A 67,045-nucleotide genomic window follows, 5' to 3' on the forward strand; every position below is an offset into this window, starting at 1 on the left:
TTCATCTCTGCAGGTTGTTTGGGATGAACCTCACCAGCGTGTCCTGTGAGGATCTACAATCGGTTATTCTGACAAATCGGATCCTCGCCAGCCTGAATGTGAGGGACAACAAGATTGGCGACTCCGGAGTGAAGCTCCTCTGTAAAGGGCTGAGTGACCCGAGCTGTACCCTGCAGGAGCTGATGTAAGGATTAGGCCAATGGTCTGCCAATCTAGCGCCAGGTCCGGGAGGTGATTGGGTAGAAGTTCTCATACGGGTTCTCTTTACAGATTGTCTTCCTGTGAGCTGACCCAGGCGTCCTGTGAGGACCTCCGCTCAGTCCTCCTCACCAACCGATCTCTGACCAAACTGAGCCTCACCTGGAATAGTCTGGAGGATTCTGGAGTGAAAATTCTGTGTGAAGGGCTCAGAGACCCGGGCTGTACCCTGCAGGAGCTGGAGTGAGACTTCTATACACTATATGATGGACAACTAAACTCTGTATATGTTTTCCCTGCAATACCCCCCCCCCCTTCCCTGAGTACAGACCACCTTGAAAACTACCACAATCTTCCCATCCAGTCCTCCTCTCAGTGCACATGCTCAGTAGCCCCATTCATTACTATGAAGCTACAGTCTGCTTACCCATAGTAATGGGGCGGGAGGGGGGGTGTGTCTATCATGAGCAGTGGGAGGAGCGCCTTCCCTGGTCTGGGTTCTTACAGGTGGCCCTGGCCTAGTCTTTATGGAGAAATTCTGTGGTGGGTGGTGTGGCCCTTGGGTGGGTGGTGGGGCTGTAGCCCCCCAGGGCCCTTACAGTTGGCTCCTCTTTTGCTCTGTTCAGGTTTTATATAAATGTCCGGCATAAATCTGACTCTCTGGTTTCCTCCTCAGTCTGTACGGATGTGACCTGTCCTCCTCCTCCCTGGAAGATCTCTCCTCTGTGATCACCACCAGCCGATCTCTCACCAAACTGGATCTGGCAGGAAATAGGTTCACGGACACCGGAGTGAAGCCGCTATGTGAGGCGCTCCGGAACCCCGGCTGTACACTGCAGACATTCAGGTGAATGCTCCATCGTAACTCATGGTAACCTGGAGGTCTCTCCAGTAGAACTCCCCCATATTTATCTCCTATTCCTCCTGTACAGGGTGGGGTATTGTGAGCTGACCGCATCCTGCGCTGAGGAAGTCATGGCCGTCATTAATACAAACCGCTCTCTGAAGGAGTTGGAAGTAACAAGTGAGGTTGAAGAGCCCCCGACAGATCTGGACTCTATGTTGGCGAAATTCAAGCACCCGTCCATCACTGTGGAGAAGAACAGGTAAGTCTTTAGGCTGGGGGTGACCACCTCCAGGTAGGTCTTCTCTACATGAAAGGACTCCACCCACAGTGGAGGCCTTCCCAATCAGGGTGCACCACCCCATACTGAACCTTTTGTCTTTCCTTGTAGTACCCAGGATGGACTATTTATCTACATCAAATACAAGAAACAAGAGTGAGTCGGACGTCCCGGAGGATCCCGACCTCCAATACAAGGTAACCTAAAATTAAGATTGCTCCACCAAAATAGATTACAGTATGACGAGTTGATGCCGGGAAGTGGAATCTCCTGGTGCCTTCTAAATTGTTTTGGGGATTTCATGGTTCCCAGTCTTGGCCTCTCACTCCTCCTCTTTGCAGGTGTTGGGGTAACAATGCTCAGGCCTGAAGGGAGCCCAATCCTCATGACTGGTGATGAGATGCCATGGTATTGGCTGAAGGTTGTATAATTTGCAGTCGGTGGGGTGCTGCAGGCCTTCCATGAATAATGGGTGGCAGTGGGTCTTCTAGGATGAGCATTGTGTGGGGAGAGCTGCAGGATCCTTCCAGGATGGCTCCTGGGTGATGGAGCAGTGGTGGGCCCTTTTAGGATGAGCAGATGGGTGGTGGGCAGTGGGTGGAGGTTTGTGGGCCCTCTAGGATGGGCAGTGGGGTGGGTGGAGGTTGGTGGGCCCTGTAAGATGAGCAGTGGATGGGTGGTGGGGTGGGTGGAGGTTGGTGGGCCCTCGTGGATGGGCGGTGGGGTGGGTGGAGGTTGGTGGGCCCTCTAGGATGGGCGATGGCGTGGGTGGAGGTTGGTGGGCCCTCTAGGATGGGCGGTGGGGTGGGTGGAGGTTGGTGGGCCCTCTAGGATGGGCGGTGGGGTGGGTGGAGGTTGGTGGGCCCTCTAGGATGGGCGGTGGGTTGGATGGAGGTTGGTGGGCCCTCTAGGATGGGTGATGGGGTGGGTGGAGTTTGGTGGGCCCTCTAGGATGAGCAGTGGATGGGGGGGGGGGGTGGGGTGGGGTGGGTGGAGGTTGGTGGGCCCTCTAGGATGAGCAGTGGATGGGGGGTGGGGTGGGTGGAGGTTGGTGGGCCCTCTAGGATGAGCAGTGGCTGGGCGGAGGGCCCTCTAGGATGAGCAGTGGATGGGCGGTGGGTTGGATGATGGGGGCTGGGGTGGGTGGAGGTTGGTGGGCCCTCTAGGATGAGCAGTGGATGGGCGGTGGGTTGGATGGAGGTTGGTGGAGCTCTGGGATGGGTGGTGGGGTGTGTGGAGGTTGGTGGGCCCTCTAGGATGGGCGGTGGGGTGGAGGCTGGTGGGCCCTCTAGGATGAGCAGTGGATGGGGGGTGGGGTGGGTGGAGGTTGGTGGGCCCTCTAGGATGAGCAGTGGATGGGCGGTGGGTTGGATGGAGGTTGGTGGAGCTCTGGGATGGGTGGTGGGGTGTGTGGAGGTTGGTGGGCCCTCTAGGATGGGCGGTGGGGTGGAGGTTGGTGGAGCTCTGGGATGGGGGGTGGGGTGGGTGGAGGTTGGTGGGCCCTCTAGGATGAGCAGTGAATGGGCAGAGGGCCCTCTAGGATGAGCAGTGGATGGGCGGTGGGTTGGATGGAGTTTGGTGGGCCCTCTAGGATGAGCAGTGGATGGGCGGTGGGTTGGATGGAGGTTGGTGGGCCCTCTAGGATGAGCAGTGGATGGGGGGTGGGGTGGGTGGAGGTTGGTGGGCCCTCTAGGATGAGCAGTGGCTGGGCGGAGGGCCCTCTAGGATGAGCAGTGGATGGGCAGTGGGTTGGATGATGGGTGGTGGGGTGGGTGGAGGTTGGTGGGCCCTCTAGGATGAGCAGTGGATGGGGTGGTGGGTTGGATGGAGGTTGGTGGAGCTCTGGGATGGGTGGTGGGGTGTGTGGAGGTTGGTGGGCCCTCTAGGATGGGCGGTGGGGTGGAGGTTGGTGGGCCCTCTAGGATGAGCAGTGGATGGGGGGTGGGGTGGGTGGAGGTTGGTGGGCCCTCTAGGATGAGCAGTGGATGGGGGGGGTGGGGTGGGTGGAGGTTGGTGGGCCCTCTAGGATGAGCAGTGGATGGGCGGTGGGTTGGATGGAGGTTGGTGGAGCTCTGGGATGGGTGGTGGGGTGGGTGGAGGTTGGTGGACCCTCTAGGATGAGTAGGTATTAATGTCCAGAAGGAAATGGTAATGGGACTTCTCTTATCTTCTAGGTCAGCCGGGTGACAGCCTTCAGTTCTCATTGCCCCTCCCCCCACACTGCACCTTATACAACGCCGGACTCCAAAGACTTGGGACGAGTGCCTTTTTTGGGGCCCCTGAACCCCTTTTTTGTAGATCCGCTGTTACCTGAAATACATTTGCACTGGACGGTTATTTGCACTACTGGTCCCCATGGCAACCTGCCTTCATTTATATTGGGGTGATCGGATCGTTCGGATTTCATTCTCACCTTTTTTGTATCAGAAATGTTTCCATAAAAATCGAATAAAGAGATTGCAAAGATGGCTGAATTGTGAGTGATTACTATATATAGTGTGTGGTGGTGTCACATGACCTGCAGAGGTGACGTCACTGGTGTCACATGACCTGGAAGAAGACGCCACTTGCCCTGGTGAGCAGTGACGTCCCATGGTGTCACATGATTTGGTGAGCAGTGATGTCTATTGGTGTCACATGACATCCAGCAAAGGCCTAAAGCTGGTCATAGACAGAATTTCAGATAAATTCTCAGAACGTTCCTTTGTCGTTCAGAACAACTTTCATTCAGTAAAGTCCATTCAATCGTTCGTTGTTAGAAATGTTTGAGAACTTTTCCACCCCCGCTCCTTCCAATGGTCACCTCACTCCAGCTGGAGGAAAACGTCCATTTGACCCAATAATGAGAGAATTAGAAGAATCACCTTCCTTGGATCGGATAGTTGAAGGGCCTAATTTTTAGGGTAAATCTCTAAAGTTTAGAACCGACATCTCCTAGTCTAGTAGGAAGAGAATTCTGGGATGAGAATACACTGAGCTCCATCCAGAAATATCATCGCAGTTTTCATACAATCCAGATTCCTCGGGATGAAAGGACGAGGAGACGCCACACACCAGAGCTCTACAGAACTTCCATCTCACACGTTTCTTGGAACAAAGGTCAGTATTTCGAGGACGGAGATGCAGCTTAAGTGATGAGAGTGATCTATAGAACAAACATGGGTGACAAATGTCCATACATTGCTATTACATTGTAACCAATGTTTATTACCCGGGGGGAGGGGGTCTTGACACTGCAGTCAATGTGTTCCTCCCCCCCCCCCCCCCCTTGTGTCCTTCATACTGAGTGCCTTTTATGAAGGGTGACCCTTTCAAGATTCCGATAGAACATGAAAAGGTCGCCCTTCAGATGACACTCGGTATGAAGGATGCTATTGGAGATGAGGGGGAGGAAAACTGATTGCAGTGTCAGGTGAGATCTCCAAGATGGCTGGCCACCTACCCCATGATCTAACACTTACCAGTACCTCCACCTAAGCAGACTTTAAGCTTGTAGTATGATGTGTCCCTATCTGAGAAACTATGGAGCTCCTAGTATGTGTCCACCTGGTCAGACGTGGAGCTCGTAGTATGATGTGTCCACCTGGTCAGACGTGGAGCTCGTAGTATGATGTGTCCACCTGGTCAGACATGGAGCTCGTAGTATGATGTGTCCACCTGGCAGACATGGAGCTCGTAGTATGATGTGTCCACCTGGTCGACATGGAGCTCCTAGTATGATGTGTCCACCTGGTCAGACATGGAGCTCGTAGTATGATGTGTCCACCTGGTCAGACATGGAGCTCGTAGTATGATGTGTCCACCTGGCAGACATGGAGCTCCTAGTATGATGTGTCCGCCTGGTCAGACGTGGAGCTTGTAGTATGATGTGTCCACCTGGTCAGACGTGGAGCTCCTAGTATGATGTGTCCACCTGGCAGACGTGGAGCTCGTAGTATGATGTGTCCACCTGGTCAGACATGGAGCTCGTAGTATGATGTGTCCACCTGGCAGACGTGGAGCTCGTAGTATGATGTGTCCACCTGGTCAGACGTGGAGCTCGTAGTATGATGTGTCCACCTGGTCAGACGTGGAGCTCGTAGTATGATGTGTCCACCTGGTCAGACGTGGAGCTCGTAGTATGATGTGTCCACCTGGTCAGACGTGGAGCTCGTAGTATGATGTGTCCACCTGGTCAGACGTGGAGCTCGTAGTATGATGTGTCCACCTGGCAGACATGGAGCTCGTAGTATGATGTGTCCACCTGGCAGACATGGAGCTCGTAGTATGATGTGTCCACCTGGTCAGACATGGAGCTCGTAGTATGATGTGTCCGCCTGGCAGACATGGAGCTCCTAGTATGATGTGTCCGCCTGGTCAGACGTGGAGCTTGTAGTATGATGTGTCCACCTGGTCAGACGTGGAGCTCCTAGTATGATGTGTCCACCTGGTCAGACGTGGAGCTCCTAGTATGATGTGTCCACCTGGCAGACGTGGAGCTCGTAGTATGATGTGTCCAGCTGGTCAGACGTGGAGCTCCTAGTATGATGTGTCCAGCTGGTCAGACGTGGAGCTCGTAGTATGATGTGTCCGCCTGGTCAGACGTGGAGCTCGTAGTATGATGTGTCCGCCTGGTCAGACGTGGAGCTCGTAGTATGATGTGTCCACCTGGCAGACATGGAGCTCGTAGTATGATGTGTCCAGCTGGTCAGACGTGGAGCTCCTAGTATGATGTGTCCAGCTGGTCAGACGTGGAGCTCCTAGTATGATGTGTCCGCCTGGTCAGACGTGGAGCTCGTAGTATGATGTGTCCGCCTGGTCAGACGTGGAGCTCGTAGTATGATGTGTCCACCTGGCAGACATGGAGCTCGTAGTATGATGTGTCCAGCTGGTCAGACGTGGAGCTCCTAGTATGATGTGTCCAGCTGGTCAGACGTGGAGCTCCTAGTATGATGTGTCCGCCTGGTCAGACGTGGAGCTTGTAGTATGATGTGTCCAGCTGGTCAGACGTGGAGCTTGTAGTATGATGTGTCCAGCTGGTCAGACGTGGAGCTTGTAGTATGATGTGTCCACCTGGTCAGACGTGGAGCTCGTAGTATGATGTGTCCACCTGGTCAGACGTGGAGCTTGTAGTATGATGTGTCCACCTGGCAGACGTGGAGCTTGTAGTATGATGTGTCCACCTGGTCAGACGTGGAGCTCGTAGTATGATGTGTCCACCTGGCAGACATGGAGCTTGTAGTATGATGTGTCCACCTGGTCAGACGTGGAGCTCGTAGTATGATGTGTCCACCTGGTCAGACGTGGAGCTCGTAGTATGATGTGTCCACCTGGTCAGACGTGGAGCTCGTAGTATGATGTGTCCACCTGGTCAGACGTGGAGCTCGTAGTATGATGTGTCCACCTGGTCAGACGTGGAGCTCGTAGTATGATGTGTCCACCTGGCAGACATGGAGCTCGTAGTATGATGTGTCCACCTGGCAGACATGGAGCTCGTAGTATGATGTGTCCACCTGGCAGACATGGAGCTCGTAGTATGATGTGTCCACCTGGCAGACGTGGAGCTCGTAGTATGATGTGTCCACCTGGCAGACGTGGAGCTCGTAGTATGATGTGTCCACCTGGCAGACGTGGAGCTCGTAGTATGATGTGTCCACCTGGTCAGACGTGGAGCTCGTAGTATGATGTGTCCACCTGGTCAGACGTGGAGCTCGTAGTATGATGTGTCCACCTGGCAGACATGGAGCTCCTAGTATGATGTGTCCACCTGGCAGGAAGGGGGTGACCTGGGGCCTGGAGTTGGGCAGCTGGGAGGGAGCCTCTCTTTTCATGGTCATTGAGAGGTGTCCTGGAATAGGAGGACAGTGGGAAGCACTGCCAGGAAAGTCATTCAGGAGGGATCCATACCGGGGTCGGTAAGTGAAAAGGTCTGGGAGGCACATGCCAGGATTGGATGTGCAGCCAGAGGGAGAGACTATGGGGTCATTGGAGTCAAGTTGCTGTAGCCAGGAGGGTTGGTAGGATTTGCACTGGACTTGCTGGGATCAGTTCACCAAGTTCAGTTGGCACAAGTGTACTTTTTCATCGCTATTGGTTGGTACACCAAAGGGCACTGCAGACTCTCAGTATAAATACAGCTGTTCTGTGAAGTCCTCAGGTTTGTTAGAGAATCTTGGTGAACAAACAGCATCATGAAGGCCAAGGAACACACCAGACAGGTCAGGGATAAAGTTGTGGAGAAGTATAAAGCAGGGTTCGGTTATAATAATATCTCCCAAGCTTTGACCATCTCACGGAGCTCTGTTCAATCCATCATCGGAGAATGGAAAGAGTATGGGCACAACCGCAAACCTACCAAGACATGGCCGTCCACCTAAACTGACCGGGCCGGGCAAGGAGAGCATTCATCAGAGAAGAGCCAAGAGGTCCATGGTAACTCTGGAGGAGCTGCAGAGATCCACAGCTCAGGGGGGAGAATCTGTCCACAGGACAACTATTAGTCGTCTCTCCACAAATCTGCCCTTTATGGAAGAGTGACAAGAAGAAAGACATTGGAGAAAGAAAGTCATAAGAAGTCCTGTTTGTAGTTTGTGAGAAGCCATGTGGGGGAGGGGGCAGCAAACATGTGGAAGAAGGTGATCTGGTCAGAGGAGACCAAAATTCTACTTTATGGCCTAAAAGCAAAACGCTATGTGTGGGGGAAACTAACACCGCCCATCCCCCGAACACACCATCCCCACCGTGAGACATGGTGGTGGCAGCATCATGTGGTGGGGATGGTTTTCTTCAGCAGGGACAGGGAAGCTGGTCAGAGTTGATGGGAAGATGGATGGAGACAAATACAGGACAATCTTAGAAGAAAACCTGTTAGAGTCGGCAGAAGACTTGAGACCGGGGCGGAGGTTCCCCTTCCAGCAGGACAACGACCCGAAACATCCAGCCAGAGCTACAATGGAATGGTTTACATCAAAGCATATTCATGTGTTAGAATGGCCCAGTCACAGTCCAGACCTAAATCCCATTGAGAATCTGTGGCAAGACTTGAAAATTGCTGATCACAGACGCTCTCCATCCAATCTGACAGAGCTTGAGATATTCTACAAAGAAGAAGAATGGGCAGAAATGTTCTCTCTAGATGGGCAAAGCTAGTAGAGACACCCCCAAAAAGACTTGTAGAGAAAGGGGGTTCTACAAAGTATTGACTCCGGGGGGCGCCATACAAATGCCCCTCCCCCACACTTTTCACATATTTATTTGTATCATTTATCATTTTCCTTCCACTTCACAATTATGTGACACTTTGTGTTGGTCCATCACATAAAATCCCAATAAAATACATTTACGTTTTTGGTCGTAACATGACAACATGTGGGGAATTTCAAGGGGTGTGAATACTTTTTCAAGGCACTGTATATCTGTATCTATGCCAGATGTCAGGAATTCTAATACAGACATTCCCACTGGCTGTCAGAATGCAGAGCAGGAAGGCCACATGGACGCTAAGAAAGCAGAAGATCTGTCTGAAGAAAGGACATTACCTGATAACGGTATTGCTGGTAATTGTAGTACTACTGGGAGCATGGTGAGCGGGACTGCTGTGCTGGGGGGGAGGGGGAGGAGCGGGTACTAAGTAATCTGCCAAATCTGAACCCAGGGCTGTGTTGGGACCAAGTCATGCTGCTGCTGCTGGTGGAAGGGAGACAGATGTGGGACTTTCACCTTCTTCCATTGAACGCAGGAATGTGGTACAGCTCAGATGGGAAGGAGGAGGTATTCCACCTATCAGGAGGGAGGTTGTAGATAGGATCCTAGCAATGGGATTTAAGGCGGAGGATATTTATGCTCTAATCAGGTTCCCATGGATATGATTCATTGTGCATGAGGAATCACTCAACCTCTTTCAGTGTGGATGATAGAGGATTACGGATGGGTGGAAGGTCAGTGTGGATGATAGAGGATTATGGGTGGGTGGTCAGTGTGGATGATAGAGGATTATGGATGGGTGGGTGGTCAGTGTGGATGATAGAGGATTACGGATGGGTGGAAGGTCAGTGTGGATGATAGAGGATTATGGGTGGGTGGTCAGTGTGGATGATAGAGGATTATGGGTGGGTGGTCAGTGTGGATGATAGAGGATTATGGATGGGTTGAAGGTCAGTGTGGATGATAGAGGATTACGGATGGGTGGTCAGTGTGGATGATAGAGGATTATGGATGGGTGGAAGGTCAGTGTGGATGATAGAGGATTACGGATGGGTTGAAGGTCAGTGTGGATGATAGAGGATTACGGATGGGTGGAAGGTCAGTGTGGATGATGGAGGGTTATGGAGGGGTTGAAGGTCAGTGTGGATGATAGAGGATTATGGATGGGTGGGTGGTCAGTGTGGATGATAGAGGATTATGGATGGGTGGGTGGTCAGTGTGGATGATAGAGGATTATGGATGGGTGGTCAGTGTGGATGATAGAAGATTACGGATGGGTTGAAGGTCAGTGTGGATGATGGAGGATTACGGATGGGTGGAAGGTCAGTGTGGATGATGGAGGGTCATGGATGGGTGGGTGGTCAGTGTGGATGATAGAGGATTATGGATGGGTGGGTGGTCAGTGTGGATGATAGAGGATTATGGATGGGTGGAAGGTCAGTGTGGATGATAGAGGATTACGGATGGGTGGAAGGTCAGTGTGGATGATGGAGGATTACGGATGGGTGGAAGGTCAGTGTGGATGATGGAGGGTCATGGATGGGTGGGTGGTCAGTGTGGATGATAGAGGATTATGGATGGGTGGGTGGTCAGTGTGGATGATAGAGGATTATGGATGGGTGGAAGGTCAGGGTGGATGATAGAGGATTATGGGTGGGTGGAAGGTCAGTGTGGATGATGGAGGATTATGGGTGGGTGGAAGGTCAGTGTGGATGATAGAGGATTATGGATAGGTTGCAGGTGTCAGGGCTGGGCTCAATACTTTTTCTTAAAGCTGGCCGCTCAGCTGGTGGCTAATTGCCAGCTCCTATCTCTCCACAGTGACTCACCTGTTGATGATATCCTGCTCGTCAGTCCTGCCTACTTAAGCCGTCCAGCCCCGATGATCGCTGCTTTAGCCTTGGTCACATCTCTAGAGACGCTCTCCTGTGTTCCTGGTAAAGACTTGCTTGGCTGACCTTCCTTCTGGCTCCAGATCATGCTTGCTGTTCTACTACGCTGTTCTCTGGCTTCCTGACACTTTGGCTTGTCTGACTATCCGTTCCGGTTGCTGAACTCTGGCTTTGTTTTGACTATGATTACTCTGCTTACCTTTTTCTATTATTATTAAACAAGTGAGATGTAACTGTACTTCTGTCTCAGTCTTATTCATGGTTTCTGACAGAAGCTCAGTGGGGATGATAGAGGATTATGGGTGGGTGGTCAGTGGGGATGATAGAGGATTATGGAGGGGTGAGTGGTCAGTGTAGATGATGATGGAGGAGTGGGTGGTCATGTTGATGATAGAGAAATATGGAGGTGTGGGTGGTCAGTGTGGATGATGGAGGAATATGGAGGGGGTGGTCAATGTAGATGATGGAGGAATATGAAGTGGTGGGTGGTCAGTGTAGATGATGGACGAATATGGAGGGGTGGGTGGTCAGTGTGGATGATGGAGGAATATGGAAGGGTGGGTGGTCGGTGTGGATGATGGAGGAATATGGAAGGGTGGGTGGTCGGTGTGGATGATGGAGGAATATGGAAGGGTGGGTGGTCGGTGTGGATGATGGAGGAATATGGAAGGGTGGGTGGTCGGTGTGGATGATAGAGGAATATGGAAGGGTGGGTGGTCGGTGTAGATGATAGAGGAATATGGAAGGGTGGGTGGTCGGTGTAGATGATGGAGGAATATGGAAGGGTGGGTGGTCGGTGTAGATGATGGAGGAATATGGAAGGGTGGGTGGTCGGTGTAGATGATGGAGGAATATGGAAGGGTGGGTGGTCGGTGTAGATGATGGAGGAATATGGAAGGGTGGGTGGTCGGTGTGGATGATGGAGGAATATGGAAGGGTGGGTGGTCAGTGTGGATGATAGAGGAATATGGAGGGGTGGGTGGTCAGTGTGGATGATAGAGGAATATGGAAGGGTGGGTGGTCAGTGTGGATGATGGAGGAATATGGAGCGGTGGGTGGTCAGTGTAGATGATGGAGGAATATGGAGGGGTGGGTGGTCAGTGTAGATGGTGGACGAATATGGAGGGGTGGGTGGTCAGTGTGGATGATGGAGGAATATGGAAGGGTGGGTGGTCAGTGTGGATGATGGAGGAATATGGAAGGGTGGATGGTCAGTGTGGATGATGGAGGAATATGGAGGTGTGGGTGGTCAGTGTGGATGATAGAGGAATATGGATGGGTTGAAGGTCAGTGTAGATGACAGAGGATTATGGATGGGTTGAAGGTCAGTGTGGATGATAGAGGATTACGGATGGGTTGAAGGTCAGTGTGGATGATAGAGGATTACGGATGGGTGGTCAGTGTGGATGATAGAGGATTACGGATGGGTTGAAGGTCAGTGTAGATGACAGAGGATTATGGATGGGTTGAAGGTCAGTGTGGATGATAGAGGATTACGGATGGGTGGTCAGTGTGGATGATAGAGGATTATGGATGGGTTGAAGGTCAGTGTGGATGATAGAGGATTACGGATGGGTTGAAGGTCAGTGTGGATGATAGAGGAATATAGGTGGGTGGGTGGTCAATGTAGATGATGGAGGAATATGGATGTGTGGGTGGTCAGTGTGGATGATGGGGGAATATGGAAGGGTGGGTGGTCAGTGTAGATGATGGAGGAAAATGGAGGGGTGGGTGGTCAGTGTGGATGATGGAGGAATATGGAAGGGTGGGTGGTCAGTGTGGAAGATGTAGGAATATGGAGGTGTGGGTGGTCAGTGTGGATGACAGAGGATTATGGATGGGTTGAAGGTCAGTGTGGATGATAGAGGAATATAGGTGGGTGGGTGGTCAATGTAGATGATGGAGGAATATGGATGTGTGGGTGGTCAGTGTGGATGATAGAGGATTATGGATGGGTTGAAGGTCAGTGTGGATGATAGAGGAATATAGGTGGGTGGGTGGTCAATGTAGATGATGGAGGAATATGGAGGGGTGGGTGGTCAGTGTGGATGATGGGGGAATATGGAAGGGTGGGTGGTCAGTGTAGATGATGGAGGAATATGGAGGGGTGGGTGGTCAGTGTGGATGATGGAGGAATATGGAAGGGTGGGTGGTCAGTGTGGAAGATGTAGGAATATGGAGGTGTGGGTGGTCAGTGTGGATGATAGAGGATTATGGATGGGTGGAAGGTCAGTGTGGATGACAGAGGATTATGGATGGGTTGAAGGTCAGTGTGGATGATAGAGGAATATAGGTGGGTGGGTGGTCAATGTAGATGATGGAGGAATATGGAGGGGTGGGTGGTCAGTGTGGATGATGGAGGAATATGGAAGGGTGGGTGGTCGGTGTAGATGATGGAGGAATATGGAAGGGTGGGTGGTCGGTGTAGATGATGGAGGAATATGGAAGGGTGGGTGGTCGGTGTAGATGATGAAGGAATATGGAAGGGTGGGTGGTCGGTGTAGATGATGGAGGAATATGGAAGGGTGGGTGGTCGGTGTGGATGATGGAGGAATATGGAAGGGTGGGTGGTCAGTGTGGATGATAGAGGAATATGGAGGGGTGGGTGGTCAGTGTGGATGATAGAGGAATATGGAAGGGTGGGTGGTCAGTGTGGATGATGGAGGAATATGGAGCGGTGGGTGGTCAGTGTAGATGATGGAGGAATATGGAGGGGTGGGTGGTCAGTGTAGATGGTGGACGAATATGGAGGGGTGGGTGGTCAGTGTGGATGATGGAGGAATATGGAAGGGTGGGTGGTCAGTGTGGATGATGGAGGAATATGGAAGGGTGGATGGTCAGTGTGGATGATGGAGGAATATGGAAGGGTGGATGGTCAGTGTGGATGATAGAGGAATATGGAGGTGTGGGTGGTCAGTGTGGATGATAGAGGAATATGGATGGGTTGAAGGTCAGTGTAGATGACAGAGGATTATGGATGGGTTGAAGGTCAGTGTGGATGATAGAGGATTACGGATGGGTTGAAGGTCAGTGTGGATGATAGAGGATTAGGGATGGGTGGTCAGTGTGGATGATAGAGGATTACGGATGGGTTGAAGGTCAGTGTAGATGACAGAGGATTATGGATGGGTTGAAGGTCAGTGTGGATGATAGAGGATTACGGATGGGTGGTCAGTGTGGATGATAGAGGATTATGGATGGGTGGAAGGTCAGTGTGGATGACAGAGGATTATGGATGGGTTGAAGGTCAGTGTGGATGATAGAGGAATATAGGTGGGTGGGTGGGTGGTCAATGTAGATGATGGAGGAATATGGATGTGTGGGTGGTCAGTGTGGATGATAGAGGATTATGGATGGGTGGAAGGTCAGTGTGGATGACAGAGGATTATGGATGGGTTGAAGGTCAGTGTGGATGATAGAGGAATATAGGTGGGTGGGTGGTCAATGTAGATGATGGAGGAATATGGAGGGGTGGGTGGTCAGTGTGGATGATGGGGGAATATGGAAGGGTGGGTGGTCAGTGTAGATGATGGAGGAATATGGAGGGGTGGGTGGTCAGTGTGGATGATGGAGGAATATGGAAGGGTGGGTGGTCAGTGTGGAAGATGTAGGAATATGGAGGTGTGGGTGGTCAGTGTGGATGATAGAGGATTATGGATGGGTGGAAGGTCAGTGTGGATGACAGAGGATTATGGATGGGTTGAAGGTCAGTGTGGATGATAGAGGAATATAGGTGGGTGGGTGGTCAATGTAGATGATGGAGGAATATGGAGGGGTGGGTGGTCAGTGTGGATGATGGGGGAATATGGAAGGGTGGGTGGTCAGTGTAGATGATGGAGGAATATGGAGGGGTGGGTGGTCAGTGTGGATGATGGAGGAATATGGAGGGGTGGGTGGTCAGTGTGGATGATAGAGGAATATGAACGAGTGGGTGGTTGTTGTGGATTAGGGATGGACCAAATGACACCTTGTTCGGTTCGCACCATAACTTTTGAATGTTGCGAAAGTTCAGAAACCAAATAAATAATGAACCCCGTTGAAGTCTATGGGACCCAAATATGAAAAATCAAAAGTGCCCATTTTGAAGGCTTATATGCAGGTAATTGGGCATAGAATGGTGATGGGGGTCCGGGTACTGCCCTGGAGGTCATGTATCAATGAAAAAAGAGTTTGTGAAAAACATAATTTTTAAATGAGCAGTGATTTATTGATGCTTGAAGTGAAAGCATAAAAATAAAAAAATCCTTTCAGTATAGTGCCTGGGGGGTCCCCTTAGTTCACGTGTAAAGTAGCACATCTGTACTGTGTATAAAACCTCCTGCAGCAATAATTGCATTTATAAAGCCCAAAAAATTGAATTTCCTCCGCAAGCTTTCTTTATTTTGTAAGCAATGGCTTGCAGAGCCAGTCTCTATGATGAGGCCACAATGTAGTGCGCTGGTAACAAGATTAGAGATTTTTTGGCTCTAACACAGACTTTGGATAGAAGTGAGAGGTGCGGAAAAATTGATCTTTGGGTGTCGGTGGCGCCTTTATACCGTAAGAGGTGCTCTTGATAAAAGAAAGAATTGGCCTTGCTGTGAAAGATTAAAATGATATACACCTATCGAACAGGTGTGGACAAATTGGTTGTTAATTGTTCCCATGACACCTACACCAAAAAAATTCTTCCAGATAAAACTGACACCCACAACGCTAGTCAGCCTAGAAGTCCTGCAGAGATTCCACAATCCAAAAAACACTTAATCAGCGACATCGGTATCAGGCGCTTCATAGCTGCTGGTAATCCAGGACTGATTCATTTTGATAAATGTCAGACGGTCCACAGAGTCTGTGGACAGACGCATTGTATTATCAGAACAGCACTGAATGCCCGTTCGGAAATCTCGTTGATTGCAGGGCAGCCCAGCAGCTCAATTGCATACTGGGCAAGTTCTGGCCAGTGGTCTATTCTCATGACCCAGTAAGCCAGTGGATCATCAACTGGAAAGCTCCCCATCTCTGTTTTCGCCTATAAATAATTGTCCACCATGTGATGCAGACCTGATGGGATATGAAAGCTGACAGCCCTGGGTGGCAAAGACTAAAAAAAATAGTGAAATGCATCACTCGCAGCTGAGGTTTTCATCAGCTGTCGAGTGCCGCCGCCATTGTGGGTAAGGGAAGCCGGTAGTGTAGCCTTTCGGCTTCTCACCGGGAGCCCTACTGCGCATGCGCGAGGCCCACTGCTCTATCCTACTGGCCCGGGGGAGGAGGAGGGAGCCCTGCAGTGACATCACGGGCCGCGGCCTGTACTCCCAGAAGTAGAAAAGGATACCTATCAAAAATATCAGGTATCCTGTCCCCCCTCCCCTCCAAAAGGTGGCACCGGAGGGGGTTTAGGGGGAAATCAGATGATGAGCAGCCTCCCTGTGGGGATGGGATGAGTTTTGAGACTTTCACCTTGTAATGGTGGTCAAGGAGGGTTTCCAACCAATAGTGATCCTTCCTCTTCACACCACCTATTCTTGGGTCCTTTTGCAGGCTTTGAAGCACCGCATGTTCATCATCATACTCATCATCATAGTAACACGCCCCCACCATTCCATATACTCATCATCGTAACACGCCCCCACCATTCCATATACTTATCATTGTAGTAACACGCCCCTTCCATTCCATATACTCATCATCGTAGTAACACGCCCCTTCCATTCCATATACTCATCATCGTAGTAACACGCCCCCACCATTCCATATACTCATCATAGTAACATGCCCCCACCATTCCATATACTCATCATCGTAGTAACACGCTCCCACCATTCCATATACTCATCATCGTAACACGCCCCCACCATTCCATATACTTATCATTGTAGTAACACGCCCCTTCCATTCCATATACTCATCATCATAGTAACACGCCCCCACCATTCCATATACTCATCATCGTAACACGCCCCCACCATTCCATATACTTATCATTGTAGTAACACGCCCCTTCCATTCCATATACTCATCATCGTAGTAACACGCCCCTTCCATTCCATATACTCATCATCGTAGTAACACGCCCCCACCATTCCATATACTCATCATCATAGTAACATGCCCCCACCATTCCATATACTTATCATTGTAGTAACACGCCCCCACCATTCCATATACTCATCATCGTAGTAACACGCCCCCACCATTCCATATACTCATCATCGTAGTAACACGCCCCCACCATTCCATATACTCATCATAGTAACATGCCCCCACCATTCCATATACTCATCATCGTAGTAACACGCTCCCACCATTCCATATACTCATCATCGTAACACGCCCCCACCATTCCATATACTTATCATTGTAGTAACACGCCCCTTCCATTCCATATACTCATCATCGTAGTAACACGCCCCCACCATTCCATATACTCATTATCATAGTAACACGCCCCCACCATTCCATATACTTATCATTGTAGTAACACGCCCCCACCATTCCATATACTTATCATTGTAGTAACACGCCCCCACCATTCCATATACTCATCATCGTAGTAACACGCCCCCACCATTCCATATACTCATCATAGTAACATGCCCCCACCATTCCATATACTCATCATCGTAGTAACACGCTCCCACCATTCCATATACTCATCATCGTAGTAACACGCCCCCACCATTCCATATACTCATCATCGTAGTAACACGCCCCCACCATTCCATATACTCATCATAGTAACATGCCCCCACCATTCCATATACTCATCATCGTAGTAACACGCTCCCACCATTCCATATACTCATCATCGTAACACGCCCCCACCATTCCATATACTCATCATTGTAGTAACACGCCCCCACCATTCCATATACTCATCATCATAGTAACACGCCCCCACCATTCCATATACTCATCATCGTAGTAACACGCCCCCACCATTCCATATACTCATCATTGTAGTAACACGCCCCCACCATTCCATATACTCATCATCATAGTAACACGCCCCCACCATTCCATATACTCATCATCGTAGTAACACGCCCCCACCATTCCATATACTCATCATCGTAGTAACATGCCCCCACCATTCCATATACTTATCATTGTAGTAACACGCCCCCACCATTCCATATACTCATCATCGTAGTAACACGCCCCCACCATTCCATATACTCATCATCGTAGTAACACGCCCCCACCATTCCATATACTCATCATTGTAGTAACACGCCCCCACCATTCCATATACTCATCATTGTAGTAACACGCCCCCACCATTCCATATACTCATCGTCGTAGTAACACGCCCCCACCATTCCATATACTCATCATCGTAGTAACACGCCCCCACCATTCCATATACTCATCATAGTAACATGCCCCCACCATTCCATATACTCATCATCGTAGTAACACGCTCCCACCATTCCATATACTCATCATCGTAGTAACACGCCCCCACCATTCCATATACTCATCATCGTAACACGCCCCCACCATTCCATATACTCATCATTGTAGTAACACGCCCCCACCATTCCATATACTCATCATCATAGTAACACGCCCCCACCATTCCATATACTCATCATCGTAGTAACACGCCCCCACCATTCCATATACTCATCATTGTAGTAACACGCCCCCACCATTCCATATACTCATCATCATAGTAACACGCCCCCACCATTCCATATACTCATCATCATAGTAACACGCCCCCACCATTCCATATACTCATCATCGTAGTAACACGCCCCCACCATTCCATATACTCATCATCGTAGTAACACGCCCCCACCATTCCATATACTCATCATTGTAGTAACACGCCCCCACCATTCCATATACTCATCATCATAGTAACACGCCCCCACCATTCCATATACTCATCATCGTAGTAACACGCCCCCACCATTCCATATACTCATCATCGTAGTAACACGCCCCCACCATTCCATATACTCATCATCGTAGCAACACACCACCACCATTCCATATACTCATCATCGTAGTAACACGCTCCCACCATTCCATATACTCATCATCATAGTAACACGCTCCCACCATTCCATATACTCATCATCATAGTAACACGCCCCCACCATTCCATATACTCATCATCGTAGTAACACGCCCCCACCATTCCATATACTCATCATAGTAACATGCCCCCACCATTCCATATACTCATCATCGTAGTAACACGCTCCCACCATTCCATATACTCATCATCGTAGTAACACGCCCCCACCATTCCATATACTCATCATCGTAACACGCCCCCACCATTCCATATACTCATCATTGTAGTAACACGCCCCCACCATTCCATATACTCATCATCATAGTAACACGCCCCCACCATTCCATATACTCATCATCGTAGTAACACGCCCCCACCATTCCATATACTCATCATTGTAGTAACACGCCCCCACCATTCCATATACTCATCATCATAGTAACACGCCCCCACCATTCCATATACTCATCATCATAGTAACACGCCCCCACCATTCCATATACTCATCATCGTAGTAACACGCCCCCACCATTCCATATACTCATCATCGTAGTAACACGCCCCCACCATTCCATATACTCATCATTGTAGTAACACGCCCCCACCATTCCATATACTCATCATCATAGTAACACGCCCCCACCATTCCATATACTCATCATCGTAGTAACACGCCCCCACCATTCCATATACTCATCATCGTAGTAACACGCCCCCACCATTCCATATACTCATCATCGTAGCAACACACCACCACCATTCCATATACTCATCATCGTAGTAACACGCCCCTTCCATTCCATATACTCATCATCGTAGTAACACGCTCCCACCATTCCATATACTCATCATCATAGTAACACGCTCCCACCATTCCATATACTCATCATCATAGTAACACGCCCCCACCATTCCATATACTCATCATCGTAGTAACACGCCCCCACCATTCCATATACTCATCATAGTAACATGCCCCCACCATTCCATATACTCATCATCGTAGTAACACGCCCCCACCATTCCATATACTCATCATCGTAACACGCCCCCACCATTCCATATACTTATCATTGTAGTAACACGCCCCCACCATTCCATATACTCATCATCGTAGTAACACGCCCCCACCATTCCATATACTCATCATCGTAGTAACACGCCCCCACCATTCCATATACTCATCATAGTAACATGCCCCCACCATTCCATATACTCATCATCGTAGTAACACGCTCCCACCATTCCATATACTCATCATCGTAGTAACACACCCCCACCATTCCATATACTCATCATCGTAGTAACACGCTCCCACCATTCCATATACTCATCATCGTAGTAACACGCCCCCACCATTCCATATACTCATCATCGTAGTAACACGCCCCCACCATTCCATATACTCGTCGTCGTAGTAACACGCCCCCACCATTCCATATACTCATCATCGTAACACGCCCCCACCATTCCATATACTTATCATTGTAGTAACACGCCCCCACCATTCCATATACTCATCATCGTAGTAACACGCCCCCACCATTCCATATACTCATCATCGTAGTAACACGCCCCCACCATTCCATATACTCATCATCGTAGTAACACGCCCCCAACATTCCATATACTCATCATCGTAGTAACACGCCCCCCACCATTCCATATACTCATCATCGTAGTACCACACCCCCACCATTCCATATACTCATCATCGTAGTAACACGCCCCCACCATTCCATATACTCATCATCGTAGTAACACGCCCCCACCATTCCATATACTCATCATCGTAGTAACACGCCCCCACCATTCCATATACTCATCATCGTAGTAACACGCCCCCAACATTCCATATACTCATCATCGTAGTAACACGCCCCCACCATTCCATATACTCATCATCGTAGTACCACACCCCCACCATTCCATATACTCATCATCGTAGTAACACGCCCCCACCATTCCATATACTCATCATCGTAACACGCCCCCACCATTCCATATACTTATCATTGTAGTAACACGCCCCCACCATTCCATATACTCATCATTGTAGTAACACGCCCCCACCATTCCATATACTCATCATCATAGTAACACGCCCCCACCATTCCATATACTCATCATCATAGTAACACGCCCCCACCATTCCATATACTCATCATCGTAGTAACACGCCCCCACCATTCCATATACTCATCATCGTAGTAACACGCCCCCACCATTCCATATACTCATCATCGTAGTAACACGCCCCTTCCATTCCATATACTCATCATCGTAGTAACACGCTCCCACCATTCCATATACTCATCATCATAGTAACACACCCCCACCATTCCATATACTCATCATCATAGTAACACGCTCCCACCATTCCATATACTCATCATCATAGTAACACGCCCCCACCATTCCATATACTCATCATCGTAGTAACACGCTCCCACCATTCCATATACTCATCATCGTAGTAACACGCCCCCACCATTCCATATACTCATCATCGTAGTAACACGCCCCCACCATTCCATATACTCATCATCATAGTAACACGCCCCCACCATTCCATATACTCATCATCGTAGTAACACGCCCCCACCATTCCATATACTCATCATCGTAGTAACACGCCCCCACCATTCCATATACTCATCATCGTAGTACCACACCCCCACCATTCCATATACTCATCATCGTAGTAACACGCCCCCACCATTCCATATACTCATCATCGTAACACGCCCCCACCATTCCATATACTTATCATTGTAGTAACACGCCCCCACCATTCCATATACTCATCATCGTAGTAACACGCCCCCACCATTCCATATACTCATCATCGTAGTAACACGCCCCCACCATTCCATATACTCATCATAGTAACATGCCCCCACCATTCCATATACTCATCATCGTAGTAACACGCTCCCACCATTCCATATACTCATCATCGTAGTAACACACCCCCACCATTCCATATACTCATCATCGTAGTAACACGCTCCCACCATTCCATATACTCATCATCGTAGTAACACGCCCCCACCATTCCATATACTCATCGTCGTAGTAACACGCCCCCACCATTCCATATACTCATCATCGTAACACGCCCCCACCATTCCATATACTTATCATTGTAGTAACACGCCCCCACCATTCCATATACTCATCATCGTAGTAACACGCCCCCACCATTCCATATACTCATCATCGTAGTAACACGCCCCCAACATTCCATATACTCATCATCGTAGTAACACGCCCCCCACCATTCCATATACTCATCATCGTAGTACCACACCCCCACCATTCCATATACTCATCATCGTAGTAACACGCCCCCACCATTCCATATACTCATCATCGTAGTAACACGCCCCCACCATTCCATATACTCATCATCGTAGTAACACGCCCCCACCATTCCATATACTCATCATCGTAGTAACACGCCCCCAACATTCCATATACTCATCATCGTAGTAACACGCCCCCACCATTCCATATACTCATCATCGTAGTACCACACCCCCACCATTCCATATACTCATCATCGTAGTAACACGCCCCCACCATTCCATATACTCATCATCCTAACACGCCCCCACCATTCCATATACTTATCATTGTAGTAACACGCCCCCACCATTCCATATACTCATCATCGTAGTAACACGCCCCCACCATTCCATATACTCATCATCGTAGTAACACGCCCCCACCATTCCATATACTCATCATAGTAACATGCCCCCACCATTCCATATACTCATCATAGTAGTAACACGCTCCCACCATTCCATATACTCATCATCGTAGTAACACACCCCCACCATTCCATATACTCATCATCGTAGTAACACACCCCCACCATTCCATATACTCATCATCGTAGTAACACGCCCCCACCATTCCATATACTCATCATCGTAGTAACACACCCCCACCATTCCATATACTCATCATCATAGTAACACGCCCCCACCATTCCATATACTCATCGTCGTAGTAACACGCCCCCACCATTCCATATACTCATCATCGTAACACGCCCCCACCATTCCATATACTTATCATTGTAGTAACACGCCCCCACCATTCCATATACTCATCATCGTAGTAACACGCCCCCACCATTCCATATACTCATCATCGTAGTAACACGCCCCCACCATTCCATATACTCATCATCGTAGTAACACGCCCCCACCATTCCATATACTCATCATCGTAGTAACACGCTCCCACCATTCCATATACTCATCATCGTAGTAACACACCCCCACCATTCCATATACTCATCATCGTAGTAACACGCTCCCACCATTCCATATACTCATCATCGTAGTAACACGCTCCCACCATTCCATATACTCATCATCGTAGTAACACGCCCCCACCATTCCATATACTCATCATCGTAGTAACACGCCCCCACCATTCCATATACTCATCATCGTAGTAACACGCTCCCACCATTCCATATACTCATCATCGTAGTAACACGCTCCCACCATTCCATATACTCATCATCGTAGTAACACGCTCCCACCATTCCATATACTCATCATCGTAGTAACACGCTCCCACCATTCCATATACTCATCATCGTAGTAACACGCCCCCACCATTCCATATACTCATCATCGTAGTAACACGCCCCCATCATTCCATATACTCATCATCGTAACACGCCCCCACCATTCCATATACTCATCATCATAGTAACACGCCCCCACCATTCCATATACTCATCATCGTAGTAACACGCTCCCACCATTCCATATACTCATCATCATAGTAACACGCCCCCACCATTCCATATACTCATCATTGTAGTAACACGCCCCCAACATTCCATATACTCATCATCGTAGTAACACGCCCCCACCATTCCATATACTCATCATCGTAGTAACACGCCCCCCACCATTCCATATACTCATTATCGTAGTAACACGCCCCCACCATTCCATATACTCATCATCGTAGTAACATGCCCCCACCATTCCATATACTCATCATCGTAGTAACACGCCCCCACCATTCCATATACTCATCATCGTAGTAACACGCCCCCACCATTCCATATACTCATCATCATAGTAACATGCCCCCACCATTCCATATACTCATCATCGTAGTAACACACCCCCACCATTCCATATACTCATCATCGTAGTAACACACCCCCAACATTCCATATACTCATCATCGTAGTAACATGCCCCCACCATTCCATATACTCATCATCGTAACACGCCCCCACCATTCCATATACTCATCATCATACTCATCACTACCTGAAACACAACTGACACTGATGCTAATTTAAAAAAATAAATAAAAAATAAATTCTACCCAAAATATAATGACCCTGACCTTTGACCCCAAAACGAACCCTAGGCACTGACCTCGATCAAACCTTGATCTGGGTATTTTTTCTTTATTTTTATTATTTATTTTAAATTTTCTTACAAAACACATTTTTTCCCCCCCTTCTGCAAGGAAAAAGAGAAAGATACATTGTATCTTTCCTCTCCATTCACAGAAAGAAAAAAAAAAATAAGGGGGCGGGCTCAGAACTTTCTTTTTTTTTTTTTTGTGTGGAAAAAAATGTGGAAAAAAAAACTCTCAAAAAACTTGTTTGCCAAAAAATAAATAAATGTGCGAAGAGTGACACACAAAAAACGTGCAACGGGTGTACACAACCCCCCTAAAATCAGAGGGCCCTGCTCCGATCCCCCCCCCCCCCGGGGCCTGAGCCTCCAGACGGGGACAAGGATACTTTACACTTTGTCTATCTGGCCGAAACCAGGCGGACCCCCCCCCCGTTCCCTGGAGGGTCTGCCAAAGCAGGCCCACCCAAGTAATTGGTGGGGCTCCCCCGAAGGTTGACCCCATGAGAGAAGACCATGTGCACCCTATGAGAGAAGACCATGTGCACCCCATGAGAGAAGACCATGTGCACCCCATGAGAGAAGACCATGTGCACCCCATGAGAGAAGACCATGTGCACCCCATGAGAGAAGACCATGTGCACCCCATGAGAGAAGACCATGTGACCCCATGAGAGAAGGCCATGTGACCCCATGAGAGAAGGCCATGTGACCCCATGAGAGAAGACCATGTGACCCCATGAGAGAAGACCATGTGCACCCCATGAGAGAAGACCATGTGACCCCATGAGAGAAGACCATGTGCACCCCATGAGAGAAGACCATGTGACCCCATGAGAGAAGGCCATGTGACCCCATGAGAGAAGACCATGTGACCCCATGAGAGAAGACCATGTGCACCCCATGAGAGAAGACCATGTGACCCCATGAGAGAAGACCATGTGCACCCCATGAGAGAAGACCATGTGACCCCATGAGAGAAGACCATGTGCACCCCATTAAAGAAGACCATGTGCACCCCATGAGAGAAGACCATGTGACCCCATGAGAGAAGGCCATGTGACCCCATGAGAGAAGACCATGTGACCCCATGAGAGAAGACCATGTGCATCCCATAAAAGAAGACCATGTTCCCTGGAGGGTCTGCCAAAGCAGGCCCACCCAAGTAATTGGTGGGGCTCCCCCGAAGGTTGACCCCATGAGAGAAGACCATGTGACCCCATGAGAGAAGACCATGTGACCCCATGAGAGAAGACCATGTGCACCCCATGAGAGAAGACCATGTGCACCCCATGAGAGAAGACCATGTGACCCCATGAGAGAAGACCATGTGCATCCCATAAAAGAAGACCATGTTCCCTGGAGGGTCTGCCAAAGCAGGCCCACCCAAGTAATTGGTGGGGCTCCCCCGAAGGTTGACCCCATGAGAGAAGACCATGTGCACCCTATGAGAGAAGACCATGTGCACCCCATGAGAGAAGACCATGTGCACCCCATGAGAGAAGACCATGTGCACCCCATGAGAGAAGACCATGTGCACCCCATGAGAGAAGACCATGTGACCCCATGAGAGAAGACCATGTGACCCCATGAGAGAAGACCATGTGACCCCATGAGAGAAGACCATGTGCACCCCATGAGAGAAGACCATGTGACCCCATGAGAGAAGACCATGTGCACCCCATGAGAGAAGACCATGTGACCCCATGAGAGAAGACCATGTGACCCCATGAGAGAAGGCCATGTGACCCCATGAGAGAAGACCATGTGACCCCATGAGAGAAGACCATGTGCACCCCATGAGAGAAGACCATGTGACCCCATGAGAGAAGACCATGTGCACCCCATGAGAGAAGACCATGTGACCCCATGAGAGAAGGCCATGTGACCCCATGAGAGAAGACCATGTGACCCCATGAGAGAAGACCATGTGCACCCCATGAGAGAAGACCATGTGACCCCATGAGAGAAGACCATGTGCACCCCATGAGAGAAGACCATGTGCACCCCATGAGAGAAGACCATGTGACCCCATGAGAGAAGGCCATGTGACCCCATGAGAGAAGACCATGTGACCCCATGAGAGAAGACCATGTGCATCCCATAAAAGAAGACCATGTTCCCTGGAGGGTCTGCCAAAGCAGGCCCACCCAAGTAATTGGTGGGGCTCCCCCGAAGGTTGACCTCATGAGAGAAGACCATGTGACCCCATGAGAGAAGACCATGTGACCCCATGAGAGAAGACCATGTGCACCCCATGAGAGAAGACCATGTGCACCCCATGAGAGAAGACCATGTGACCCCATGAGAGAAGACCATGTGAATCCCATAAAAGAAGACCATGTTCCCTGGAGGGTCTGCCAAAGCAGGCCCACCCAAGTAATTGGTGGGGCTCCCCCGAAGGTTGACCCCATGAGAGAAGACCATGTGACCCCATGAGAGAAGACCATGTGACCCCATGAGAGAAGACCATGTGCACCCCATGAGAGAAGACCATGTGCACCCCATGAGAGAAGACCATGTGCACCCCATGAGAGAAGGCCATGTGCATCCCATAAGAGAAGACCATGTGCACCCCATGAGAGAAGACCATGTGACCCCATGAGAGAAGACCATGTGACCCCATGAGAGAAGACCATGTGACCCCATGAGAGAAGGCCATGTGACCCCATGAGAGAAGACCATGTGACCCCATGAGAGAAGGCCATGTGACCTCATGAGAGAAGGCCATGTGCATCCCATAAGAGAAGACCATGTGCACCCCATGAGAGAAGACCATGTGCAAAAACCATCTACAAACATAGAATTAAATACAAGTGGGGGAGAAGGAAGTGGAGAGGAGAGTGAAAAGTGGTAATTGTGTCCCCCACGGGGGGGGGGGGGGGAGGGAGGGTGATCACTGTGGTAGTCAATCAGAGGCTATCACATCAATCAAGTGACCCGGATTTGGGAGATCCGTGGCCTGGTCGTTGGTACGGGGGGGGGGGGCCCGGGGGCCCTTGGTGAGACCCCAGTCTCTGTGCTGGGAGCACGTTGTGCGGTGCACTCCCAGCACATAGGGAAATACACATATATACAAAAGGTAAAAAGGTAGTGGTGCGCAGTACTATGGTGAAGAATCTAGTTAGAACAGGTTTAATATATTCAATAGGTACTCAAAAGATTAGAAGATAAATGTAATATCGTCTCCACTACAGGTAATAAATGGGACGTAGAAGAAGAAAAGACAATATATGTATATAAAAAATATAAAAAATATATATATATGTATATATAGTGAGGGACTATATAGTGAGGGACTAAATCGCATGGTGATTCACCTTATATATTTTTTATTTCGTCCACTATTTTATGTATAGTATTTTAGTCACTGAAACAAATACAGTAGTAGTTATTTTCACGGACTTTCTTTATATTCAGCACTGCCACTTTATGCAACTCTGCTACCTATAAAAATCGCATTGGGACCACCAGTCTTATTTATCATTAATTGTTTTTCTTATCCATTTGTCCACCACTCAAAATACTACTACGCATAGGAGTGAGGGTCCCTCACTATATATACATATATATATATTTTTTATATACATATATTGTCTTTTCTTCTTCTACGTCCCATTTATTACCTGTAGTGGAGACGATATTACATTTATCTTCTAATCTTTTGAGTACCTATTGAATATATTAAACCTGTTTTAACTAGATTCTTCACCATAGTACCGCGCACCACTACCTTTTGTCTTCTCCAATTGGGGTTCAAGTACCCCATTTCAGTGTGTGCAGCGGTGCAACAATTAGATTACTCTTTGATTAGGCGCAGGAATATTCTCTTTTACACATATATACAACCCCGCGGGAAAAAGAAGCCAACTTCCGTGAGGCCGCATGTACAGCGGGGCAAAAAGTCTTTGGTCGGCCACCAATTGTGGAAGTTCTCCCACTTAGATGAGAGAGGCGCCTGGGATTGTCATCATAGGTGTCACCTCAACTATGAGAGACACAATGTGGGAACACATCCAATCACATCGTCTGATTTTTGAAAGAATTTATTTGGAAATTCTGGTGGAAAAAAAGTATTTGGTCTCCTCCAAACACACGAGATTTCCGGCTCTCACAGACCCGTATCTTCTTCTATAAGAGGCTCCTCTCTCCTCCACTCATTACCTGTATAAGAGGCTCCTCTCTCCTCCACTCATTACCTGTATTAATGGCCCCTGTTTGAACTTGTTATCAGTATAAAAGTCACCCATCCACAACCTCAAACAGTCACACTCCAAACTCCACTATGGTGAAGACCAAAGAGCTGTTGAAGGACACCAGAAACACAATTGTAGACCTGCACCAGGCTGGGAAGAATCTGCAATAGGCAAGAAGGCTTGGTGTGAAGAAATCAACTGTGGGAGCAATAATTAGAAAATGGAAGACATACAAGACCACTGATAGACACCTGTCCACAACACTCCAAACTCCACTATGGTGAAGACCAAAGAGCTGTCGAAGGACACCAGAAACACAATTGTAGACCTGCACCAGGCTGGGAAGACTGAATCTGCAATAGGCAAGCAGCTCGGTGTGAAGAAATCAACTGTGGGAGCAATAATTAGAAAATGGAAGACATACAAGACCACTGATAGACACCTGTCCACAACACTCCAAACTCCACTATGGTGAAGACCAAAGAGCTGTCGAAGGACACCAGAAACACAATTGTAGACCTGCGCCAGGCTGGGAAGACTGAATCTGCAATAGGGAAGCAGCTTGGTGGGAAGAAATCAACTGTGGGAGGAATAATAAGAAAATGGAAGACATAGAAGACCACTGATAATCTCCCTCGATCTGGGGCTCCACACAAGATCTCACCCCGTGGGGTCAAAATGATCACAAGAACTGTGAGCAAAAATCCCAGAACCACACGGGGGGGGGGGGGGGCTAGTGAATGACCTACAGAGAGCTGGGACCAACGTAACAAAGGCCACCATCAGTAACACACTACACCGCCAGGGACTCAGATCCTGCAGTGCCAGACGTGTCCCCCTGCTTAAGCCAGTACATGTCCGGGCCCGTCTGAGGTTTGCTGGAGAGCATTTGGATGATCCAGAAGAGGATTGGGAGAAGGTCATACAGTCAGATGAAACCAAAGTAGAACTGTTTGGTAGAAACACAACTCGTCGTGTTTGGAGGAGAGAGAATGCTGAGTTGCAAAGAACACCATACCTACTGTGAAGCATGGGGGTGGCAACATCATGCTTTGGGGCTGTTTCTCTGCAAAGTTAACAGGACGACTGATTGGTGTACATGAAAGAATGAATGGGGCCATGTATCGTGAGACTTTGAGTGCAAACCTCCTTCCATCAGCAAGGGCATTGAAGATGAAACGTGGCTGGGTCTTTCAGCATGACAATGATCCCAAACACAGCGTCCGGGCAACGAAGGAGAGGCTTCGTAAGAAGCATTTCAAGGTCCTGGAGTGGCCCAGCCAGTCTCCAGATCTCAACCCCATAGAGTTGAAAGTCCCGTGTTGCCCAGCGACAGCCCTAAAACATCACTGCTCTAGAGGAGATCTGCATGGAGGCCACCATACCAGCAACAGTGAGTGACAACCTTGTGAAGACCTACAGAAAACGTTTGACCTCTGACCTCTGTCATCACCAACAAAGGAGATATAACAAAGTATTGGGATGAACTTTCCATATTCACCAAATACTTATTTTCCACCAGAATTTGCAAATAAATTCTTTCAAAAATCAGACAATGTGATTGGATGTGTTCCCACATGTTGTCTCTCGTAGTTGAGGTGATTCCTATGATGACAATTCCAGGCGCCTCTCATCTTTATAAGTGGGAGAACTTCTACAATTGGTGGCGGACTAAATACTTTTTTGCCCCACTGTACACGTTACGTCCGCATGAAAGGATGATGAGAAGTCCCAACTTCTCCTTCACTTCTTCTAAATATGGAGGGATGTGGTGCTGAATTACGACCCCCCCACACTAGACCATACTGTTCCATACTGTCCCATACTGTTCCATACTAGACCATACTGTCCCATACTGATCCATACTGTCCCATACTGTTCCATACTGTCCCATACTGTTCCATACTGTCCCATACTGTTCCATACTAGACCATACTGTCCCATACTGATCCATACTGTCCCATACTGATCCATACTGTCCCATACTGATCCACACTAGTCCATACTGTTCCATACTGTCCCATACTATTCCATACTGATCCATACTGTCCCATACTATTCCATACTGTCCCATACTGTCCCACACTGTCCCATACTGTCCCATACTATTCCATACTGTCCCATAATGTCCCATACTATTCCATACTGTCCCATACTGATCCACACTGTCCCACACTATTCCATACTGTCCCATACTGATCCACACTGTCCCACACTATTCCATACTGTCCCATACTGATCCACACTATTCCATACTGTCCCATACTGATCCATACTGTCCCATACTGTCCCACACTAGTCCATACTGTTCCTTACTGATCCATACTGTCCCACACTAGTCCATACTGTTCCTTACTGATCCATACTGTCCCATACTGTTCCATACTGTCCCACATTGTCCCATACTGTTCCATACTGTCCCATACTGCCCCACACTGTCCCACACTGTCCCACACTGTCCCATATTGTTCCATACTGTCCCATACTGTTCCATACTGTTGCTTAGATTGTTGTGAGCTGGAAAATCTCTGCTTGGAAGCTGTAGAATGTCCTACATCACCATCTGAGGTCCCCAGACCACCGACAGAAGAACGTTGGGGGTGAACGGGGCGCGGCAGCAATATCTACATGAGTGGAATGTTCAAGGTGCACCAGGGCTGGACTGCGACAAAAATTTGGCCCTGGACTTCATCATGACCAGCCCACTTTAATTGTGAGTGTCCTCAACAGCGCCCCCCTTCACATCAGAGTCCTCAACAGCAGCCCCCTTCACATCAGAATCCCCAACAGAAACCCCCTTCACATCAGAGTCCCCACCAGCAGCCACCTTCACATCAGAGTCCCCATCAGCAGCCACCGTCACATCAGAGTCCCGACCAGCAGCCCCCTTCACATCAGAATCCCCAACAGAAACCCCCTTCACATCAGAGTCCCCACCAGCAGCCCCCTTCACATCAGAGTCACCGCCAGCAGCCCCCTTCACATCAGAGTCCCCATCAGCAGCCTCCTTCACATCAGAGTCCCCATCAGCAACCCCCGTCACATCAGAATCCCCAACAGAAACCCCCTTCACATCAGATTCCCCACCAGCAGCCCTCTTCACATCAGAGTCCCCACCAGCAGCCTCCTTCACATCAGAGTCCCCATCAGCAGCCCCCTTCACATCAGAGTCCCCATCAGCAGCCTCCTTCACATCAGAGTCCCCATCAGCAGCCCCCTTCACATCAGAGTCCCAACCAGCAGCCCCCTTCACATCAGAATCCCCAACAGAAACCCCCTTCACATCAGAGTCCCCACCAGCAGCCCCCTTCACATCAGAGTCCCCACCAGCAGCCCCCTTCATATCAGAGTCCCAACCAGCAGCCCCCTTCACATCAGAGTCCCAACCAGCAGCCCCCTTCACATCAGAGTCCCCACCAGCAGCCCCCTTCACATCAGAGTCCCAACCAGCAGCCCCCTTCACATCAGAGTCCCAACCAGCAGCCCCCTTCACATTGCAGCCCCCTTCACTTCACAGTCCCCACCAGAAACCCCCTTCACATCAGAGTGTCCTCCCTCTCCTCTCCCTCCCACATGTACCCACAGTTTTAAAGGCAGCTTTTTGTTCCTCTCTCCAGTCATTTGATAACAAATGATAGGGGAGAGAGGAAGAAAAGTCTGGCAGCTGTCTATCTCCCCCTGCCGGCTAGAGGGAGCATAACGCCTAATGCTCTCTCCAGCAAGTGACAGAGCTGCTCCTCCTGACAGGAGTGAAATCACGATCACTCACTGTCAGAGAGGAGTGGCTCCAGGACTGCAGCTGACTGGCCCACTGAGCCATCGGGCCACCGGGAATCTCCCCATAGTCCCAATGGCCAGTCCATGCCTGAGGTGCACCTTAAATCATTCATAAAAGAAAATTCTTGAAACCCGAATTGCTACAAAAGTCACGTTTAGTGGACACAACAACATGGATGAAGGCTACAACCCAACGATGATATTTCTGAGGTCCAGGATCTAATATTTGGCAGGTCGAATATTTTCCAGCTGTGGTTTGTGGCGTTCAGCTAGGAAGCCGAGACAAAGTCAGAGGGCGGTGGTGAGATTTAACATGGGCCACAAATTTCCCCGTCCTCACAAAGCCCACCCCGCACTCGGCACAGAAGAAGCGTTTCTCCACCCGGTGAATCTTCTGGTGCCGGGTGAGGACGGAGCGGCTGACGTAACTTTTGCCGCATTCGGGGCAGATGTGCGGCTTCAGTCCGGTGTGGCTCCTCTGGTGCTTGACCAGGTCGGAGCTGCTGATGAAGCACTTGGCGCATTCAGAACAAGGGTAAGGCCTTTCCCCCGTGTGAATCCTCTGATGGATCACCATCTCGGAACGCGTCAGGAAACTCTTCCCACACTCGGAGCAGATAAACTGCTTGTCGCCGATGTGCATTTTCTTGTGCCGGAAGAAGTGAGAACTGGAGGAAAAGAATTTCCCGCACTCGGGGCAGGAATACGGCTTGAGTCCGGTGTGGGACCTGCTGTGTTTGGTCAGATCTGACCTGCTGGTGAAGCACTTCCCGCACTCGGTGCACGTGTACGGCTTCTGTCCCGTGTGGATCCTGTGGTGCATGGTTAAGGTGGACTGTTGGCTGAAATGTTTCCCGCACTCCGAGCACTGGAAAGGTTTCTCCCCCGAGTGGACCCGGCTGTGCTGAATGAGATCCGCATTGCTCCGGCAAGACTTCCCGCACTCGGCGCAGGACAACGGCTTTCCATCCACCACGTTGTGACCGGGATTCTGGAGGATTTCTCCCTGAGGGCCAACAACGTTCCACTTGAAGCAAACCACGTCTCCTTCCGTGAATTCTCCTTCCAAGGAGGCCTCCTGAGGAACAAGAGCCGATGGACATTGTGCGGGAATATCAGGTTCTTCATCAGAAGAGAAGAGTTCCTCCTTAACCTGAGTAGGTGTGTGGTGGGAAAAGACGTGGAGGTTCAGGAGATCTCCAGACATCGAGACCTTGGTGTGTGGAAGACTTTCCTCCTCAGATAAGAGAGGACCCCCCATAATAGGACTTATTACCGGTTGACTGGAGTCTTGTTCCTCCTTGATCCCAACAGATACATGCTGGGTGAGGTCTGTGGGGGGAGGAAAGTCATTGTGGAGGGGGTTCCGTTCTTCCCGGGGCTCTTCTTTACAGAATGGAGATCGCTCTTCAGGTGTTGCTTCTTCAGGAAGATCTGCAGGAATGAGATAGTTGGATGAATGAGGAGGAACATTTCCTATGTGAAGGTTCTCGTGTATCCAGGTCATGATATCGCTGGTCGTAGTCGGTGACATTCATCATTCAAGACGTTTCTCCTCTCATCCAATCGTCTTCCTCAGATCTAAAGATCGAAATTAGAGCGGAAGAAGCTTCTTGGATGAGTTCTGAGATGTCTGACCAACTACGAGACCTTCATGACTACTGGAGTGAGGCTGGACTTGGCTTTTCTGGTGGATGAAGGACTTACAGTTGGAGGCCAAACCTTGGCCTTCAAATTCATTTTTATCTACCGAGAAAGCCGACACAACCCATTTGGGTTAGATGCCACCCCCAGAATGTCCCTTCCCCCCGACTCTTCTCACCATACATCCCCCTCCCCCAATCCACGAGACCTTCATGACTACTGGAGTGAGGCTGGACTTGGCTTTTCTTGTGGATGAAGGACTTACAGTTGGAGGCCAAACCTTGGCCTTCAAATTCGTTTTTATCTACCGAGAAGGCCGACACAACCCAAGTGGGTTAGATGCCACCACCAGAATTTCCATTCCCACCCGACTCTTCTCACCATACAAATTTATGGAGTCGCCTTCCCCTAATCCACGAGACCTTCATGACTACTGGAGTGAGGCTGGACTTGGCTTTTATTGTGGATGGAGGACTTACAATTGGAGAGGTTTGGCCTTCATAATCTCCCAAGAAGACCAACACAACCCAAGAGGGTTCCATACACCCCCAGAATGTCCCTTCCCCCCCCCCGACTCTTCTCACCATACATCCCCCTCCCCCAATCCACGAGACCTTCATGACTACTGGAGTGAGGCTGGACTTGGCTTTTCTTGTGGATGAAGGACTGAGAGGTTTGGCCTTCAAATTCGTTTTTATTTACCGAGAAGACCGAGAAGTGGGTTAGATGCCACCACCAGAATTTCCATTCCCCCCCGACTCTTCTCACCATACATCCCCTTCCCCTAATCCACGAGACCTTCATGTATGTTCATGACATGTATAGAAAGGGTGAGAAGGTTCCATGTATGTAGAGACCCTTACCCCATGACGAGAGGGACTGCCGATCGTCCATCACATCTCCTTCCAGACCCCCCTGTAGAGAGACGGACAATTATATCCCGACACACACAATGATACCGTCACCATCCAGACACATCCCTCCTCTGAATTCCCAGAATCCTCCTCACCTCTCCTGTCAGCAGATGGACCATCATGGTGGTCAGTTCCAGGATCTTCTGCTCTTTGTTCCTCTCAGGTATGGGAGGAGGAGGGGGAGGCACCATGGTGGGGCTCTGGGTCCTGCTCCATCCTCCTGAGATTGGCTCCCCACTAGACTTCTTCACTACAACATAATCCTACAGATCAGGAGAAAGATAAACCGACATCAATCATCTGACATCATCTACAAGAAGAACATGGACTACTGACCACACTAGACCAGTGATGTCATGTGACCTCCCAGAATCCTCCTCACCTCTCCGATCAGGTCTGTGTTTTATTAATAGAGATGAGAGTGATGTCATGTGACCTCCCAGAATCCTCCTCACCTCTCCGGTCATGTCTGTGTTTTATTAATAGAGATAAGAGAGATGTCATGTGACCTCCCAGAATCCTCCTCACCTCTCCGGTCAGGTCTGTGTTTTATTAATAGAGATAAGAGTGATGTCATGTGACCTCCCAGAATCCTCCTCACCTCTCCGGTCAGGTCTGTGTTTTATTAATAGAGATAAGAGAGATGTCATGTGACCTCCCAGAATCCTCCTCACCTCTCCGGTCAGGTCTGTGTTTTATTAATAGAGATAAGAGTGATGTCATGTGACCTCCCAGAATCCTCCTCACCTCTCCGGTCAGGTCTGTGTTTTATTAATAGAGATGAGAGTGATGTCATGTGACCTCCCAGAATCCTCCTCACCTCTCCGGTCAGGTCTGTGTTTTATTAATAGAGATGAGAGTGATGTCATGTGACCTCCCAGAATCCTCCTCACCTCTCCGGTCAGGTCTGTGTTTTATTAATAGAGATAAGAGTGATGTCATGTGACCTCCCAGAATCCTCCTCACCTCTCCGGTCAGGTCTGTGTTTTATTAATAGAGATAAGAGTGATGTCATGTGACCTCCCAGAATCCTCCTCACCTCTCCGGTCAGGTCTGTGTTTTATTAATAGAGATGAGAGTGATGTCATGTGACCTCCCAGAATCCTCCTCACCTCTCCGGTCAGGTCTGTGTTTTATTAATAGAGATAAGAGTGATGTCATGTGACCTCCCAGAATCCTCCTCACCTCTCCGGTCAGGTCTGTGTTTTATTAATAGAGATGAGAGTGACGTCATGTGACCTCCCAGAATCCTCCTCACCTCTCCGGTCAGGTCTGTGTTTTATTAATAGAGATAAGAGTGATGTCATGTGACCTCCCAGAATCCTCCTCACCTCTCCGGTCAGGTCTGTGTTTTATTAATAGAGATGAGAGTGATGTCATGTGACCTCCCAGAATCCTCCTCACCTCTCCGGTCAGGTCTGTGTTTTATTAATAGAGATGAGAGTGACGTCATGTGACCTCCCAGAATCCTCCTCACCTCTCCGGTCAGGTCTGTGTTTTATTAATAGAGATGAGAGTGATGTCATGTGACCTCCCAGAATCCTCCTCACCTCTCCGGTCAGGTCTGTGTTTTATTAATAGAGATGAGAGTGACGTCATGTGACCTCCCAGAATCCTCCTCACCTCTCCGGTCAGGTCTGTGTTTTATTAATAGAGATAAGAGAGATGTCATGTGACCTCCCAGAATCCTCCTCACCTCTCCGGTCAGCTCTGTGTTTTATTAATAGAGATAAGAGTGATGTCATGTGATCTCCCAGAATCCTCCTCACCTCTCCGGTCAGGTCTGTGTTTTATTAATAGAGATAAGAGTGATGTCATGTGACCTCCCAGAATCCTCCTCACCTCTCCGGTCAGGTCTGTGTTTTATTAATAGAGATAAGAGTGATGTCATGTGACCTCCCAGAATCCTCCTCACCTCTCCGGTCAGGTCTGTGTTTTATTAATAGAGATAAGAGTGATGTCATGTGACCTCCCAGAATCCTCCTCACCTCTCCGGTCAGGTCTGTGTTTTATTAATAGAGATAAGAGTGATGTCATGTGACCTCCCAGAATCCTCCTCACCTCTCCGGTCAGGTCTGTGTATTATTAATAGAGATAAGAGTGATGTCATGTGACCTCCCAGAATCCTCCTCACCTCTCCGGTCAGCAGGGAGATGATCTCCAGGGTGAGGTTTAGTATCTTCTCGGTCATGGTGTCGGCCATCTTTGTCCGGCTCCTCGCAGGGGAGAAGAGACGCCTCGGCTCAGCTCTACACAAAGGAAGATAAATCGAGGTCTCTCCGGGTGTCTGCATGGAGTTTGCATGACCTGAAATGTTTTGTGGGGAAAAGTCTCCAGTCCTCCTAAACACAGAATTCTAACTCTACACCTAACATAAAACCTGAGCCGACAGCCCCCCATGGAACCCCCCCAAGAGACCCCGACTCTTATCCTTAATACTTAAAGCTTCAGCTCAGGCCCATCCCCCACTGGTTGGAAATGAGCAAGAAGAGGGGCTTCAGGAGAAGGTGTGGGGTCCTCATTACCGTCCATACAGGACCCTCACCCAGGATAAGGGTCTGCTATGGAATTCAAAGGGGGGACCTCACTTTTGTTTGTGTGGGGTCCACCTAGACATCCAAACCAGGGACTCATCATAGATAAGAGTCTGATATGTATTCTTAGGGGGTACCCCAAGGTTTTTTTTGGGGTGTGGGGTTCTCATTACTGTCTATACAGGACCCTCATCCAGGATAAGGGTCTGGCATGGCATTCAAAGGGGGAACCCCATTTTTTTTTGCATGGGGTTCACCTAGACATCCATACCAGGGACTCATCATAGATGAGGGTCTGATATATATTTTTAGGGGGAGCCCCAGTTTTTTTTTGCTTTGCCATGGGGGGTAGTCTCTCTGACAACGTACCCTCCCCCCCCCCCGGGTCGAGGGCATGTGGCTTGGTACGGTTCAGGATGTGGCAACTCAATCGATTCCCCTCTTTCCTGGGCTGCCAGGCTGAATGCTTGGAGAAGGGTCTGGAATACGTTTTTACGGGGAACCCACTTCTTTTTTTATTCTAGTTTTTGCACGAGATTCCCCGTTATAAATCATACCAGGCCCAAAGGATCTGGTATGGGGTTCAAAAGGGGGACCCCACTTTTTTTTTGCATGGGGTCCATCTAGACATCCATACCAGGGACTCATCATGGATAAGGGTCTGATATGTATTCTTAGGGGGTACCCCAAGGTTTTTTTTGGGGTGTGGGGTTCTCATTACTGTCTATACAGGACCCTCATCCAGGATAAGGGTCTGGCATGGCATTCAAAGGGGGAACCCCACTTTTTGTTTTATTCTAGTTTTTGCACGAGATTCCCCGTTATAAATCATACCAGGCCCGAAGGATCTGGTATGGGGTTCAAAAAGGGGACCCCACTTTTTTTTTGCATGGGGTCCATCTAGACATCCATACCAGGGACTCATCATGGATAAGGGTCTGATATGTATTCTTAGGGGGTACCCCAAGGTTTTTTTGGGGGTGTGGGGTTCTCATTACTGTCTATACAGGACCCTCATCCAGGATAAGGGTCTGGCATGGCATTCAAAGGGGGAACCCCACTTTTTGTTTTATTCTAGTTTTTGCACGAGATTCCCCGTTATAAATCATACCAGGCCCGAAGGATCTGGTATGGGGTTCAAAAGGGGGACCCCACTTTTTTTTTTGCATGGGGTCCATCTAGACATCCATACCAGGGACTCATCATGGATAATGGTCTGATATGTATTCTTAGGGGGTACCCCAAGGTTTTTTTTGGGGTGTGGGGTTCTCATTACTGTCTATACAGGACCCTCATCCAGGATAAGGGTCTGGCATGGCATTCAAAGGGGGAACCCCACTTTTTGTTTTATTCTAGTTTTTGCACGAGATTCCCCGTTATAAATCATACCAGGCCCGAAGGATCTGGTATGGGGTTCAAAAAGGGGACCCCACTTTTTTTTTGCATGGGGTCCATCTAGACATCCATACCAGGGACTCATCATGGATAAGGGTCTGATATGTATTCTTAGGGGGTACCCCAAGGTTTTTTTGGGGGTGTGGGGTTCTCATTACTGTCTATACAGGACCCTCATCCAGGATAAGGGTCTGGCATGGCATTCAAAGGGGGAACCCCACTTTTTGTTTTATTCTAGTTTTTGCACGAGATTCCCCGTTATAAATCATACCAGGCCCGAAGGATCTGGTATGGGGTTCAAAAGGGGGACCCCACTTTTTTTTTTGCATGGGGTCCATCTAGACATCCATACCAGGGACTCATCATGGATAATGGTCTGATATGTATTCTTAGGGGGTACCCCAAGGTTTTTTTTGGGGTGTGGGGTTCTCATTACTGTCTATACAGGGCCCTCATCCAGGATAAGGGTCTGGCATGGCATTCAAAGGGGGAACCCCACTTTTTGTTTTATTCTAGTTTTTGCACGAGATTCCCCGTTATAAATCATACCAGGCCCGAAGGATCTGGTATGGGGTTCAAAAGGGGGACCCCACTTTTTTTTGCATGGGGTCCATCTAGACATCCATACCAGGGACTCATCATGGATAAGGGTCTGATATGTATTTTTTTTTTGGTTTTCAAAAAGCTTTATTGAAAATGACAAGTGGAATACAAAGTAGGGCATGAAAAAAATAAGAAGAAAACATATAGAAGGGATTACAGACATATCCCAGGTAAGATACAATGTCAAAAAAAACCACAGTGACAAGGAGCATAATATTCAGATAAGTGCTTATAATTAAAGGTACATTCCAGTTCCCCATGCAGAAAGGGAACTGAAGGGGGGGAGGGAAGGGGAGGAGGAAGCGAGAGGAGGCAGAGAGAAGTAAGAAGGGTGGTTGCCAGTAGGGGAGCAGGGTTAGTAAACATTGTTGTCTGTCATCGTGTCGATCACATCGCAGTGGGTTTAGGTTATTTTAGGGGAGTGTAATTCAGTAAGGGTACCTCAGCATGGGGGTTATCACCGGGGGGGGGGGGGGGGGGAAAGATTACAATTTAATCAGGTGCAGAGTTTAGCTCTAGGGTCAGAGAGCCAGGGCTTCCAGAAGCTATGGAATTTTCCCAGGGACATTTGCGATTTTGCAAAAAGGCGTTCCATCAGCAGGTGTTCATTTAAAATGACAATGACATTGCCGATATTGGGAACAACGGGTTGCTTCCATTGGCGGGTTATAGCTAGCCGGGCTGCTATGAGAATTTGCGTGACAATAGGGCGGAAGGGTGGAGGCCAGGCCAAGATGTCAAGGCCAAATAAGGCCTCTGCGGGGTGATGACACGAGACAAGCCAGTTATTCCATTGATGAAATTAGTGATGTCCGTCCAAAAAAGTTTTTATGGAGGGACATCCCCACCAAACATGAAGTAGATGCCCGTCCGCGTTGCAATTTCTCCAGCATTTGCTGGAGTGAGTAGGGAAGATGCGGGCGAGTTTTACAGGTGTATGATACCAATTATACAGAATTTTAACCACTTGAGACCCGCGCTATAGCCAAATGGCGGCTACAGCGCGGATCTCCTTTTCCGGGACGACGTCAATAGACGTAGTCCCGTGTACGAGCGGCCTGCGCGCCCACCTGAGGGGCGCGCGTGGCGCGCTCTGTGATCGGCGAGTCCATGAGACTGATCACCGATCCGTGCAAGGGGTCGATCCCGACCCCTTATCACGTGATCAGCTGTCAGCCAATGACAGCTGATCATGTGATATAACGGAGCTGGTAATCGGCTAGTATTCCTCCTCGCGCTGGCAGTGCGAGGATAAAAAAAAAAAAGCCGATCACCGGCGGCCGTGATCGGGACATCAGTCCCGATCACGGCCAGCCCTGCCAGTGCCCACCTGCCCCCTGCAGTGCCATCCTGAATAAAAGTAAGTGCCCCCCGTCAGTGCCACCCAGCAGTGCCCATAGTGCCCACAGTGCCACCCACAGTGCCCACAATCTGCCACAAAGGTGCTGCACCCCAGTGCTGCCCATCAGTGCCCAGCAGTGCCACCTATCAGAGCCACCTATCAGTGCCCATCAGTCCCATCTATCAGTGGTACCCATCAGTGCCCATCCGTGCCACCCATCCGTGCCATCTTATCTGTGCCCATGTTTGCCCATCAGTGCCGCCTTATCTGTGCCCATCGGTGCCGCCTTATCTGTGCCTATTAGTGCCGCCCTAACTATGCCTATCAGTGCCCACCAGTGCAGCCTATCAGTGCCCACCAATGCAGCCTATCAGTGCCCACCAATGCAGCCCATCAGTGCCCACCAATGCAGCCCATCAGTGCCCACCAATGCAGCCCATCAGTGCCGCCTAATCAGCGCACTTCAATGAAGGAGAAAAATGACCCGTTTGCAAAATTTTATAACAAACTATTAAAACATGATTTTATTTTATTTATTTTTTGCATCTTTTTTTGTTTGTTTAGCAAAAAATAAAACTCCGAGCTGTAATTAAATACCACCAAAAGAAAGCTCTATTTGTGGGGAAAAAATGATAAAAATGTCATTTGGGTACAGTGTTGTATGCCCGCGCAATTGTCATTCAAAGTGCATCAGCGCTGAAAGCTGAAAATTGGTCTGGGACTGAGGGGGGTTTAAGTGCCCAGTAAGCAAGTAGTTAAGGACAGTCTCCCGGTGGGATATATTCCTTGAGAATCTGGTTGTGAAGCGGATTGCTCGATAGCAGTCTGTTGGTGGAAGATGAAAGTTCAGTATGGCCTCCCAGTGGGTAATAGCCGGAGGGTTGGCGGGTTGAGACTGCTGGACCAGTAGGGTATAAAAGTAGGAGATGCCGCGGGTCTTGATGTTGGACGAGGAAAGAAGCTGGATGATGGACTTGGTGGAGGTGCAGGTGGACGTTGGGATTGAGGCGAGGATGTGTGGCGTACTCTCAGGTATATGTAGAAGTCCTTGTGGGGGAGAGAGAATCTATTGGTGAGTTGTTGAAAGGAGAGGAGCTGGGAGGCCTGAAATAGGTCTCCTATAGTCCGAATGCCATGCGTTATCCATCTTTGCACAGGTAAATCTGGGGAGAGGAATGTAATCGCTGCGAGAGGTAATTGGCGGAGAGCATGAGGGTGAATTCCCCCTGCGTTTTGTAGTAGGGATTTCCAATTAGTCAGAGTTGCGTTCAAAGTGGGTAGAGAGGATTGATTGGGGTGATAGCCCAACCATACAGCAGCCAGAAGATGTGAAGGCGCTTGTGCAAAGTCCAGTGGCGTAACCAGAACCTTCAGGGCCCCGATGCAAGAAACCAAGAAGGGCCCCCCTGAACCCCAGCCAGGGCCCTTCCTTCCGAGCCCGGCGGTGGAACTCCAGGGTGTGGTCACAGGTATGACCTTTGTGAGCCCTGTAGTTCCACCACTGGTATCAGTAGTTTTTATTTATTTTTTTACATGTTTAGGTGCCCCATTGGGGGACTGTCCCTAGGCAGGATGGGGTCCCCGTCCCCAGAAGAGATGAGGTCCTTTTCTCCAGGGCAGATGAAGTTACTGCCCCCAGGAGAGAAGGGGTCCCTGTCCCCAGGGGAGGTGGGGGTCCATGTCCCCACGTGAGAAGGGGCCCCTGTCTCCAGGGGGATATGGAGGGGGTATGTAATAGTGTGTGCTAGCTGCCTATGCTGCTGCCGGCCATATGTAGAGGGGGCTGCATGGGCCCCCTGCATCACAGGGCCCAGTTGCGGTCGCGACTGCTGCACCCCCTATAGTTACGCCCCTGGCAAAGTCCGTTGCTTCGATGAGGGTCCAAGGCAGTAAAGTGAAGACATATCCCCGAGTTTCCTGGTTTGGTCGAGCAATGTTGCTTTATAATACAGTTTGAGGTTGGGCACTCCCAGGCCGGCAGATTTCGTCGGCGTGTAGAGCGAGGAGGCCTTAACTCGTGGTTTGCGGCCTGACCAGATGAATTTGTTAAGCAGTCGTATGTAGACCAGCTATGTCAGATTGAAGCATTGGTATCGGTAGAGTTCTGAACTAGGGCTGAAACAACTAATCGATTAATCGACAACTAATCGATTATGAAATTAATCAATTATTATTTTCATAATCGATTAATCGGCCAGTAACATAATGGGGTTAAAAAAAAAAATGAGCCCTTTATAGTACAAAAAGAGCAAATAATCGCCACTGTAAATATCACTTTCACTGTTCTACAGTAAAAAAATGACCCCCTTATAGTGGTGATTATTTGCTTTTTTTGTACTATAAAGGGCTCATTTTAGTTTTTTTAACCCCCGTTATGTTACTAAACGCGTTAGACCTGGGTCACATCTCTGTGTTTATTGGTACTTTTTGCAGAAACGCCCTGCATTTCATTCCCATGGTTTCCTATGGGACACGTTCACATCTGAAAGGGTCGGGGACTTTTAACGCAAAATGGTGCTTTATTGGTTCAATATACTTCAATGGAGAAGCTGCAGAAAAGCGTGCAATGGGTTTTTGCAGCAATTTGTGTTTTTTAACCACTTTCAGACCGGTCCAATTTGCTGGTCAAAGACCAGACCACTTTTTGCGATTCAGCGCTGCGTCGCTTTAACTGACAATTGCGCGGTGGTCGTGCGACGTGGCTCCCAAACAAAATTTACGTCCTTTTTTCCCCCACAAATAGAGCTTTCTTTTGGTGGTATTTGATCGCCTCTGCGGTTTTTATTTTTTGCGCTATAAACAAAAATAGAGCGACAATTTTGAAAAAAACGCATTATTTTTACTTTTTGTTATAATAAATATCTCCCAAAAATATATAAAAAAACATTTTTTCCCTCAGTTTAGGCCGATACGTATTCTTCTACATATTTTTGGTAAAAAAATCGCAATAAGCGATTATTGATTGGTTTGCGCAAAAGTTATAGCATTTACAAAATAGGGGATAGTTTTATAGCATTTTTATTAATAATTTTTTATTATTTTTTTTTTTTTTACTAGTAATGGCGGCGATCAGCGATTTTTATTGTGACTGCGACATTGTGGGGGACACATCGGACATTTTTGACACATTTTTGGGACCATTGTCATTTATACAGTAATCAGTGCTATACAAATGCAGTGATTCCTGTGTAAATGACACTGGCAGTGAAGGGGTTAACCAGTGGGTGGCAGTGTAGGGGTTAAGTGTTCCTAGGGGTGTGTTACTAACTGTGGGGGGGGGGTTGGGCTTTCATTTAGTGATCACTGATCTCTGCTCCAATCACATGGAGCAGAGATCAGCGTCACTAGTTGCTAGGCAGAATGCAGAAATGTTGTTTACACGGCATTTCCTCCATTCGACCGCTCCGTGAGACGATCGCGGGGATGCCCCAGCGGCGATCGAGTCCGCGGGTCCCGCGACCGGACTCACGGGGGTACCGCCGGCGCGCTCCCGATGGCAGGGCAGCATTGAATATTGGATGTACCTGTACGCCAATATGCCTGCCCGTGCCATTCTGTCGACGTACATCGTCGTGCGCTGGTCGGGAAGTGGTTAATCTGACCAAAAAAAAAAAGCAAAAATGCAAATTGCAGTAAAATCACGTGCGCAAAAATCAAAACGTACAGCAAAAAGCACTGCAGAAACAGATCAAAAGCAAACTGCATAGGTGTGCACCGAGCCTTATGCTGACCACACCGATCACTTTTTCAGGCGAGAATATTCAGACGAAAAATCTTTTGTACATTCGCTGAATATGAAAGAATTTTGTTTGAAATTTTCACTTGTTTTTAACATTCCGTTTTTAAAATTTAATGTAATTTCTGAACGGAAACCACATCCACCGTCTGAGAATTCCTTTGACTAAGACGTTTTCTATTATTTCCCAATTGTCCCGTCACTGTGGTTGAAAACGAACGTCAATTTGACCCACTTTTTTTTTTTTTAAAGGTTATTAACCGATTAATCGAAACAATAATCGGCCAACTAATCGATTATGAAATTAATCGTTAGTTGCAGCCCTATTCCGAACATATAAAGAATATGTGGTAATAAGAACATTCTAGTAAGAGCTATTCTGCCTGCCCAGGAGGTTTGTACCTGTAGAAGCGAAGCGGTAAGGGCCGGTTTTACACAGGGGGGGGCGACACGAGGCGACACCGACTTGCCTCGCCGCGACCTGCCGCGACCTCAGCGGCGACTTGCAAATGACTTCTGTATAGAAGTCAATGCAAGTCGCCCCGAAAGTAGTACAGGAAACTTTTTTCTGAGTCGGAGCGACTCGAGTCGCTCCTCTCAGAACGGTTCCGTAGTACAGAGCGGGGGTGATTTGTCAGGTCGCGGCGCGGCAAGTCGCGTCGCCTCGTGTCGCCCCCTGTGTGAAACCGGCCCTTATAGAGCCTGTAGTTTCTGGGTGAGCCCAGCTAAGTTAGTACGCAGCGTTAGGGAGGCGATGGGAGGTCAGCTGTATGCCCAAGTAGGTCAAAGAGGAGCTGGGAGCCCAGGAAAACGGGGATATCGAGGAGATATTGGATTTGAGCTGCGGGGGGGTAAAGATATCCCTAGCATGGCAGATTTAGAGTGGTTTAGTTTGTATAGAGAGAGATGCGGCTGAATTGCTGTAAAAGATCACACAGCGGGGGCAGGGAGCACAGGGGGATCGGTGAGCCAAATGATGATATCGTCGTCGGCGTATAGTCCTACTTTGTGTGCAGTGGGACCTATCTGTAGGCCGGCTATGCCTGGGTGCGTTCTGATCGCTTGCGCTAGCGGTTCAATGATCAGCGCAAAGATAAGTGGGGAGAGGGGGCAGCCCTGACGGGTTCCATTGGGGAATGGGGAAGATAATAGTCCCGATGTAAGAACTTTTGCGCTTGGGGAAGAGTATAGGCCTAGGATGGCTTGCTTGAAGGAACCATGAATGCCAAATTTTTGTAGGACAAGGTCTAGGTAGAGCCAGTTAACCCGATCGAAATGCCTTCTCCGCGTCAAGGGAGATCAGCAGAGGAGGCACTCGGCGGTGCTCCGCCCAATGGATCATGTCTATGAACCTGCGGGTGCCATCTGAGGCTTGGCGTAGGGGGATAAAGCCCACCTGGTCGGGGTGTATCAGGTTGGGGATAAACGAGGCTAGGTGGGAGGCTAATAATTTGGCGTAGAGTTTCGTGTCCGTGTTCAGGAGCGAGACGGGGCGATAACTCGCCGGGTCATGGGAGGGTTTACCGGGTTTGTGAATGGTGGTTATCCACTTCAATACCGGGGGGCACTTAAACACCTTCCTGCCCAGACCAATTTTGAGCTTTCAGCGCTGTCGCACTTTGAATGACAATTGCGCGGTCGTGCTACACTGTACCCAAATGAAATTTTTATCATTTTTTTCCCCACAAATAGAGCTTTCTTTTGGTGGTATTTGATCACCTCTGCGGTTTTTATTTTTTATGCTACAAATAAAAAAATACCGAAAATTTTGAAAAAAAAAAATGTTTTTTTTTTTGTTTCAGTTTCAAAACTTTGTAAATAAGTACGTTTTCTCCTTCACGGATGGGCACTGATAAGGCGGCACTGATGGGCACCAATGAAGTGACACTGATAGGCGGCACTGATAGGCTACACTGATAGGCGGCACTGATAGGCTACACTGATAGGCGACACTGATGGGCGACACGGATGGGCTACACGGATGGACACTGATAGGTGGCACAAATTGGCACTGATAACTGGCACGTATTGGCATGGATGGGCGGCACAGATGGGCATGGGTAGGCGGCACAGATGGGTATTGGTAGGCGGCACAGATGGGCATGGGTGGGCACTGATAGGCGGCACAGGTGGGCACTGATAGGCGGCACAGGTGGGCACTCATTAGCGGCACAGGTGTTATACTGAACTAATGGATGCCAATCAGTGCCAAACAATAATGCATGCCAATCAGTGATGCCCATTGTGGGCACTGATTGCCATCCATTATGGGCACTGATTGGCATCCATTGTGCCTGACTGGCATCCCTGGTGGTCTAGGGAGGATTACTTCTGCTGGGCATCCCTGGTGGTCTTGTGGCGTCCTTGGTGGTCCAGTGTGGGCATCCTTGGGGGGGGGCTGTACTGATAATCAGCACAGACCCCCCCTGTCAGAGGAGCAGCCGATCGGCTCTCCTCTACTCGCGTCTGACAGACACGAGTGAGGAAAAGCCAATCACCGGCTCTTCCTATTTACACTGTGATCAGCCGTGATTGGACACGGCTGATCACATGGTAAAGAGTCTCCGTCGGAGACGCTTTATCGAGATCGTAGTTGCCGGGTGTCAGACTGACACCCCGCAACAACGATCGCCGCGATGCGCGCCCCCGGGGGAGCGCAGCGGCTCATTATCCTGATCACGTCATATGACGTCCGGTCAGGATTATGAAACCACTTTGCCGCGGTCCGTTTGCTATAGGGCGGGCGGCAAGTGGTTAATAAGAATGGAATCCTATTCTGTGCTGCTTTTTTTTCTGTACTGTTGGGCCAAGTGTTTCCCCGTTCCGTTACCTTGAGAGTAGCAGGTTAAACGAAGCCGCCTGAGATAGAAGTCATGACTTCTTTGAAGGAGCGAACTTACTTCATTCCGCTGAGGTTGCTCGCATTGGCCGTGGTAGGTTGTTGTTAGTTTCGTTTTTCTAGATTCTGTTGTAACAGGGCATTGGTCGCAAGCGATTTTTTCTCTCTTTTCCTGGGCTCCCAGCTTGAGGAAAATTCCCCGAATGACCGATTTGTGCGCGTTTTCAATAGAGTGGCTGAATTGGAGACAGAGCCGTCATGAGAGGTGAAGTAAGAAGTTATCTCGGACCCAAATCTGTTCCTTGATCTCTTTTACATTGAGTAATGCTGCGTTCAGACGCCAGATTGTGTCTAGAGGTAGGGGGCGACAGTGAGATGGAAATGGAGATTGGTGCGTGGTCCGACCAGGTAATAAGGCCAATGGTTGCTTTGTTCATTTTTTGTAGCAGGATCTTAGAGACCAGGAACATATCGATCCGAGAATAAGATCTTTGTGTGTGTGGGAATAGGAGGAGTCCCTCTCCGTACCGTGCAGACATCGCCGCGGGTCATGAAGGTCCTCTTTGGAAACGAAGGACGAGAGCGCGGAGGATGATTTACGGTTTGTGTTGGAAGAGTCCACTTGGTGATCTAAGATTTCATTGAAATCCCCACAGAGTACAATTTCATTCTTTGGGTAAGGTCGGAGCTTGTGAAGAAGGGTTTTAACCACTTTCAGCCCCCCGGACCATTTTGCTGGTCAAAGACCAGACCACTTTTTGCGATTCGGCACTGCGTCGCTTTAACTGACAATTGCGCGGTCGTGCGACGTGGCTCCCAAACAAAATTGACGTCCTTTTTTTTCCCACAAATAGAGCTTTATTTTGGTGGTATTTGATCACCTCTGCGGTTTTAATTTTTTGCGCTATAAACAAAAATAGAGCGACGATTTTGAAAAAAAACGCATTATTTTTTACTTTTTGTTATAATAAATATCCCCCAAAAATATATAAAAAAACATTTTTTTCCTCAGTTTAGGCCGATACGTATTCTTCTACATATTTTTGGTAAAAAAAATCGCAATAAGCAATTATTGATTGGTTTGCGCAAAAGTTATAGCGTTTACAAAATAGGGATAGTTTTATAGCATTTTTATTAATAATTTTTTATTATTTTTTTTTTACTAGTAATGGCGGCGATCAGCGATTTTTATTGTGACTGCGACATTGTGGGGGACACATCGGACATTTTTGACACATTTTTGGGACCATTGTCATTTATACAGTAATCAGTGCTATATAAATGCAGTGATTCCTGTGTAAATGACACTGGCAGTGAAGGGGTTAACCAGTGGGTGGCAGTGTAGGGGTTAAGTGTTCCTAGGGGTGTGTTACTAACTGTGGGGGGGGGGGGCTGTCATTTAGTGAACACTGATCACATGGAGCAGAGATCAGCGTCACTAGTTGCTAGGCAGAATGGAGAAATGTTGTTTATACAGCATTTCCTCCATTCGGCCGCTCCGTGAGACGATCGCGGGTATGCCCTGCGGCGATCGAGTCCGCAGGTCACGCGACCGGACTCACGGGGGGTCCCGACCAGCGCTCCCGATGGCAGGGCGGCATCGAATATTGGATGTACATGTACGCCAATATGCCTGCCCGTGCCATGCTGTCGACGTACATCGTTGTGCGCTGGTCGGGAAGTGGTTAAGGAAGGATTTCTGGCGGGTATTAGGCGCATATACGTTAACAATGACCAGTGGTTGGTCGTTAAATGTAGCTGACAGGATGAGGAATCTGCCCCCAGGGTCGACTTCTGCGTGCCTCAGGGCAACAGCCACCGAGGAGCGAACCGCGATCATCACCCCCCTCGCTTTAGATTCAGCACGGGCGTGGAAATAGTGGGGGAATAATCTGTGGGTGCACTTGGGGGGGATTAAGTTCTGAGAAGTGGGTCTCTTGCACGCATAAAATGTCCGCCTTCTGATTCAAAGCTTTGCGCCAAGAGATCTTTTAAAAGGGCTATTGAGGCCCTTAGCATTAAGGGAGACGATTGTAAGCGACATTGCAGTGAGGTGGTAATGGGGTTGCCACCTGTCCAGGATTCACCCGGACAGTTCGGGTTTTGAATCCTGTGTCCGGGTTTAAGACCACCTGAAACCTGGACACATTATTCAGACCAGACTATGGCTTCCTAGAAGGGTTGCTGAGTGCAGTTGTCTAAGCTGAGGGTGTCTACTACACTCTCTTTCACGCTGCCCAAAACCAGCACTAACAATCCCCCCCACACTGACAGGAGAGGAGAGAGGGCTCGATCTGCTTCTCTTCCTCCCACCCCTACCCCTCTGTGTCTAACCACATTCAAATCCCTGGCTCTTTGCCTCAGAAAAGGAAAGTGGGGGTGGGAAATCTGAAGTCCAGCAATCGCAGATACATCTGGATGAGAGGTGCTGACTGCCAAGGGGAGAGTGAGCTCACCATCCATCCCTGTCTGTGACTGAAGTCTTCTTCCCCTTTCTCTCTCCTGCCTCTGAGTGAGTACACTAAGGTGAATCAGAGTTCTCAGAGCACCCCTTATATGAGAGTTCCCATTTACACCAGAGGCCACAGTGTTCCCCCTTACATCAGAGTTCCCATTTACACCAGAGGCCACAGTGTTCCCCCTTACATCAGAGTTCCCATTTACACCAGAGGCCACAGTGTTCCCCCTTACATCAGAGTTCCCATTTACACCAGAGGCCACAGTGTTCCCCCCTTACATCAGAGTTCCCATTTACACCAGAGGCCACAGTGTTCCACCTTACATCAGAGTTCCCATTTACACCAGAGGCCACAGTGTTCCCCCTTACATCAGAGTTCCCATTTACACCAGAGGCCACAGTGTTCCACCCTTACATCAGAGTTCCCATTTACACCAGAGGCCACAGTGTTCCCCCCTTACATCAGAGTTCCCATTTACACCAGAGGCCACAGTGTTCCCCCCTTACATCAGAGTTCCCATTTACACCAGAGGCCACAGTGTTCCCCCCTTACATCAGAGTTCCCATTTATACCAGAGGCCACAGTGTTCCCCCTTACATCAGAGTTCCCATTTATACCAGAGGCCACAGTGTTCCCCCTTACATCAGAGTTCCCATTTACACCAGAGGCCACAGTGTTCCCCCCTTACATCAGAGTTCCCATTTACACCAGAGGCCACAGTGTTCCCCCTTACATCAGAGTTCCCATTTACACCAGAGGCCACAGTGTTCCCCCTTACATCAGAGTTCCCATTTACACCAGAGGCCACAGTGTTCCACCCTTACATCAGAGTTCCCATTTACACCAGAGGCCACAGTGTTCCACCCTTACATCAGAGTTCCCATTTACACCAGAGGCCACAGTGTTCCCCCTTACATCAGAGTTCCCATTTACACCAGAGGCCACAGTGTTCCCCCCTTACATCAGAGTTCCCATTTACACCAGAGGCCACAGTGTTCCCCCTTACATCAGAGTTCCCATTTACACCAGAGGCCACAGTGTTCCACCCTTACATCAGAGTTCCCATTTACACCAGAGGCCACAGTGTTCCACCCTTACATCAGAGTTCCCATTTACACCAGAGGCCACAGTGTTCCCCCTTACATCAGAGTCCTCTCCTTACATCAGAGCTCTCAGTGTTCCCCCTTAAATAAGGGCTCCCAGAGCATCCCTTATGTCAGAGTCCCCAAAGTTCTCCCTTACATCAGAGTCTGTTGGGTCCCCCCTTAGGATGCATTCACACCTGAGCGTAGCTTTTTCAAGCGTTTTTTGCAGCGTTTTTTACCGCGATTTGTCGCAAATTTGTGCAGGGCAAAAGGTCACCAATGTTAAGCATTGAGCAGATACAGCGTCAAAACGCCCATAGAAACGCTCGTTGTCGCGCTAAACGCTCGAATCGATCGTTTCCATTAGTTTCTATGGGAATGAAAACGCCCAAATCAGCCCGATTCGCGCGACAAAAAAGGGTCCGGAACTTGTTTGGGCTTCAGGCGACTTGGAGTGGAGATGTGAACCGTCTCCATTGAGAATCATGGATTTTTTTCCCCTCCAGCGTTTTGTAGCTTCAGGCGTAGGGCTACAAAACGTTCCGGTGTGAACGGGGTGTTAGAGTGTAACGGAACTCTGCAGATTCCATTGTAAAAGAGGATTCTTGTGATTAACTTTATATGATTGGAAATGTTATTTAATCGCGAAATATATGTATAGTTTATACTGTAAAAAAAAAATGTGCACCGCTAAAGGGTTGGGGTTTGACTTGAAGAAAAGGTGGCAACCCTAGGTGGTAAGGGTAAATAGCAATGGTCTGCACAGTACCAGGGGGAGACAGTCTTCAAGAGAAAGAGGAGAGGGGGAGTAAGGGCCGGTTCACACTGCGGGCGACGTGAGGCGACTCCGACTTGCCTCGCCGCGACCTGCCGCGACCTCAGTGGCGACTTGCAAATGACTTCTGTATAGAAGTCAATGCAAGTCGCCCCGAAGTCGCCCAAAAGTAGTACAGGAACCTTTTTTCTGAGTCGGAGCGACTCGAGTCGCTCCTCTCAGAACGGTTCCGTAGTACAGAACGGGGGCGACTTGTCAGATCGCGGCACGGCGAGCCGTGTCGCCTCGCATCGCCCGCAGTGTGAACCGGCCCTAAAGAGTAACAGAGGGAAGAGAGAAAACAGGAGGGGGAAGGGACGGGGCGAAGAGGTAGGGGGGGGGGGGGAAATAAGCGTTGCACAAGTTATTTCAATACACAGTCAGGGCAGGACTTACCATTGGGCTTGACTGGGCTCAAGCCCATGGGCCCCGCCAAGATACACAGCCGAGTGTACTCGGCTCGGCTCACAGTCACGCCCAGTCCTGCCCTATGATGGACATAACACAGGGACTGGGCGTGACTGTGAGCCGAGCCGAGTACACTCGGCTACTCTTGGCTCCACTCGGGACTGCGAGAGGACCCGAGAGCTGCCAAGAGGACCCGAGAGCCGCCGCGATACATAGGACTCTATCTTGGCGGCGCCATTTTTAAATTTCAAGACTGCAAATAACACTGGGGCAAGGCTGCAGATGGATGGACAAGGCTGCAGATGGATGGACAAGGCTGCAGATGGATGGAAAAGGCTGCAGATGGATGGACAAGGCTGCAGATGGATGGAAAAGGCTGCAGATGGATGGGCAAGGCTGCAGATGGATGGACAAGGCTGCAGATGGATGGACAAGGCTGCAGATGGATGGGCAAGGCTGCAGATGGATGGACAAGGCTGCAGATGGATGGACAAGGCTGCAGATGGATGGGCAAGGCTGCAGATGGATGGACAAGGCTGCAGATGGATGGACAAGGCTGCAGATGGATGGGCAAGGCTGCAGATGGATGGGCAAGGCTGCAGATGGATGGACAAGGCTGCAGATGGATGGACAAGGCTGCAGATGGATGGGCAAGGCTGCAGATGGATGGGCAAGGCTGCAGATGGATGGGCAAGGCTGCAGATGGATGGGCAAGGCTGCAGATGGATGGGCAAGGCTGCAGTTGGACGGAAAAGGCTGCAGATGGATGGAAAAGGCTGCAGATGGATGGACAAGGCTGCAGATGGATGGAAAAGGCTGCAGATGGATGGGCAAGGCTGCAGATGGATGGACAAGGCTGCAGATGGATGGGCAAGGCTGCACATGGATGGACAAGGCTGCACATGGATGGACAAGGCTGCAGATGGATGGACAAGGCTGCAGATGGATGGGCAAGGCTGCAGATGGATGGACAAGGCTGCAGATGGATGGACAAGGCTGCAGATGGATGGGCAAGGCTGCAGATGGATGGGCAAGGCTGCAGATGGATGGGCAAGGCTGCAGATGGATGGAAAAGGCTGCAGATGGATGGAAAAGGCTGCAGATGGATGGACAAGGCTGCAGATGGATGGACAAGGCTGCAGATGGATGGGCAAGGCTGCAGATGGATGGACAAGGCTGCAGATGGATGGGCAAGGCTGCAGATGGATGGGCAAGGCTGCAGATGGATGGGCAAGGCTGCAGATGGATGGGCAAGGCTGCAGATGGATGGAAAAGGCTGCAGATGGATGGAAAAGGCTGCAGATGGATGGACAAGGCTGCAGATGGATGGAAAAGGCTGCAGATGGATGGGCAAGGCTGCAGATGGATGGACAAGGCTGCAGATGGATGGGCAAGGCTGCAGATGGATGGACAAGGCTGCAGATGGATGGGCAAGGCTGCAGATGGATGGGCAAGGCTGCAGATGGATGGACAAGGCTGCAGATGGATGGACAAGGCTGCAGATGGATGGGCAAGGCTGCAGATGGATGGAAAAGGCTGCAGATGGATTGAAAAGTCTGCAGATGGATGGACAAGGCTGCAGATGGATGGACAAGGCTGCAGATGGATGGGCAAGGCTGCAAATGGATGGAAAAGGCTGCAGATGGATGGGCAAGGCTGCAGATGGATGGACAAGGCTGCAGATGGATGGGCAAGGCTGCAGATGGATGGACAAGGCTGCAGATGGATGGACAAGGCTGCAGATGGATGGGCAAGGCTGCAGATGGATGGACAAGGCTGCAGATGGATGGACAAGGCTGCAGATGGATGGGCAAGGCTGCAGATGGATGGGCAAGGCTGCAGATGGATGGGCAAGGCTGCAGATGGATGGAAAAGGCTGCAGATGGATGGAAAAGGCTGCAGATGGATGGACAAGGCTGCAGATGGATGGGCAAGGCTGCAGATGGATGGAAAAGGCTGCAGATGGATGGGCAAGGCTGCAGATGGATGGACAAGGCTGCAGATGGATGGGCAAGGCTGCAGATGGATGGGCAAGGCTGCAGATGGATGGACAAGGCTGCAGATGGATGGGCAAGGCTGCAGAGGGATGGACAAGGCTGCAGATGGATGGGCAAGGCTGCAGATGGATGGGCAAGGCTGCAGATGGATGGACAAGGCTGCAGATGGATGGACAAGGCTGCAGATGGATGGACAAGGCTGCAGATGGATGGGCAAGGCTGCAGATGGATGGACAAGGCTGCAGATGGATGGACAAGACTGCAGATGGATGGGCAAGGCTGCAGATGGATGGGCAAGGCTGCAGATGGATGGGCAAGGCTGCAGATGGATGGGCAAGGCTGCAGAAGGATGGGCAAGGCTACAGATGGATGGACAAGGCTGCAGATGGACACTGATAAGGCTGCATTGATGGGCGTTTAAAGTTTAAGTTTTTACGTTTTTTTCCTTAAACATCCTTCGTAAAAGTTTTTTTCCTTTAAATTCCCTCCTAAACTTGGGGTGCGTGTTATACGCCGATAAATATGGTAATGTATAGAAGGTAGAAAGTGATTCAAGCCCAGGGGCCCCGACCACCCTAATTCCTGCCCTGTACACGGTAGTGAGGAAGCAGTAAGCTGGATCAGAGCAAAACAGGCCCGATCTGAGCTAGCAGAGTTAAGGCTTTGTAGGTAAAGCAGTAATAAAATGACGTATCTTATATATCAAAATCAGGTAGAACTGCAAGATATTCAAAAATAGAAACCAATAAATGTGTTTAGCACATGAAGAATTGTGGAGCGTGGGGGGGACAAAACATCCGCTTCCACTCCTCCACACCATGACTAGAACTGCAAAACTTGTGGTAAGTAAAGAACCATCTATAAAAAGTAAGAACGGTTAACCAGTAACAGAGCTGCACGGTACAGGCAAGCGACTTGCGATTAGGCCGCAGCGTGGGGCTCCCACAGGTTAGCAATCTTTGAGGACGGCCTTGCGGGTGGGGGGCGGGGAGGCGCCTGGGTTATCAGGCCCCAGTTAAGAAGCTGATTGAGGCCCTCCTTCGGCGATAACATAGCGACTTGTTGGTTGCGATGAGAGACAATGAGTTTAACAGGATATCCCCATTTGTAGGGGATTTTTTGTTTGTTTAGAACCGAGGTGACCGGTAAGAAGGCCTTGCGGGCTTGGGAAGTAGTCGCCGGAAATGTCATTGAAGAGTGTCACTCCATGGAAGGGCCCTAGCCACTCACATGATCTCCTCCTTGACATGGAAAAAAATGCACCCTGGCTGGTATGTCTCTGGGGACAGAGTCCGGGAGGTAGTGATGGACGAACTTCCAACGGGACGTTTCGCGAACGAGGCCGACCGTTTGTGAAACCGAACGATCGCGGCGGGCCCCATTGACTTCAATGGCAGGCGAACGTTTCAAACCTTCAAGTCGAATTTGCAGCCAAGAGGTAATTATTAGCAGGGAAAACATAGTCCCACCACATGGCCAATGACATAACACATGTATGAGGTGAATTTGGGATCGACAACTACAAGCATTCTTTTTTTATATGGGAAATTGTTGTGACAATTCAGGACTGTGGAGCGCATGAAGGCAATGGAGGAGAGGGAAGGTCAGGGACCAGGGTAGGCAAAGAAGAGGGTGCAGGAGATGATCACCAGCAGCGTGACATACAGCAATGACACCTGCACCGTGATAGAGTCATCTGACAACAGCACCGTGATAGAGAGCACTCACACCAGCACCGTGATAGAGAGCACTGACAACAGCAGCGTGACATAAATCACTCACACCAGCACCGTGACATACAGCACTGACAGCAACACCGTGATAGAGTCATCTGACAACAGCACCGTGATAGAGAGCACTGACAACAGCACCGTGATAGAGAGCACTGACAACAGCACCGTGATAGAGAGCACTGACAACAGCACCGTGATAGAGTCATCTGACAACAGCACCGTGATATACAGCACTGACAACAGCACCGTGATAGAGAGCACTGACAACAGCACCGTGATAGAGTCATCTGACAACAGCACCGTGATATACAGCACTGACAACAGCACCGTGATAGAGAGCACTGACAACAGCACCGTGATAGAGTCATCTGACAACAGCACCGTGATAGAGAGCACTGACATCAGCAGCGTGACATAAATCACTCACACCAGCACCGTGACATACAGCACTGACAGCAACACCGTGATAGAGTCATCTGACAACAGCACCGTGATAGAGAGCACTGACAACAGCACCGTGATAGAGAGCACTGACAACAGCACCGTGATAGAGAGCACTGACAACAGCACCGTGATAGAGTCATCTGACAACAGCACCGTGATATACAGCACTGACAACAGCACCGTGATAGAGAGCACTGACAACAGCACCGTGATAGAGTCATCTGACAACAGCACCGTGATATACAGCACTGACAACAGCACCGTGATAGAGAGCACTGACAACAGCACCGTGATAGAGTCATCTGACAACAGCACCGTGATAGAGAGCACTGACAACAGCACCGTGATAGAGAGCACTGACAACAGCACCGTGATAGAGAGCACTGACAACAGCACCGTGATAGAGAGCACTGACAACAGCACCGTGATAGAGTCATCTGACAACAGCACCGTGATAGAGAGCACTGACAACAGCACCGTGATAGAGTCATCTGACAACAGCACCGTGATAGAGAGCACTGACAACAGCACCGTGATAGAGTCATCTGACAACAGCACCGTGATAGAGAGCACTGACAACAGCACCGTGATAGAGAGCACTGACAACAGCACCGTGATAGAGAGCACTGACAACAGCACCGTGATAGAGTCATCTGACAACAGCACCGTGATATACAGCACTGACAACAGCACCGTGATAGAGAGCACTGACAACAGCACCGTGATAGAGTCATCTGACAACAGCACCGTGATAGAGAGCACTGACAACAGCACCGTGATAGAGTCATCTGACAACAGCACCGTGATAGAGAGCACTGACAACAGCACCGTGATAGAGAGCACTGACAACAGCACCGTGATAGAGTCATCTGACAACAGCACCGTGATAGAGAGCACTGACAACAGCACCGTGATATACAGCACTGACAACAGCACCGTGATAGAGAGCACTGACAACAGCACCGTGATAGAGAGCACTGACAACAGCACCGTGATAGAGTCATCTGACAACAGCACCGTGATATACAGCACTGACAACAGCACCGTGATAGAGAGCACTGACATCAGCAGCGTGACATAAAGCACTGACATCAGCACCGTGATATACAGCACTGACAGCAACACCGTGATATACAGCACTGACAGCAACACCGTGATAGAGTCATCTGACACCAGCACCGTGATATACAGCACTGACAGCAGCACCGTGATATACAGCACTGACAGCAACACCGTGATAGAGAGCACTGACACCAGCACCGTGATAGAGAGCACTGACACCAGCACCGTGATAGAGAGCACTGACATCAGCAGCGTGACATACAGCACTGACACCTGCACCGTGATAGAGTCATCTGACAGCAGCACCGTGATATACAGCACTGACAGCAGCACTGTGATATACAGCACTGACACCTGCACCGTGATAGAGTCATCTGACAACAGCACCATGATAGAGGGCACTGACACCAGCACCGTGACATACAGCATTAACAGCAACACCATGATAGAGAGTACTGACAGCAGAAGAGTGACATACAGCACTGACATCAGCACCGTGATACAGAGCACTGACATCAGCACCGTGACATACAGCACTGACACCAGAAGAGTGACATTAAGCACTGACATCAGTACCGTGACATACAGCACTGACACCAGAAGAGTGACATTAAGCACTGACAGCAGCACCGTGATATACAGCACTGACACCTGCACCGTAAGCAGCCCCAGGAGGAAGTCAGCATAGCACAGAACTTTTGTGGACCAAGTAGGTTGTGTGTGACTGATTAGCAGACTGTACGTCAGTCCCTATACTGATAAAGGACTGCTGCAGTATAGGGCAGCGGTCAGCAGTGGTGCACCTCAACCCTATGTATTGTGGACCGATACCAGTCCTTATAGAACAGCAGACTGTACCGCACTCAACCCTATGTACTGTAGCACCCTAGACAGACCAAGTTACCAGTCCTGATAAAGAGCTTTGTGGAACAAGTGAGTTGTGAATGATTAGCAGACTGCAGCAGAAGGGCAGCAGTCAAGTATAATATTCTTTCTATATTTGGAAGAAAGAATATTATACATGTACAAGCCTATTACTGTACCACTGATACCAGTCCTGAAAAGAACCTTTGTGGAACTAATAGTAATAGCAACTGTTTAAACTGACCCTCACTGCCTGACACACTGCTTCCTTCCTGTCCCTATACAAACTGACAAAACAGAGGCTGCTGGAACAATAACTGGTTACTCGAATAGCACTTTTGTGGACCTGATAGTAACAGCTAATGATGATGATGATGATGATGATGATGATGATGATGACTAATCTGGCTGTCCCTACAATAGCAGCAGACACAGCGTCCTTTCCCTTTCTCTAAACTGACAAAAGACACTCAGGCTGCTGCAACAATCAGTAGCACAGCAAACCTATCAACACCTAACACCTATACCAGTCCTGAAAAGAACTTTTGTGTACCAAATAGCTAGCGTTTTCTCTGTCCCTACTCCACACAGGATCCTTTCCCTACAGTGACAGAAGAAAGAATGTAAAATGGCCGCCGGATCGGGTGTATTTATAGGTTAGGGGGAATGTACAAGTGTCCATGTGCTGTCATGTCTCAATTGGCTGTCCTGTACCCCATGATGGATGTGTCATCAGGTCAAAGTTCCTTTACACAGTAAAAACACAGAAGTCCGCCGGGCGAACGACGGGAAAAGGCGAGCGAACGGGCGGACCGCGAACAGTCGAAATTTGCCGCGAAACGACCGCCGGGCGAGCTGTTCGGCCATCACTATTGGGAGCTGAAGTGCTCTGCGCTCTGGTCCTTCTCTTCTTCCAGGACTCGGATCGGAGGAGGAGCTTCCGCAGGGCCGCCATGAGGGGGCCTCGGATTTCCCGGGTTCCGGTCGGCGCCATTTTGAGAGTCGTGCTGCGGGGGCCTCCAGGAGTCTGCGGGGTCCTTTGAGTGGCTCTTCTTCTTGGACATAATCCGGAGACTATCCGGTGTCTGTCGGGCCGGGTAGCAGTCCGGGTAGCGGGAGACGGCGTTCAGCGCTGTAATGCGGTGTGGAGGAGGGGAGCTGAGCATTCAAGCGGCCATTTCTCTCAGCGGCCAGGCCACGCCCATCTGATATGTATTTTTAGGGGTTACCCCTGAGTGTTTTTTTGGGGTGTGGCGTTCTGATTACTGTCTATAAGACCCCCATCCAGGATAAGGGCCTGATATGGAATTTAAAGGGGGACCCCACTTTTTTTTTTGCATGGGGTCCATCTAGACACCCACACCAGGGACTCACCATAGATGAGGGTCTGATATGTATTCTTAGGGGTACCCCGAGGGTTTTTTGGGGTGTGGGGTCCTCATTACCATCTATAGGACCCCCATCCAGGATGAGGAGAAGGAAGTCCCTAAACTTTTGTTTACCATTCTGATAACCCCCCTCCCCCCCCTCTATTTCCAGACCCCCAAATCTGCCGCTCCGGGGTCTTTGGTAAGAGCCCCTCCTTCTCATCAGTGGGGGACGAGGGGCTCTGCCGGGAGGGGGGGGGTCCCCCCGACTTGGATGAGATCTCCCCGTGTGGGGGGCATGTGGTGTGATATGGGGGAGGGGCACACTTATCCTCTCCCCTTCCTCCTCAGATTTGGGGTCCCCTGAGGATTTCCCAGGGGGACCCCAAACTTTGTTTGTTGGAACGAAATCCGGGGAAGTCGTCAGATCGACCCCCCGAAATGTCCTCCGAGACCCCCCAGAGGTCCCCCTCCCCCACCATGTCATGTCCCTGAAACCGTCTATAGAATCCCCCCTCCCCCCCATCCTATGATGTCATAGCTGTCAGGACCGTCCCGAGACCCCCCCCTCCCCCACCGATCCTCACCTCCATCCACCATCCACTCCACTCACAGGAAGTGCCCCCTCCCCCACCCCACTGCATCATGGGAGTTGTAGTCTCCTCCCCCTCCAGTGCTGGGATTGGTGGAAGAGAAAGTGAGGGGAGCCAATCACCATCTCCCGATATTATCATCCTGTGTATGAGGAGATGATATACAATCTGATTGTACAATCTCATATCATATCATACATCCCCCGATATTATCATCCTGTGTATGAGGGATGATATACAATCTGATTGTACAATCTCATATCATATCATACATCTCCCGATATTATCATCCTGTGTATGAGGAGATGATATACAATCTGATTGTACAATCTCATATCATATCATACATCTCCCGATATTATCATCCTGTGTATGAGGAGATGATATACAATCTGATTGTACAATCTCATATCATATCATACAACTCCCGATATTATCATCCTGTGTATGAGGAGATGATATACAATCTGATTGTACAATCTCATATCATATCATACATCTCCCGATATTATCATCCTGTGTATGAGGAGATGATATACAATCTGATTGTACAATCTCATATCATATCATACATCTCCCGATATTATCATCCTGTGTATGAGAGGAGATGATATACAATCTGATTGTACAATCTCATATCATATCATACATCTCCCGATATTATCATCCTGTGTATGAGGAGATGATATACAATCTGATTGTACAATCTCATATCATATCATACAACTCCCGATATTATCATCCTGTGTATGAGGAGATGATATACAATCTGATTGTACAATCTCATATCATATCATACATCCCCCGATATTATCATCCTGTGTATGAGGAGATGATATACAATCTGATTGTACAATCTCATATCATATCATACATCTCCCGATATTATCATCCTGTGTATGAGGAGATGATATACAATCTGATTGTACAATCTCATATCATATCATACATCTCCCGATATTATCATCCTGTGTATGAGAGGAGATGATATACAATCTGATTGTACAATCTCATATCATATCATACATCTCCCGATATTATCATCCTGTGTATGAGGAGATGATATACAATCTGATTGTACAATCTCATATCATATCATACAACTCCCGATATTATCATCCTGTGTATGAGGAGATGATATACAATCTGATTGTACAATCTCATATCATATCATACATCCCCCGATATTATCATCCTGTGTATGAGAGGAGATGATATACAATCTGATTGTACAATCTCATATCATATCATACATCTCCCGATATTATCATCCTGTGTATGAGAGGAGATGATATACAATCTGATTGTACAATCTCATATCATATCATACATCCCCCGATATTATCATCCTGTGTATGAGGGGAGATGATATACAATCTGATTGTACAATCTCATATCATATCATACATCCCCCGATATTATCATCCTGTGTATGAGGAGATGATATACAATCTGATTGTACAATCTCATATCATATCATACATCTCCCGATATTATCATCCTGTGTATGAGGAGATGATATACAATCTGATTGTACAATCTCATATCATATCATACATCTCCCGATATTATCATCCTGTGTATGAGAGGAGATGATATACAATCTGATTGTACAATCTCATATCATATCATACATCTCCCGATATTATCATCCTGTGTATGAGAGGAGATGATATACAATCTGATTGTACAATCTCATATCATATCATACATCTCCCGATATTATCATCCTGTGTATGAGAGAGATGATATACAATCTGATTGTACAATCTCATATCATATCATACATCCCCCATATTATCATCCTGTGTATGAGGGAGATGATATACAATCTGATTGTACAATCTCATATCATATCATACATCCCCCGATATTATCATCCTGTGTATGAGGAGATGATATACAATCTGATTGTACAATCTCATATCATATCATACATCCCCCGATATTATCATCCTGTGTATGAGGAGATGATATACAATCTGATTGTACAATCTCATATCATATCATACATCTCCCGATATTATCATCCTGTGTATGAGGGAGATGATATACAATCTGATTGTACAATCTCATATCATATCATACATCTCCCGATATTATCATCCTGTGTATGAGAGGAGATGATATACAATCTGATTGTACAATCTCATATCATATCATACATCCCCGATATTATCATCCTGTGTATGAGAGGAGATGATATACAATCTGATTGTACAATCTCATATCATATCATACATCCCCCGATATTATCATCCTGTGTATGAGAGGAGATGATATACAATCTGATTGTACAATCTCATATCATATCATACATCTCCCGATATTATCATCCTGTGTATGAGAGGAGATGATATACAATCTGATTGTACAATCTCATATCATATCATACATCTCCCGATATTATCATCCTGTGTATGAGGAGATGATATACAATCTGATTGTACAATCTCATATCATATCATACATCTCCCGATATTATCATCCTGTGTATGAGGGAGATGATATACAATCTGATTGTACAATCTCATATCATATCATACATCTCCCGATATTATCATCCTGTGTATGAGGAGATGATATACAATCTGATTGTACAATCTCATATCATATCATACATCTCCCGATATTATCATCCTGTGTATGAGAGGAGATGATATACAATCTGATTGTACAATCTCATATCATATCATACATCTCCCGATATTATCATCCTGTGTATGAGGGGAGATGATATACAATCTGATTGTACAATCTCATATCATATCATACATTCCCGATATTATCATCCTGTGTATGAGGAGATGATATACAATCTGATTGTACAATCTCATATCATATCATACATCTCCCGATATTATCATCCTGTGTATGAGAGGAGATGATATACAATCTGATTGTACAATCTCATATCATATCATACATCTCCCCGATATTATCATCCTGTGTATGAGGAGATGATATACAATCTGATTGTACAATCTCATATCATATCATACATCCCCCGATATTATCATCCTGTGTATGAGGAGATGATATACAATCTGATTGTACAATCTCATATCATATCATACATCTCCCGATATTATCATCCTGTGTATGAGGGAGATGATATACAATCTGATTGTACAATCTCATATCATATCATACATCTCCCGATATTATCATCCTGTGTATGAGAGGAGATGATATACAATCTGATTGTACAATCTCATATCATATCATACATCTCCCGATATTATCATCCTGTGTATGAGAGGAGATGATATACAATCTGATTGTACAATCTCATATCATATCATACATCTCCCCGATATTATCATCCTGTGTATGAGAGGAGATGATATACAATCTGATTGTACAATCTCATATCATATCATACATCTCCCGATATTATCATCCTGTGTATGAGGGGAGATGATATACAATCTGATTGTACAATCTCATATCATATCATACATCCCCCGATATTATCATCCTGTGTATGAGGAGATGATATACAATCTGATTGTACAATCTCATATCATATCATACATCTCCCGATATTATCATCCTGTGTATGAGAGAGATGATATACAATCTGATTGTACAATCTCATATCATATCATACATCCCCCGATATTATCATCCTGTGTATGAGGAGATGATATACAATCTGATTGTACAATCTCATATCATATCATACATCTCCCGATATTATCATCCTGTGTATGAGGAGATGATATACAATCTGATTGTACAATCTCATATCATATCATACATCTCCCGATATTATCATCCTGTGTATGAGAGGGAGATGATATACAATCTGATTGTACAATCTCATATCATATCATACATCTCCCGATATTATCATCCTGTGTATGAGAGGAGATGATATACAATCTGATTGTACAATCTCATATCATATCATACATCTCCCGATATTATCATCCTGTGTATGAGAGGAGGATGATATACAATCTGATTGTACAATCTCATATCATATCATACATCTCCCGATATTATCATCCTGTGTATGAGAGGAGATGATATACAATCTGATTGTACAATCTCATATCATATCATACATCTCCCGATATTATCATCCTGTGTATGAGGGAGATGATATACAATCTGATTGTACAATCTCATATCATATCATACATCTCCCGATATTATCATCCTGTGTATGAGGAGATGATATACAATCTGATTGTACAATCTCATATCATATCATACATCTCCCGATATTATCATCCTGTGTATGAGAGGAGATGATATACAATCTGATTGTACAATCTCATATCATATCATACATCCCCCGATATTATCATCCTGTGTATGAGGAGATGATATACAATCTGATTGTACAATCTCATATCATATCATACATCTCCCGATATTATCATCCTGTGTATGAGGGAGATGATATACAATCTGATTGTACAATCTCATATCATATCATACATCTCCCGATATTATCATCCTGTGTATGAGAGGAGATGATATACAATCTGATTGTACAATCTCATATCATATCATACATCTCCCGATATTATCATCCTGTGTATGAGGGAGATGATATACAATCTGATTGTACAATCTCATATCATATCATACATCCCCCGATATTATCATCCTGTGTATGAGGGAGATGATATACAATCTGATTGTACAATCTCATATCATATCATACATCTCCCGATATTATCATCCTGTGTATGAGGGGAGATGATATACAATCTGATTGTACAATCTCATATCATATCATACATCTCCCCGATATTATCATCCTGTGTATGAGGGAGATGATATACAATCTGATTGTACAATCTCATATCATATCATACATCTCCCGATATTATCATCCTGTGTATGAGAGGAGATGATATACAATCTGATTGTACAATCTCATATCATATCATACATCTCCCGATATTATCATCCTGTGTATGAGAGGAGATGATATACAATCTGATTGTACAATCTCATATCATATCATACATCTCCCGATATTATCATCCTGTGTATGAGAGGAGATGATATACAATCTGATTGTACAATCTCATATCATATCATACATCTCCCGATATTATCATCCTGTGTATGAGAGGAGATGATATACAATCTGATTGTACAATCTCATATCATATCATACATCCTCCCGATATTATCATCCTGTGTATGAGGGGAGATGATATACAATCTGATTGTACAATCTCATATCATATCATACATCTCCCGATATTATCATCCTGTGTATGAGGAGATGATATACAATCTGATTGTACAATCTCATATCATATCATACATCTCCCGATATTATCATCCTGTGTATGAGGAGATGATATACAATCTGATTGTACAATCTCATATCATATCATACATCTCCCGATATTATCATCCTGTGTATGAGGGAGATGATATACAATCTGATTGTACAATCTCATATCATATCATACATCTCCCGATATTATCATCCTGTGTATGAGGAGATGATATACAATCTGATTGTACAATCTCATATCATATCATACATCTCCCGATATTATCATCCTGTGTATGAGGAGATGATATACAATCTGATTGTACAATCTCATATCATATCATACATCTCCCGATATTATCATCCTGTGTATGAGGAGATGATATACAATCTGATTGTACAATCTCATATCATATCATACATCTCCCCGATATTATCATCCTGTGTATGAGGAGATGATATACAATCTGATTGTACAATCTCATATCATATCATACATCTCCCGATATTATCATCCTGTGTATGAGAGGAGATGATATACAATCTGATTGTACAATCTCATATCATATCATACATCCCCCGATATTATCATCCTGTGTATGAGGGGAGATGATATACAATCTGATTGTACAATCTCATATCATATCATACATCTCCCGATATTATCATCCTGTGTATGAGAGGAGATGATATACAATCTGATTGTACAATCTCATATCATATCATACATCTCCCGATATTATCATCCTGTGTATGAGAGGAGATGATATACAATCTGATTGTACAATCTCATATCATATCATACATCTCCCGATATTATCATCCTGTGTATGAGAGGAGATGATATACAATCTGATTGTACAATCTCATATCATATCATACATCTCCCGATATTATCATCCTGTGTATGAGGGAGATGATATACAATCTGATTGTACAATCTCATATCATATCATACATCTCCCGATATTATCATCCTGTGTATGAGGAGATGATATACAATCTGATTGTACAATCTCATATCATATCATACATCTCCCGATATTATCATCCTGTGTATGAGAGAGATGATATACAATCTGATTGTACAATCTCATATCATATCATACATCTCCCGATATTATCATCCTGTGTATGAGAGGAGATGATATACAATCTGATTGTACAATCTCATATCATATCATACATCTCCCGATATTATCATCCTGTGTATGAGGAGATGATATACAATCTGATTGTACAATCTCATATCATATCATACATCTCCCGATATTATCATCCTGTGTATGAGGAGATGATATACAATCTGATTGTACAATCTCATATCATATCATACATCTCCCGATATTATCATCCTGTGTATGAGGAGATGATATACAATCTGATTGTACAATCTCATATCATATCATACATCCCCCGATATTATCATCCTGTGTATGAGGAGATGATATACAATCTGATTGTACAATCTCATATCATATCATACATCCCCCGATATTATCATCCTGTGTATGAGAGGAGATGATATACAATCTGATTGTACAATCTCATATCATATCATACATCCCCCGATATTATCATCCTGTGTATGAGAGGAGATGATATACAATCTGATTGTACAATCTCATATCATATCATACATCTTCCCGATATTATCATCCTGTGTATGAGAGGAGATGATATACAATCTGATTGTACAATCTCATATCATATCATACATCTCCCGATATTATCATCCTGTGTATGAGGAGATGATATACAATCTGATTGTACAATCTCATATCATATCATACATCTCCCGATATTATCATCCTGTGTATGAGGAGATGATATACAATCTGATTGTACAATCTCATATCATATCATACATCTCCCGATATTATCATCCTGTGTATGAGGAGATGATATACAATCTGATTGTACAATCTCATATCATATCATACATCTCCCGATATTATCATCCTGTGTATGAGGAGATGATATACAATCTGATTGTACAATCTCATATCATATCATACATCTCCGATATTATCATCCTGTGTATGAGGAGATGATATACAATCTGATTGTACAATCTCATATCATATCATACATCTCCGAATATTACTCATCCTGTGTATGAGGAGATGATATACAATCTGATTGTACAATCTCAATATCATATCAT

General features: G+C 47.8%; 2 protein-coding genes across 3 annotated transcripts in view; one reads left to right on the forward strand and one right to left on the reverse strand.

The window, feature by feature from the left end:
* The window catches only part of LOC143960018 (ribonuclease inhibitor-like), an 8,369-nt gene extending 4,579 nt beyond the window's left edge, over window positions 1–3,790 (forward strand). Inside the window, exons 3-8 of the mRNA XM_077468283.1 lie at window positions 14–184; window positions 271–441; window positions 875–1,045; window positions 1,131–1,304; window positions 1,434–1,519; window positions 3,497–3,790. Coding sequence (XP_077324409.1) covers window positions 14–184; window positions 271–441; window positions 875–1,045; window positions 1,131–1,304; window positions 1,434–1,482 — 736 coding nt within the window. The 3' untranslated portion in view covers window positions 1,483–1,519; window positions 3,497–3,790. The remainder of the gene's footprint in view (window positions 1–13; window positions 185–270; window positions 442–874; window positions 1,046–1,130; window positions 1,305–1,433; window positions 1,520–3,496) is intronic.
* Window positions 3,791–31,572: 27,782 nt separating this feature from the next.
* On the reverse strand, window positions 31,573–59,653 carry LOC143960002 (gastrula zinc finger protein XlCGF66.1-like). Of its 2 annotated transcripts, none has more exons than XM_077468252.1 (5): window positions 59,622–59,653; window positions 36,487–36,659; window positions 34,448–34,615; window positions 34,302–34,353; window positions 31,573–33,228 (listed from the first exon to the last, which is right to left on the reverse strand). In XM_077468252.1, the coding sequence occupies exons 1-5, from the start codon at window positions 59,632–59,634 to the stop codon at window positions 32,060–32,062; spliced, it is 1,575 nt and encodes a 524-aa protein (XP_077324378.1). In that variant the 5' UTR covers window positions 59,635–59,653; the 3' UTR covers window positions 31,573–32,059. The 2 variants fall into 2 exon arrangements, with proteins under 2 accessions (XP_077324378.1, XP_077324379.1); XM_077468253.1 differs by having other exon boundaries at window positions 31,574–33,228; window positions 36,487–36,601.
* Between the last annotated feature and the right edge of the window lie 7,392 nt (window positions 59,654–67,045).

This window comes from Lithobates pipiens, unplaced genomic scaffold, assembly GCF_037356315.1.
Source record: "Lithobates pipiens isolate NorthernLeopardFrog02 unplaced genomic scaffold, aLitPip1_a1.2 Scaffold_79, whole genome shotgun sequence".
Lineage (NCBI taxonomy): Eukaryota > Metazoa > Chordata > Amphibia > Anura > Ranidae > Lithobates > Lithobates pipiens.

Bases quoted from the DNA above. Each gene is read 5' to 3' on its own strand.
- LOC143960002 (XM_077468252.1), bottom strand. The intron at 34,616-36,486 runs GTGAGGAGGATT...CCTGATCTGTAG, and splicing joins TCTCCCTGCTGACCGGAGAG to GATTATGTTGTAGTGAAGAA. The intron at 33,229-34,301 runs GTAAGGGTCTCT...TCATTCCTGCAG, and splicing joins GCAGTCCCTCTCGTCATGGG to ATCTTCCTGAAGAAGCAACA.